Genomic DNA, 69,626 nt, shown 5'->3' on the forward strand with positions numbered 1-69,626 from the left:
TCTCCATTGTGAGACTTGTTGCTACTGTGTTTGGCATATTGAATACATCACGGGTAGCTTGCCAGGCTTTGCCATGCGGGTGAGATACTCTCGGTAGCTTGCCGGGCTCTCCGAGAGGGGCGGAGGAATCGAACCCGACTTGGCCGGACTGGCTGATTTCTGCCCAGTGCTCTGAATGTCAAAAAAAAAAAAAATCATTTAACAATCACTCTATACTTTCCTTGCATTTGAAGTGTGAATACAGAAAGATCTAGAACCTAGTCCTCTACACACCTAATTATAACCAGGCCTTAACGCTGATCCTAACGCAAACACCAACGTCATACAAGGCAGTGCCTGAGCACTCGCTAACACTTACCTACCAGTCGGCCCGAATCCAGTAGCTGCCCTAGGGCCAACCTGCATTTTTAACTGTGTACGCAGGACCCCCAGACAAGGGAGCAATGACTCTAGCCCACGAACCCTAAGCCTAACCCTAATGCCAACTTGACCTTCCACTAACCGTGACCCGGCCTTGGCCTAACCCTGTCCACTGTCCTACAGTCACCCAGTCCTACTCGAACCCCACCCCAACCCTCGCCCAAGCCCTCGACCTGATTCTCACCCTAACCCGAGCCCAACCCGACGCCAGCCTGACCTTCCCGGTTACTCTGCGTGGACAATCCCCCGACGTCACTGCACTTAGACTGCCCAGGAAGGCCCAGGCCCACCCCAGCCCGGCCTGCTTCCCCTACCCTGCCCATCACCCTCCGAGCCTCACGGCTGGTCCCTGGGCCCTGCCCCTCCCGTTGGCCCCCCCCACCGTGAAGGGCCTCCCTCGGTCACTGTCCCCTGCGGCACACCCCCCCCCCCCCCACCGCCCCCGCACTGGCCCTTCTGAGCCCTGAACACAGTTCATCCCCTGCTCCACCCCGCGCCATCCGTCTGGGGTCCTCTGCCAGCTCCCAGCCTGGCACGGGGGCCGGAGGCCATGGCGCGTGGCAGCTGCCGTGCCCGGCCGTGCCAGGAAGTGAGCCCAGAGTTTTGCCAAGCCCAAGGTGACAGGAAAGTGAAGGCGAATGGGCCATTTCATGTCTGTGTCTCGGCCACTGCACTCGGTGACCCGGCGACTCCCCGGGACGTGGCTCCCCGCCCGTCCCCGTCCTTGGTCCTCTGCTCCTCCTGGGGCACCAGCCACAGCCCGCCTACCTGGGGGGGTGGTTTGGGCTTCCTGGGGGGGCCGCAGCCCCTCCACATGCCCCTAAAGCCCTCCCCGTCCCTGTGGGTGTCTCTGAGATGCTGTCCTTGCTTGGCACACCTGGGGACACTGCCCGGGGCTCACAGGATGTCGTCAGGGGCAGGCGGGGGAGGGCGGGTGCTCAGGACATGCAGGCATTGCTCAGGGGGTGGGGACAGGAGTCTGGGTCGGGAGGAGGAGGAGGAACCAGGGATGGGGAGAAACGGTTAGGGAGGAGGGGGAGGGGAGGAGGGAGGGTCAGGGTTCTGCATGATCCACGAGTACCTTACAGACAGTTCACTGCACCTCCACATGAGGCCGTGTGTAAGAGGAGGAGGAGGAGCAGACGCAGGGCTGCGGACTTGGGGAGAGGCTACTAGGGCAGAGGTGGGGTGAGAGCCTGGGTTTCTCCACGGTGGGCAGGAGGTGATTCTGTGAGGGGGACGGGGGAAGGGTGGGCTGGGGGTGGGGGAGGGAGTTCTTCCCCTTTTGGCTCACACACAAAGTCACGCACTCAGGGTGGAGGACGACGAACCCTAGGACCCATTCGCATAGGAAAATGTTCAACAGAAGGAGATCGGGGAGGTTTGCGGAAACTTCCAGAACGTTCCGGAAAACAGACCCCAGAAAGAAAGAGCACGCTTCAAGGGGACCAGGAATCTTGAAAGGAAGCAGGTCGGTGCGTAGCAGCCCACCCACACTTCGTCCATCCAGGGAGGCTCCCGCCTTTTCTAGGAGACGTTTCCCCAAACCGTCAAGGAGTGTATTGTGCCCGTTTCATAAAGAACGTTCCAGACAATGAGAAGTGCAACTGGCCACCTTTATGAGGTGAGGGGAAACTTGATCCCAAGCCAGAGATGACATTATAAGAAAGGAAGACGGGTAGGAAGCGGCTCAATATGATGTGTGGGCATGGATTTAAAAAAAAAATCAATCGCGATATTAACAATTCTAATGCGGTAATCCATTGAAAGTTACCCAAGGCCAAGCGGGGCTTTCACGGAGCAGCTGGGACCATTACGGCCCGTCCATCATTTATTCGGTGATTATGGGAAACTGAGCGGAAAGTTCATTTTTTAAAAGTTTTAACCCATTTCTTGATTAAAGTTCTGAAAAAAAATAGGAGAGGCAGGAGGAGGCCTCCATCAGCACAGGTCACTGTGTCTCGGGGGACACGGTCAGCCTCGGGGGCTGAGCCCTGAAGAGGGTGGACGTGGGACAGGGCGACCCCTGGGGCAGGGGAGGGAGGCGTGGCTGGAGACCACCGGACAATGGCGTGGCCTCGACAGACATTTCCCAAAGGAAAGCAACTTTCCCCAAGTTTCTCCCAATAAAACCCAGCAGGATAAATCCTGACGCTTCGGGTCGGCTGAGGAGACGGTCAGAAACGGGCCGGAAGGAGAAGCTCGAAGCGGCCAGTTGGGTGCGACTGACTCTTGCCTTCACCCCGACGCTGTCTCCTGGGCAGCGAGAGCCCGGGGGGCGTGGGTGGCCGCGTCCGGCCTGGTGGGCAGTGAGGGCCCAGGAAGGCACAAAGCAAGGAGGGCGGGCACGGCCCCAGGGCCTCAGGGAGGGCAGGACCACAGCACAGTGCTCGCGGGGAGACGGTCACCCCGGGCCCCGGTGACCCATCGGAGAGAGCGGCGTGCTCACACAGGCTCTCGGTGAGACGGCCTCCGACATTTGATTTGATTTTTTAACGGATTTTTTTTAATTGAATCACTGTGAGACCCTCACAAAGCTGTTCATGGCTGGGTTTCTGTCACACAGTGCTCCAACCCCGTCCCCTCCACCGGGGCACATTTCCCAGCACCAGGGTCCCCAGGGTCCCTCCCATCACTCCCACCCGCACCCCTGCCTGCCTCTATGGCAGGGGCTCTCCCTCTCCCTCCCTCTCCCTCCCTCCCTCCCTCCCTCCCTCCCTCCCTCCCTCTCCCTCTCTCTCCCTCCCTCCCTCCCTCTCTCTCCCTCTCCCCCTCTCTCTCCCTTTCTTTCCCTCTCTCCCCCTCTCTGAGCCGGGAGTCAGCCCGACCCTCCCCAGATGGAGCACTGCAGGCCGAGCAGAGCCCGGTGCTTAGAGATCAGCCAAGGCACAGGGACTCCCCGCCCGCCCGTCAGACGCCTCCTCCCAGGAGAATCCAGACTCCTCCCCGTGGATGCGGGAGTGACTCGGCCTCCTCGCAGCCTCGGACACCCTGGAGGGGCAGCGCGGGGCGTCCCCCTCTCTGCTGTCCCATGGCGCCTCCTCCCGGCCCCCACCTGCGGCCCCCAGGACCCGCCCAGCGGCTGCCCTGCCTGGAGGGGGAGTCGGGCGAGGAGGAGACTCCGTGGAGGGGCTCCCCCGCCCGCCTGCCTGCCTGCAGCCGTCGCTCTCGGGCGGGCGTGTTCCAGGGGCTGGGAACGTCCTAGAATGTTCCCCGCCACGCCTCTGGGGGTCTCCCAGCCGCCCCCTCTCCCTGACAGAGAGCGAGCCAGGGGCGGGGGGCGTGCGTCTGAGCTCTGAGCTTGGCCTCCGTCACCGGTTGGGCCGGCACTGTGTGGGCCCTGGTGGGGCTGACGCGGGAAGGGCCCAGGGGGTCTCTGTGTGTGCGGGTGCGAGTGTGTGCCTGCATCATCTGTGTTCGCGTGAGCACGGGAGTGGGGCTGTGTGTCAGTGTGAACATGTGTGGTCAGCGTGTGTGACTGCGTGTGTGAGTGTGAACATGTGCCGGTGTGCGCGCATGTGTGTGTCGGTGTGTGTGTGTGACTGTGTGAGCACGTGTGCATCAGTGTTTGTGACTGTGAGCATGTGTGTCAGTGTGCGCGTGTGTGACTGAGTGTGAGCACGTGTGTGTGAGTGTGCTGTCACGTGTGCGTGTGGCGCTGTGGCACCCCAGGCCCTGCTCCCGCGCCCTCCGAGGCAGGTCCGGGCTGGCCGGGGCTGTCCCCCTGCAGGCTGGTCGGGGGCCGCTGGGCAGCCACTCGCCCCTTCTGTCCTGTCCCTCCTTTTCCTCCCCGTTCTCCCCGTTCCTGCCTTTGATCCTCCCTTCGAGGCGTCAGTCGCTTCCCCAACCGCCAACCTTCGCTCTGAAGCGTTGAGTCCCGTTCTCGCCCGTTTCTCAGGATGCCGTGGGGGCCCCCTGGTGTGACCCAGCGCCCGCATGTCATCACGCCTGAGAACCCGGCACTGGGGGAACCCTGCACTCCACGGTGTCTCTTGAACACCCCAGGTGGGCAGGAGGCGGCCGCAGCGAAGGCCGTGCCCTTGTGCCCAGGCCGTGCTCAGCCTGACGCCACGTGGCCCCTGAGCACTGTCGGGGGACTCTGCCCGGCCGTGAGAGACCCCCACAGCTCACCGGATGACGCTGCCCCTCAGGCTCCCTCCTGCCAGTGCCCAGGGACTCTCGGGGCCCCTTCTTGGGTCCTCACGGGGACACTGCCCGGGGGGGGGAGAGCTCCTGGGGTCCCACTGCCCCTGGGGTGCGTATGGCACGGAGACCCCTCCCCCTCCTCCTCCCCATCCTCCTCCTCCTCCCCGCTCCCCTCCCCGGCCTCCCCTCCCCCCTCCCCTGCCTCCCTCCCCACCCCCAGGCCTTCTGCAGTGTGGTGGGCGGGAGCTGCGTGGCGACGCCCGGCAGAAGCAGAAAACAAATGCGGTTATTATTTCTCAGCCATCCCGGCACGGAGGAGAAAATAAACGATGATTCAGACGCAGCCCTGGGCGCCCAGTGCCGGCTGCGGAGAGGGGAGCCTGGACCCCGGCACAGCCCACGGCTGCCGGCCGGGCGGGCGGCGCGGCGGGTGCGGGGGTGGGTGGGTGTGTGTGCAGGGCCAGGGGGCGGCGGCCAGCCCCTCCAGGGACCCCGGAGCCCACAGGGGCCACGTCAGGACACGGCAACCACCTGCCCCGAGATGCGGCCACACGTGTGCGCGGGGCAGCTTGGGACGGACAAGCACCCGGGCGCGGGCGGGCCAGATCCTCGCACCCCTGACACGCCCGGCTCGGGGCTTCTGGAGGCCAAAGGAGTGGAGGAGAGTGTCCTGGGACCCTGGGAGACCGAGGGGCTGACAACGAGAGCGATCACAAGGCACACGCATGAGCCAAGAGCACGGCACACGGGACGTGCACGTGTGAGCACATGTGTCCATGCTCATGGACACAGCAGACGTGCACGTGTGACACCCACTGGCACACACCTGCGGGCACATGGATGACTGTGCCCTCACACGCTCCCACATGCATGTGCGTGGACGTGCGTCTAAGGACACGCACAGCAACACCCCATATACGCTCGTGTACACACTTGCCCATATATACATGCAAATATGCCCACAGTACATATCACACACGCTTGTGTGCCTCTGCACACACACATCCCTGCACCCAGGTGCCCCCACATACGCACCCAGGTACACACATGCACCCATGTGCCCACACATACGTGCACCATGAGTCTGCACGCATCCACACACCTGCGGACACGTGGATGTATGTGCCCTCACATGCTCCCACATACATGTGCGTGGACGTGCTTCTATGGACACGCACACAAACACCCCATATACAGTCATGTACGCACTTGCTGATATATACGTGCAAATATACCCACAATACATATCACATACACACATCCCTGCACCCATGTGCCCCCACATAAGCACCCAGGTACACACATGCATCCATGTGCCCACACAATGCACCCATGTGCCCACACATACGTGCACCATGAGTCTGCACGCATCCACACACCTGTGGACACGTGTCCACACACACGCCTGGACACCCCCTCCCGTGCTGCCCGAGGTGCAGCGACTCGGCTGGGCCTGGACTGTGGGCACGAGGGGGCGTCCTGGTGTGAGCCCCCCACGCCCTACAGCCTGCCACTGATGGCTGAAGGGGGCCCGGCAGAGTGGTGGGGGTGGGGGTGGCCACCGGGCGGCACGGGCAGCGTGCAGGACTCCCTCGGGGCCAGGGGCAGCTGAGGCCAAGCGTCTGCGCCATCTCCCTCTCAGCGGCCACCATGCCTCCCCGTCCCCCCAAGACCTGGGGTCCCCCAGCACACGGGCCTCCTGGCCCTCGGGTCACAACAGGCACCGCCCTGAGTCCGTCCTGAGAGGGGCCTCCCGGAGGGGGCAGGGCGTGACCCGGGGACGGGCCCCCGGGCGCAGAGGGCAGATCCCGGGCGCAGGGAGGAGGGTCAGTCTGGACGGGCGCCCTGAGCCCTGCGGCCCCGTGTCCCCGCGCCCACGCCCGCGGCGCCCGCAGCCCACAGAAGCAAGCTTACCAAAGGATTTTTCTCTTTATTTCCATAATTTAGCTGAGTCAACACAAAATCGAATACTGTAAAACAAGGGGAAAAAATGCCGTCACAGCTCCCTCCTCCCGTGCCGGCCCTGGGGCGCGTCCACTCTCGCCGGCCGTCGAGGGACGGGCAGGGGCGCGGGGCGCGCGGGGACCACCGCCGTCGGCCCCGCCCAGCCCCTGCCCCGACACTCGCCTCGGGACCCGGGGGGCTGGCGGGAGCGGGAGCCCCCGGACCGGGGAAGGGGCGTCAAATGCCTTTTTCCTCCTGGCTCTCGTCTAAGGGTCGCTGGGACAGCTAAGTCGTTACTTTCCTTGTTTAGTAGCGTGGGTCTGGCGCGGGGCCCCTGACTCGCTCCCGGGAAGGCAGCTTTCTCGGCTCAGGTGTCTGGCGGGGGGCCCAGGCGGGCAGCTGGCATCGGCTGCCCCTCTCGGGCTGGAGGACCCCGCCAGCCGGTCACACCCTCTCTGGGCCTGAAGCCCACCCCGGGGCTTCTGGAACCTTCAACTCGGAGACAGACGAGGGCACCGTCGGGCTGGGAAGGAGAGTGGGCGGCGTGGGCAGGTGACCCCATGGGCCGGGGCCGGAGTTGACGCGGCCGAAGGCACCTCACCCTGTGCTCCGCTCGCACCCGGCACCCACCTCCAAGGCCCAGCGGCCCTGTCACACCCGCCCCAGAACCTTCTAGAACCTTCCAGAGCCTTCTGGAAGCCCCGGATCTCAACCCCCACCCCTCACCCCCACCCGTTCCAACCCCTGCCTCAGCACAGCCAGACTAACCACATCGATTGTTAAATAGGATTTTCTACAAATATACAACATATAAAAACTGTTAAATATATAACTTTAGGCTTTGCAAAATACATTTAATGAGCTCTTTCAAACAAGGTTACTTGAGTTTCCTTTAATTTGCTTTCTGAGCTAAATGGTGCATCGAATGAGAGGGTCTCGGGCCCCCCAACATGCTCTTGGCGAGTACGGGATCATCCAACTATCGGAGATGGTGCTGCAGAGAGGCGTGAGGGTTAAACGGAGTTCGGTGCCGTCGGGTCCGAGGCTGCTCCGGGCCATGGCGGCCGCGAGCCGGGCCGGCGCGGCGAGAGCGTCCGTCCGTCTGTCCGTCAGGGCGCCGGCCCGCGTCCGTGGGGCGGGGCCTGCTGTGGGCCCGTCCCCTGGACCCCGCGGGTCCCGCTGAGACAGATCTGCTCTTTGGTCTATGGAATATACTGGAAGGGTAAGAAAATAAAAGTGATTCGGTCAGCCGGGGCCGCCGGGAGCGCCAGTCCTTGCCCGGGCTGGCCGCGTCGTCCTCCCCGGGCCCCCGGCCTGCTCGTCCTCGTCCTGGGGCTCGTGTGCCAGAGGCCAGGCTCCCGGGATGCCCGGCGCGGTGCCTGGGCCCCTGCTGGGCCCCTCGGCGTGGCCGGGCGTGGGACGCGGGGACACGGCTGTCCGTGGAGGCCGGAGAGGCGGCGGTGGGTGGGCGAGGACCATGGGCTCCGCCGGGTCTGGCCGGGCCGTGGACTGTCCCGGCCCCTGGGCAGCTGCGTGTGTCAGGAGACCTGTGGGGTAGAGAGGAGAGGGTCAGCGCAGGGGCACGGGGGGCGCGCCTCGGAGCCAGCCAGCCCAACTCAGGGGGACCCGTCTGGGGGGCTGCTCTGTGGACCAGTCGGAGGAGACCCAGGAGTTGACCCCGTCCCCCACGTCCACACGACAGGCCGGTGTCTGGGTCCCCTGCCCTCCCATCTGGCTGCACAGTGACCCGACCTCGGGCCCCCCTGCTCTGGGCCCCGTGTCCAGCCGCCTCTGTAACTGCTCCGTGTGCGGCACGGAAGGCCCATCTGCAAGTGGACACCGCAAGTGGACGGGCGGCCTGCCCGCAGATGGGCCCTGGGCCGTCCTCCAATCAGGTGTGAGACCCCCGCCCCGCCCTCACCCGGCATCAGCGCTGCAGCTCTGAGCTAGAAGGTCGTGGCCCGCGAACGCGGGGTGGACGGGATTGGGCAGCTCAGAAGTCCACCCCACTCTGCTCGGCCCACCGAGGCCAGCGTCCACCAGCCGCCACACGTCCTGCCTGCCCGGCTCTCCTGGGCGGTGGACACGGCTGCCTATCCTCTGGGCACGGTCTGACTGCCCACCCGCCTGCTGCCCCGCGAGGCCACTCACGGGAGGTGTTTGGACAGAGGGGCTGTCTCTCGGGTCCTGCCGCCCGGCTGGTGGCCGAGACGGGGCTGAGCGGAGACCTCGTGGCTTTTTCCTCGTGACCTCGAGGGGACCCCGAGACCTCAGAACCAAGGTGCCTTTGCTCGTAGTTCCGATATTCAGAAGCTCTAGGCAGGGGCGTACACACACACGTACATGTGTGTATTCGTGCGCATGTGTGTACATGCTTGTGCCTATGTGTATGTGCACATGTGTACCTGTACGTGCACGAGTGTACCTGCGCGCACACACGTGCATGTGTATGCACGTGTGCGTGCACATCTACGTGCACGTGTGCACATGTCCGTGCATGTACAAGCGTGTGCATGTGTCTGTGTGCATGTGTACGTGTACGTGTGCATGTGTGTATGTTTGTGCACGAGTGTGCATGTCTGTGTGACCTGCATGTGTGTACATGTGTGCACGTGTCTGTGTGTCTCTGCGTGTCTGTGTGCACCTGCAGGTGTATACGTGTGTGCACGTGTATGTGTGCACGTCTTTACATGTGTGTGCACACGTATGTGTGTCTGTGTTCGTGTCTGTGTGCACGTGCATGTGTACGTGTGTGTGTGCTGGGGCCAGGCCCGGCGGTGGCAGGTGTGCTTCGTGCCTCCTGCATGTGCAGCCCAGGCCTCGCACTGAGCCCCCCGTGACCCCCTGCTCTCTCTCCTGTGCACGTGGCTGGGCTCGGGGCTGGCCCTGGCTTCGGGCGTGTTCCTGTCACCTGCCTGCGTGGTGACAGGCGTTCACACCGATGACCCCGTGACCGCAGGACACGCAGCGCGTCTGTCTGTGTCTGGGCGCTGGTGCTCCGGGGCACCTGCTGGGCTCCCTGGCTGCTCTGTGCTCACTGGACTTGCCGCCCGTGGCCATGGCCCCCAGAGCAGCTGCCCAGCACCTGCCCACTGACTCTGCCCTGCAGGGACCCGTGGGCACCCAGCGCCCCTCCTGCATTCACGCTGGGCCCCACCTCAGCTCCTGCTGGTCAAGTCCTCCGGCCCACTCAGGTCCACACCGCACCGTGTCCAAGTGCCCCCTGCCCGTGCCTCCCGCCCCGAGCACATACCGTGGTGGTCTTGATGCGCCCCCCGGGCTGCGTGCAGGTCCAGCCGGAGCGGTTGATAAGCAGGTCGCAGCCCTCCCCCTCCAGGCACGGGAGCATGTCACACCACTGCCGGCTGCGGATGATGCGTGCTGCGGAGAGCGGGCCGTCAGGGCGGGCGGGGGGGGGGGGTCGCAGGGACCGGCAGAGGCTCCGGGGGCGCAGGTGCGGCTGTGCGCAGGTACGGGTGGGAGACCCCGGGGAGGGTGTCCACAACCAGAGCCCAGAGCCCCCGGGTCTCCCTGTCCACCCCCGGGTCTCCCTGTCCACCCCCGGGTCTCCCTGTTCACTCCCGGGTCTCCCTGTCTGCCCCCCGGGTCTCCCTGTCCACCCCCCGGGTCTCCCTGTCTACTCCTCCAAGACTCAGGTAAACAAAAGGGTGTCTGACCACCCCCGTGTGTGCCTGGCAGACCCCGGCCATGTCACCCACCTGTTCCTGTCCCCTGGCCAGCAGACGCCCCATGCGCAGGTGCAGGCCGGGCTTGGCGGGGACCCCCCGCCCGCCATAGGAGCGCCCCTCCACCCACTCCAGCAACCATCGGCAAGACCCCGTCGTGAGCTGAGCCTCACCCCTGCAGGGAGCCCCCTTCTGGGGGGCCCTGCCGTGACCAGGAGGGGACTGTCCCTCCTCCAAGGAGCATGGTGGCCCCGCTGGCCAGGGCTGCCCGGAGACTCGGGCATCTTGACTCAGGGACCCCCACAGCCACAGTGGGCACCGAGTTCCTGGTGTCCCCTTAGCACGGCCCACCTTGGCGCTCAGCCAGGGCGCCCCCAGAAAGAGTGAGTCCTTCCAGCTCCGCCCCGGGCTCATCCCTGCACCCACCACCCAGGGCGGCCCAGAGCTGGGGGCAGGCGGGGAGACCGGGCCCCCCTGGCCCCCGAGGCCGAGACCCCCATGGCTGGGGAAGGAAGACCGACACGCCCAGACTCGAAATAGGCAAAATTCTCACCCTACAACTTTTTAGACAGCATAATTCAGTGGGAACGGTCTGGATAATTATTTTTTCTTTAAATAGTTACAGTAGACGGGATTAATTCTCAGACGGTTCTCTGATTAGCGTGATTCATCACGGCGGAGACGGCCTCGCCGCGCGCCCCGCGCTCCACACGCGGTAATGAGATTAGCAAGACGGGGTGAGGGCAAGGGCGACACCCCCCAATCACGCCCGCCGCGCCCGGACTCGGAGGTTGGGGGTCAACACCCCCCAATCATGCCTGCCGCTCCCGGACTTGGGGGGATGGGGGCGACACCCCCCAATCACACCTGTCGCGCCCGGACTTGGGGTCAGGGCAGGAGCTGCACTGGTGGGCCTGGGCCCAGCCCCGTCTCTCTCTCGGGCTCGGGGACAGGAGCACCTGGGAGGGAGCCCGACCAGGTGGGCAGATCCGGGCCCACCAATGGTGTCCCTGCACATCCCGGGCACGGAGAAGCCTTGCCTGCCTCCACCGTCCTGGCGTCTGTCCGTCACCCCACGTCCATCCGTCCTTCCCCCCACCCCCTCCATCATCTGTCCCTTCCCCCGCCCATGTCTGTCGGTCCCTCCCCTCACCTGCCCACTCCACCCCTCCCGCCCCTGCCCACGCAGGCGTCCATCTGCCTCTCCCGGCCTGGTCCCTCTCTCCAGCCTCTGACCAACCCGTCCGCCCATCATCCCTCTGTCCATCCAGCCCAGCGCCCAATGCCCAGGCCCCGCCCCCCCCCCCCCCCCCGAGCTGAGCCCGGAGGTGCACGGGTGGATGCGATGGGCCTCAAGTCCACCCTGGGCCCCAACTCGGGCCCGAGCGTCTGGAGGCCCGGCCTGCCCAGTGGCCCCAGGGAGACTGTCCGCCGGCCCCTGGGTGCCAGCTGGTAGGAGTGGACACCTCCCTGTGGCCCACTGAGGGAGCCCAGAGGTGCGAGGCGACCCTTGGGGACGGGTGGGGGGCCATGGAGAGCGGGAGGGGGGTGGCCAGTGGGTCCGCAGGGACATCCTCTCCCCCCAGGCCCGGCTGGGACTTCGGGGTCACACCGAGGGGGTCTGGGGGGGGCGGGAGCTGGGCCCAGCAGGGGGTCGGCGCGGGGGACAGTGGGTGGGCAATGGGAAGGTGGCCTTGGCACCCCGTGCCCTGGGCACACCTGCACCCCACCCAGGGCTCCCGGCAGCACCGCGGGCAGCAGTTCCTGCCACCCTGCCCAGGACCCCTGCCAGTGAGCGAGTGGGAGACAGAGGTCAGCGTGGCCGGGTGGGGAGACAGGGTGGGGGGCACCCGGGCCCAGCCCCGACTGGAGGACAGTTCTCCAGCCCAGGCAGGAGGGGGAGGGTGTGTGGTGCTGGGGCCTGGCAGGAGAAGAAGCTTCTGGAAGGGGTCCGGGCACAGGGCCGGCCCAGCGAGCCCAGAACTGAGGGTGCAGGGGGGTGGGGGTGGGGCCCAGACCCGACCGTCCCTGGGCAGCGCAGGAGGCAGGGGCCTGGCCCCAGCCCCAGCTCCAGGCAACCTCGGGACGGAACCCGCAGGGCAGGAGGAAAGCATCTCCAAGCCCCAGCTGTGGGCACCCGGGGGTGTCGGGACAGGGGAGACGGCCAGGCCATCGCACACCACCAGGGGGCAGGCGCCACCCGCCCGCGTCCCAAAGCCCAGACGTCCCTGCAGAAGGCAGGTCCCAGGTCCCGCCTGGCCCAGGGCCGGCCTGGGCGGCACAGAGTGTGGCCGGGGGCAGGAGGGCGCGGAGGTGCCCACTCCTGGCCACCCGGCGGGACGTGGGTCAAGGACACGGTGAGTTGGGACTGTGCGCGGGGGCGGCCCCTGGTCAGGCCGAGAGCGAGCAGCTCGTCAGGCTGATCCAGGGGCCACAGTGTCCCTCCTCCCCGCCTCCGTCCCCACCGTCCAGCCTGTCTGTCCTCACTCCCTGTCCGTCCGTCCGTCCTCACCCGGGGCCCCAGAGACCACCCCGTCCCACGCACGTCTCGGTCTGATCCCCGCCCTGCCAGCGAGCTCCAAGGCGCTGCCCTGCCCCGGGATGTGTGAGCTCGTGGGCCGCACCCGAGGCCTGGCAGCAAGTAGCCTTTGCGGGGTCCTGGGAGCACGTCTGTGTGTCTGTCTGCAACCTCCCTTCCTGACGGAGGCCAGCCAGCTGCACAGAGCCACGGCCGCCGCCTCCAGGCTGGCAGCAGCACCCGGAGAGGCGCGAGCCCGGAGGCCGCCAGGGCCTCCCCCTCCCCCTGTGGCCAGCCGTGCTCCCGGTGAGCTCCTCTTCAGCCCTCAACGCCCCGACCAAGAGTCGCCCCCGGGAGGCAGCAGCCTTGCCAACCTCCCTGCAGGCCAAGCAGCTGCACGCCAGGGTCCCCGGCCTCCCGCTCTCCCCCGGCCCCGAGGCGGCCCGTCCTCTCTCCTCCCCACACGGGCACCCCTGAGTGAGTGGACAGTGGGCGGCATGTGAGCTCAGGCCCGGGCCCTGCTCCCCCCACGAGTCCCCGGCCCACGACGGAAGCTCAGGCAGGGAGCACAGAGACGGGAGCCAGAACACGGGAGGGAAACGAGACGGGGCCGGACAGCGCCTGGGCGGGACTGCGGGAGCCGGCAGCCAGGGCCGAGCTGGGCACGGGTTCGGCTGGGGGGGCCAGGGCCGCAGGGCGGCGGACACAGGTGCCGGGGGTGTCGGCCGTCCCGGTGCCACCCCGCGGGGCTGCGAGGCACCCGCCCCGCCCCCCACCGCCATCTCGCGTCCCCCCAGCACTCACCGTCCACGCAGGCGGGCCGGGCCCTGGTGGTGCCGGCGATCTGGCCCTTCCTGCAGGCGCAGCGCGCCGTCTGTCGGGCAATGGTCCTCCGGGGCTGGCTGCTGTCCCGGTCCAGAGTGACGATCTCACACGTGCCCGCCGCCAGCTGACCTGCAGGGACGAACACACTGAGAGGCGTCGGGGTCAGCCCCGGGGACGGACGCCCCCTCCCCTCCCCGGGGCCTGGAGAGCGGCCACAGGAAGTGACATGAGGGCCACTGGCGGGTGTGGCCAGGGAGGAGGTGTGAATGCGGGTTGGGCGGGAGGACCCCAGTACTGAGCACAGCACCTGGGGGGACCTGAGAACTGAGCCGCACAGCACCTGAGGGACTGAGTACTGAGCACAGCACCTGGGGGACCCAGCACTGAGCACAGCATCTGGGGACCCCCCAGCACCAAGTACAGCACCCAGGGGACCCCCCCAGCACTGAGCATAACACCTGGGTGACCCAGCACCTAGCACGGCACCTGGGGGACCCAAGGACTCAGCACAGTACCTAGGGAACCCCCGAGCACAGCACTTGGAGGACCCAGCACCGAGCACAGCACCTGGGGGACCCAGCACTGAGTGCAGCACCTAGGGAACCCTCTCCGTCCCAGGCCCTGGGTGTCGGCAGCTCAGCCCGCCCCACTTCCGCTGGATGCCCTGACACACACACGTGCCGGACGCTCACACGGCTTCGCACGCTGGCATGGATGATGGTCAGGGACGGTCCAGGCGACTTGTGCAGACCCTCCCAGGCGGGGTCTGTGGATTTGGTCACGCACGAGCCTGGGTCCCTACCGTGGGGACACATTCCCACACGCACGTGTGTCCATGGGACATGCACAGCCCCCCAGACACACCCCGTCCCCCACGACGCTCCCAGACCACAGGTGGGGCGGGGAGAAAGGCCTAGCCTCTCCCAGGGTGCCGGGGGCCCCAGACCCCCAGGTTCAGCCTGCACCCGCCACACACCCCTCACCCTCCTAGACAGAGACACCCAGAGCCCCCAAGAGACACCCAGAGACCCAAGAGGCACCCAGAGCCCCCAAGAGGCACCGAGAGCCCCCAAGAGGTACCTAGAGACCCCAAGAGGCACCGAGAGCCCCCAAGAGGCACCCAGAGACCCAAGAGGCACCCAGAGCCCCCAAGAGGCACCCAGAGCCCCCAAGAGGTACCCAGAGACCCCAAGAGGCACCGAGAGCCCCCAAGAGGCACCCAGAGCCCCCAAGAGGCACCCAGAGACCCAAGAGGCACCCAGAGCCCCCAAGAGGCACCCAGAGCCCCCAAGAGGTACCCAGAGACCCAAGAGGCACCCAGAGACCCCAACAGACACCCAGAGCCCCCAAGAGGCACCTAGAGACCCCAACAGGCACCCAGAGCCCCCAACAGGCACCCAGAGCCCCCAACAGGCACCCAGAGACCCCAACAGGCACTCAGAGCCCCCAACAGGCACCCAGAGCCCCCAAGAGGCACCTAGAGACCCCAACAGGCACCCAGAGCCCCCAAGAGGCACCCAGAGCCCCCAAGAGGCACCCAGAGACCCCAAGAGGCACCGAGAGCCCCCAAGAGGCACCCAGAGCCCCCAAGAGGCACCCAGAAACCCCAAGAGGCACCCAGAGACCCCAAGAGGCACCCAGAGACCCCAAGAGGCACCGAGAGCCCCCAAGAGGCACCCAGAGCCCCCATGTGCGAGCAGACCCCCAGATTCCCTATCGGCACCGACTCTCCAACCCTGAGGGGAGGCAGGAGAGGCCAGAGTGCGGGGGACCCCCGAGCCCACCCTCTCGCTGAGCGGAAGGCGGGAGGCGCCAGCACCCAGGGGCGACGGTGGCACTGCCAGCTGGTGCCCATTCAATTATCCCGCTAATGTGCGTTAACGAGGCTCCGTCCCAGAGCCGTCCCGAGCTGGGCTGGAACGCCGTCGGCGCGTCGTAAACACGGGCGATTACACGGCGCCCTGCCGCGCGCGGGGTCGATAAAAGGCGGGCGTGCGTGGCGTGGCACCGGGAAGAAGGCGCGGGCGGGGGGCAGGCGGCGAGGGGGCCGGGAGAGGAGCCGGCCGGCGGAGCTGCCCCCACTCGCCCTTTAATCTCGCGCTCGTCCGCCCGCTCCTGGCCCTCCCGATCGTCTCCGCGGCCACCTGCCGGCCCAGCCACGGATCCACGCGCCTCGCACTCGCCAGGCTCACGGACCCACCCTCGCACGCACGCACGCGTGGCCACGCATCCCTTCGCGCGTGGATCCGCGCACGCACTCTGCACGCACACATTCACTCTGCACACGCTCACGCACCCGTGTGTTCATTCTGCACGTGCTCACGTGCTCACACGTTCACTCCGCACACGCTCACACACTCACACGTTCACTGGCTCTCGGGTTCCTCCGTCTCAGCCACGCACACTCCACCTCGCCGCAGGAGTGCAGGGAGGCCGGGGACAGTCCTGGCGGCTGGTGTGGGCCCTGCCCAGTGGCCAACTCTGGGCTGACCCTGACTGGTCGCTGCAGCCCAGGCCTGTGGGGAACAGTCCCGGCCACGTGGACCCCAGGGACGCCAGACGCACCTGCGCCTTCTGTGGGAAGGCCCGGGCCGGGAGGGTGTCCACTCCCAGGAGCTGGCCGTGTCCAGGGCGCCCTGCGGTGGGGGTCCCTCCAAAGGGGCAGTGAGCAGGCTGACCTGGAGCCACCACCACACAGAACCTTCCAGAAGCAGGGCTCTGGGCTCAGACCCCGCGTCTCCGGCTCTCGGGGTTGGCAGACCGCTGCCCGGCTGGGGGCGTGGCCAGGACAGAGAGGCTGGGACGATGGCGGGGAGCGGCCAGCAGGGGGCGCTCGTGCCTTCCTTTCCCGTGGAAACGGCGGGAGGGGTCAGGGACAGGTCCAGCGTCTCCTGCGGGCGGCGGGAGGTTGGGGGTCTGCCCGGGGATGCCCCCCACTGCCCCGGGCCCCACACAAGCTGCTGCTTCTCCCAGGGCGCATCCCACCGGCTCCCAGAGCACCCAACCCTGGAGCCCCTGCGCCCTGAGTGCCGCCCGCCCCACCCCGAGTGGCCCCTGGTGCCCAGGCCACGAGGGACCCGGCTGTGTGGGGGGCAGGCGGCAGGGGCAGCCCGATGCCAGGGCCCCCGTCCCTCTCCTGCTGTGGTCAGTATGAGCCAAGCCTGCCCCCAGAGCCCAAAGCTGACCTCTGAGCTCTGACCTCTGGTACCAGCAGGGGCGTAGGGGCTTCCCCCATGCAGGCCCCCGTGGGTCCCACCTGACACCGCCAGGACGGCCCCAGAGGACACCGGAGGTGCGCTGGGTGGACACGCCGTGGCAGTGGCCGCAGGGTCCCTGGGCACCCTGCCTGCCCGCGCTCGTGCCCCCGTGTCCGGCAGTGGGTGGGGGGTCACAGGACCCCCGCCCGGAGCCACGTGAGCCCCAAAGCCCCGCCTGGCTAGGGCAGCCATCACCCTGAGGCAGGGACAGTGGCCCTGGGATGTGCTGGGGATGGCCTGGCTGGGCACGACGCTGGTCGCAGTGGCCTGAGGGGCTCCCAGGCCCACCTCCGATGGCCCCGGCCTCACTGTCCCCCAACCCTCGTATGTGAGAGCAGCTAGGGGCCCCTCATCCCTATCCCCCGGTGGCAGGGGAACCCACACGGCCCGGAGGGGGGCGAGCCCCGGGAAGGCCCGAGCAGCGGGGGGTGGAGCTGGGCACCCTGGGGTGGCCGTGACCCTCAGGGTCCGTCCCAGACTCCTGTGGGCCCCTCCGGGCTGGAGACACGGCGTAGCATGCAGGTACCTGCTGACTCAGCACTTTCCCGGCAGGGCTGGGGACCCCCACCCCACCACCCCCCGCCCCAGAGCGCTGCCCGGCCCCGCTCGGTGGACCCTTACTCTCCTCCAAAGGGCTTTCAGGAACTATGTTCTAGAAAGTTCTGAAAGCCAGTCCTGCTCCCTGGAGTGGCAGATACTGACCCACCCCTGCTCGCCGGCCATGGGCTTGAGGCCGTTTTGCACACCGCTTGGCACACGGATGGGGCCCGTGGAGGCTGCCCACCGCATCTCCGCCGGACCCCATGTAGGACAGGGACAGAACAGGACATGGCCGGGGGGCAGGGGGCTGGCTCAGTCGGGCCCTGGACGGCAGTGGGAAGTGGCCTCACGGGGGTCAGCGCCCAGCTGTGGCCGCCAGTCGGCCTGCCCGGACGGTCCAGCCAAGACAAGACTTGCTTCCGGAAACCCTGCTGGGAGCTCCCAGCCCAGTGCTCCCCGGGGCAGCCCCCGGAACCCAAGCACAGACCCCTGACCCCAGGAACGTGGAATCTGGGGTCAGCCCAAGGCACATGAGCCGCTGACCCCCAGAAGGGCGCATGGGCCCCCGACAGGACCTCCTCCCAGGAGACCCCGTGTCTCAGCCGAGGGGGGCTGGGCCCAAGTTCCCCAAGGCCCTCCTGACAGCCAGGCACCTCACCCCAGACACAGAGCCCGCCCCCAGCCCCCCTGGGGCGCAGAGCCCCCCACAGGGGCCGCCCCAGGGCCATCTGCACGGGCCAGCCTGGGAGAGCAGCGGCTGGAGAAAGTGCTGACCACCACTCAGGGCGCCGCAGGGAGCCGGCCGGGGGCGGGGCAGGCACAGGACAGGGGTGGGGGGTGCCCCGCGGGGGGCGGGTGTCTGCTGGGGGCCCCCAGGAAATTGGCTCTTTGAGGAGCAGCCGCGTGGCGGGAACAACACGAGCAGCTAAAAATACCCTGGACGGGAGCCGTGGGCGCGGGCAGCGCTGTCCACCCCCTGGTGACAGCCGGGGGCAGTCAGACAAGGACAGGGAGTCGGGGCGGGGGGGACACTCTGCGCCTCCCCCGCACGCCGAGCCCAGGGACAGACGGGACACAGCGGCCGAGAAGCGCCCCTGAGGTCCCCAGCGGCCTGGCCGGGGACCCCGCAGCCCCCAGCCAGCACGACCGGCCTGTTCTAGACGATTCTCAGCGAGGTGACACCCCACCGCCCCACCCCACCCCACCGTGCCACCTGTGGGTTCCCCAGTCCCCAAGGCCCAGCCTGGGCCGGGGTCCCTGCGACAGGGGGACCCGCAGGGGGGACACCGGGGCTGCTCCCAGGAGCGGAGGGAGGGCGGGGGGGGGGGGCCGGCGGGAGTCAGAGGGGTCCAGCCCGGCACAGAGCAGTGACGTCACGCAGGGAGCCGTGACGTCACGCACGGGATGATGTCAGGCGCGGGCGGGTGACGTCATGAGGAGGCGCGTTCAGAACGTACCATCCCCCACCGCACCACCGCAGGAGCTCACCTCTGGGGGTGCACAAGGGACCCCGCGCCGGCCGCTGCCTCCCCTGCTGGCCAGTACTGCCCCCTTCGCTCCCACAGGGACCCCTGGCGGGGACAAGAAGGAACCGCCTCCTCCCCCGCGTGGGGGTCCGGAGTCCGCCCGCACGCCCCGTGGTCCCTGGGGCAGCCGAGGGCGGGGGAGGCTGGGCCCCCCCATCTGCAGGGTTGGGGCCCCCACGCGCCCCTCCTTTCTGCGAAGTCCCGGGCAGAGGGGCCAGGGCTGGAGGGTGGGTGCCCTGCCCAGCACAGGGGAGCAGCCCGGGCCCCACCCCCTGCCCCACCCGTTCCCAGCTCGGGGCCTACAGAAGCTTCTGGAGAAACAGCCCGCGGGCATCAGACAGAGGCCTGGGCAGTGCTGGACATGCAGACCTCCCCCAGCGAGGCTCTGAGTGTCCCTGGGTGCAGGCTGTCCCAGGCACTGTGCACACGTGTGGGCACCCTGCACGGCTCACACGTGTGTAGACGTGTGCAGTGCATGCGGTGTACATTTGCACGCTGCATAGAACATACACACATGTTCTATGGACACGAGTCTACAGCCCATGTGTGGGCTCTGCTGGGAGGGTGTGTGTGTGTGACTGTGTGTGTCCATGGTGTATGTCTATGCATGTCCGTGGTGTGGTGACTGTGCATGTTCGTGGTGTGTCTATGAGTGTCCGTGGTGTGTGTCTGTGGTGTGTGCATGTGTGTGTGCATGTGTGTGTTGTGTGTCCGTGGTGTGTGTCTGTGTGTGTCCGTGGTGTATGCATGTGTTCATGTGTGTGCGTGCCCAGTGGTGTGTGTCTGTGCATGTCCATGGTGTGTGTGCGTGTGTGCGCATGTCCGTGGTGTGTGTGGGGCTGGGCCCACGTCCCTGATCGTGTCCTGGTGAGGGTTGGGCCTCCGGAAAGGGGACGGACGCCCCCCGCCCCCAGCACCGCGTGGGTCTGAGCTCCAGGGTCTCCCAAGGAGGGTCCCTGTGGGTTCCCCGCGGCCTCGGCATGGGGGCCCTGAGAGGCAGGCTGTGGGGCCCGGCCGTGCCCTTCTCACACACACACACACACACACACACACACACACACACACACACACATGCCCGGCAGCAGCCTGGGAGCAACCTTTCAGGTGAGCAGGACGTGGAGGGTCGGCTCCAGGGTTCCACCTCCTGCCTGCACCCCAAGCAGGCTCCTGGCCATGAGGGACACAGGGTCACCTGTCAACATCCCGGCCACACCCCTGGCAGTCCGGGGACTCGAGAGGGATGGGGGTCAGCGGTCACCTGGTCACCCACAGGGCGGCCCGTGTCCGAGTCGAGAGGACGCACATGCCCCGGCCCAAGGTGACTGAGCTGCCGCTGCCCTCACACACAACGTCCACTGCCTGGAGCCACGTGGCAGCCACCAAGGCTTCTCACAGTCCGGGTCGCTGAGAACAGGTGGTCAGCCTGGGGGCGCTGGCCAACCTCCCACCCCCACCCCTGCGCAAGCCGTTGGGGACAGGGAGCTGCAGATGACACGTGTCTCCTGGACATGGAGGACCCTGCAAGGCCTCCTGTGCCCCGCACCTCTGCAGGGTCCCTCCCCCCTGCCTCCTTCAATGACCAGGACAGCGAGGGGCCGCGAGGGACGGCCGAGGAGAACCCTCGCCTGGGTGCCTCCTGGGCACCCAGACCACGCCGGACATGGCGGGAATCACACACGCCCCTACCAGGCGCTGCCCTGCGCTGGACGGCCGGAGGTCCCAGGATCTCCCCAGACCACTCAGAAGCACGTGGGCTGCGCTGGCCGCACCCGGGCCGGGGCCGCAGTCACCGCGGGGTGACCCACGCCGGCGGCAGCTGGGAGAACAGGCTCCCTGTGTGGCCCGCCCCTCACCCCCCAAACCCCAGAGTCACGGAAATGGCGCTCTCCCACTTGCGGGCAGACAACAAGTGACAATTGTCCATCGGCCGCCCTCACCCTCATCCCTGCCAGCGCTCTGGGGGGGTGGGGGCCGGGAGGCCGCGCTGGAGCTGACCTTGCAGGCAGCGGGGACAAAGGGGGCGGGTGCCGGCCTGGAGGGGCCCCCCAGTGGGACCCCCGGCGGGTCCCCGAGGCGCACTGGCAATCCAGGGACTTCCCATGGCCGGCGGCCGGCCTGGCTGGTGGACACCTCCAGGCCGGGAACTTGGGCAGCAGAGCCGGGGCTGGCCCTCCGCCCGCAGGAGAGCCCCCCTGCCTCCTGGGGACCCCGATGGACACCCCACCGGGTCGGGCCTGCACCTTGGCGCCAGGACCCGGCTGCCGGGGCAGCCGCGGGGAGACCAGGACGCTCCCGCGGGGGGTGGCACCCGCCGCCGCGCGCCCTCTCCAGCTGCCCCCCGAAGCCGGCAGCTCATTAATTAGGCAGGAAAACCGGGCATCGGGCATCGCGGCCAGCCCTGCCTTTGCAGGAACCCGAGCTAATGAGGGTCTGGCCACGCCGCCCGGACACGGGCGGGCGTCCCTCCCGCGCCGCCTGTCCGCAATCCCGGCGGGGGGCAGCACGGGGGTGGGAGAGGGGGCGAGCGGCCGAGGCTGCGCCCCCCGCCCGCGGGCCTCGCCCTCCCAGAGGACCCGCCAGGCCGCGCCGAGCGGACCGAGCGGCAGGCCGGAGCTCGCGGGGGCGCGGCGGGGGAGACCCCCGGGACAGGAAGTTTCCGAGAGCGCACGGGGGGCGCGGGCGCCGCGGCCCCTCCCGGCCCCGCCGGCGCAGAGACCCCCGGGCCCCCGCGGCCGCCCGAGTGCGCCCAGCGGCGCCCGGGCGGGGGGCGGGGAGCCGGGTCCCGGCGCGCGCGCCCACGGGGTCCCGGCTCCCCTCGGACGCGGGCGGGCGGCGGGTGGGGGCGGCGGGCCCCGCGGGCGCGGGGGCCTGAGGGCCGGGCCGGGCCGGGCGCGGGGGCCGGTACCTTCTCGCAGGAACTGCGCGTGCAGGAGCAGGACGAGGACGCAGCAGAGCGCGGCCCCCGCGCCCGCCCAGAGCGCCTTCAGCAGCTGCATCGCGGGCGCCCACTCGGCCGACGCCCCCGGGGCCGCGCGGCCAAGGTCCATCCGCCGCCGCCGCCGCGCTCCGCCGCGACTGGAGGCGCCGCTCGGGAGGCGGCCGGTGTCCTTCGCGCGGGGGAGGGGCGCGGGGGCGGCCGGCCGGGCCGGGGCTCAGCGCCGACGCTCGGGCCGCGGCGGCCACTCGGCCACCGAGGCGGGCAGCGGGGCGCGGGGGGCCCGGGCGCGGGGGGGGCGGCCGCCGCGGCCCCATGAATCGGCCGCGCGGCCGCCGCCGCCGCCGCCCCCGGAGCCGCGCCGCCGGCAGGGCCCGCAACGGCCGCGGGCGGGGGGCTCGGGCGCGCGGGGTCGCGGGCCGGGGCTGCCGCACACGGTCGCCGCCGCCGCCGGCCGGTCGCCGCGAGGTCGGGCCGCGGGCCCCGCGCGGGGCCGCCTCCGCGCCGCCGCCGCCTCCCGCGCCCCGCGCGCCCCCCGCGCGCGCGCCCCGCGCGTCCCCCGCGCGCCGCCCGCGGCCCCGCGCGCCCCCGCGCGCTCCCCGCGCCGGGCCCGGGTGCCGCGGCGAGGCGGGCGCGGCGCGGGGCACCCACAGGTGGGGCCGACGCGGCGGCTCCGGCCCGGCCCGCCGCCCGCTGCGCTGCGCTCGGCCCGGCCCGGCCCGCTCGCCCGCCCGCCGCCGTCCGCGCTCCGCCCGCGCCGCCGAGCCGCCGATGCGCACTGGGCCGCGGAGGGGACCCCGGGGACCCCCGCGCCGCCCGCCAGCGCCCCCGCCTGGCGCGCCGGCGGGTCAGGCGGGGCCGGTCCAGCCGAGAGCCGCGGGTCGGGCTCCACCTAGGTGCGCAGCGGCCTCACTGCAGAGCCGAGCGGGCGCCCAGCCCCCTCCCCCAGCGCAGCCTCCCGGGGCCGCCGCGGGCGGGCGCGCGGCGGGGGGCCGCCCGCGGGCGCTCGGACCCCACTCGGCCTCCAACTCGGGCCCCCGCGTCCGGCGCCGGTGAGAGACCCCCAGACCGGCGGCCCCAAACGCTGGGGGTGAACCCCAGATGGAAGCGCCCCCCACCCCCAGCTGCCGGGGGTTCCGGTCACTCACCCTCGCCACCCAGTGTCCCTCCGTGGGGAATCGGTCCGGCGGGGTCACCCGAGCCCAGGGCGCCAGGGCCGGGGCAGTTTTGGAGGAACCGCGTTGAGACTCACTTGCAATCGCCCGGCCTGGGGCTCGGGCCCGGGCCAGGTGCGTGCGCCCGAGCGATGCCCTTTGGGGCAGTCTGGGGGGACGACAGACCCCGAGGGACGCCAGCTCCAGCTCAGCCCTCGCTCTGCGCACACCCCGGGGCAGGAGTTCGGGGTCACAGCGGCAGCTCTGGCTGGTGGCCCCCGCCGGCCCCGGGCCATGAGGAGTGGGCTCAGGAGGCCGTGGGGTCCGTGCCCCCTCCGAACCCCGGGTCTTCACCCTTCCCCCTGGCTCCCCCACCCAGCGACAGCCCCCAGCCACACGCCCCCCCGGAGGTGACCTCCACCAAGGTCGCTGCGGGTCCCTGGCCCTTGGCCCAAGGTCACACCCCCTCCCCCAAGAGGGGCCGTGTAAAATACAGACACGTCCTGACGCCCCCCAGCTTTCAGAAACGGACTGTGGACGGGCGATCCAGCGGGCAGCTGGGCTCTCCCTGGTGACCTCGTTCACTTGGTGGCAGGGGAGGCCTTGGCGACTGGGCGAGAATCCCCTGAGAGTGCCCGGAGCAAAGCGGGCAGGACACACTGGGCAGGGGGCGTGGCACCAGGCCCCATGTGGGCAGTGGACACCACCCCGGACTTCCCAGAGAACCACTGGGACGGACGGCAGAGACGTACAAGGCACCTGGGACCACGCCCCCAGCACACCTGCACGTGGGACACACCCCCAGCACATCTGCCTCTGCACGCGGGGCCACGCCCCCAGTACACCTGAGTACGGGACACGCCCCCAGCGCACCTGCGCCGGATACGCTCCCCAGCACGTCTGCATGGGGGGACACACCCCAGCACATCTGCTCACGGGACACGCCTCCAGCACATTTGCATGTGGGACCACGCCCCCAGCATACCTACACGCGGGCCACGCCCCCAGCACACCTGCACGCTGGACACGCCCCGAACACACGCCCCCAGAACATCTGCGCGCGGGACACGTTCCCCGCACATCTGCAAGTGGGACATGCCCCCAGCACACACGCCCCCAGCACACCCGGCGCACAGCAGAGCCCAGGTAAGCTGTCCAACGAGCACCTGTGGCTCACAGACGGCCCCGGCCCAGCTGGAAGGCCTGGATGTGGCCTAGGCTGCCCCGGTGCAGGTGAAAAGTGGTCTGGGTTCGCTCCTCCGGGGTCACAGGACAGAGTGTGGGACCCCAGGGCACAACTTCCTCTTCCTTGGTCCCTGCGTGCTGGAGGTGACCCTGCCCCACGGTCTGGGAAACCCCAGCCCCTGACAACTCAGGGGTGTGGCGGTGCCCAGGGGTCCCCTGCAGGAGTCCGGGGAGGGGACGCCTGATGGGGCCGGCCAGGTCCCACGTGCATCCGTCGCTGTGGGAGACCCTTCTGGCGCCCCCAGTGGTGGGGAAAGGAAGGGCGGCAGGAGGCCCAAGGGAGGGGCCTCAGGACAGACGCCCCCCACAGTCCTCAGCCCCCCGCCGAGGCCAGCGCTGCTGGGGTCACACTGCAGCCGGACACACACTGGGCTGTTGGATCCAGAGCGAACCCTTCCCGGAGAAGCAGAGCCACACTGGGTGCGCCCGCCAAGGTCTGAGGCCAGTGTGTGCACCCAGGGTACTGGACATGACACACACGTGTACACAGGAGAGCGGGGTCCTGTATGTGACACACGTGTACACAGGAGTGTGGGGCGCTGCACGTGACACATATGTACACAGGAGTGGGGTCTTGCACACAACACACACGTACATATGTGTACACAGGAGTGCAGGGCGATGCATATGGTACATGTGTGTACACAGGAGTTTGGCATTCTGCATGTGACACGTGTGTTCACAGAGTGTGGGAGTATGGGATGCAGCCCATGACACACATGTGTACACAGGAGTGCGGGACGCTGCATGTGATGTTTGTGTACACAGGAGTGGGGGTGATGCACTTGGCATATGTGTGTACACAAGACTGTGGGGTCCTGCACGTGACACACGCGTATACACAGGAGTGTGGGGTGCAGCACGTGGCACACACGTGTACACAGGAGTGTGGGTGCTGCATGTGACATGTGTATACACAGGAGTGAAGGGTGATACACGTGGTACATGTGTGTACACAGGAGTTTGGTGTCCTGCCCAAGACACATGTGTGTTCACCGGAGTGTGGGATGCAGCACATGACACACGTGTACACAGGAGAGCGGGATGCTGCATGTGATGTGTGTGTACACAGGAGTGGGGGTGATGCACTTGGCACATGTGTGTACACAGGACTGTGGGGTCCTGCACGTGACACACACGTGTACAGAGGAGTGCGAGGTGTTGCATGTGACATGTATGTACATAGGAGTTTGGTGTCGTGCATGTGACACGTGTGTTCATGGAGTGTGGGAGTATGGGATGCAGCCCGTGACACACATGTGTACACAGGAGTGTGGGACGCTGCATGTGATGTTTGTGTACACAGGAGTGGGGGTGATGCACTTGGCATATGTGTGTACACAGGACTGTGGGGTCCTGCACGTGACACACGCGTATACACAGTAGTGTGGGATGCAGCACGTGGCACACATGTGTACACAGGAGTGAAGGGTGATGCATGTAGTACTTGTGTGTACACAGAAGTTTGGGGTCCTGCACGTGACACATGTGTGTTCACCGGAGTGTGGGTTGCAGCACGCGGCACACACATGTACACAGGAGTGCAGGATGCTGCATGTGATGTGCGTGTACACAGGAGTGGGGGCGATGCACTTGGCACATATGTACACACATGTACACAGGAGTGTGGGGTGCAACACGCACACGTGTACACAGGAGTGCGGGGTGCTGTATGTGACATGTGTACACAGGAGTTTGGGGTGCAGTACGTGGCACACACATGTACACAGGCGTGCGGGGTCCTGAGTGTCACACACGTGTACACAGGAGGGCTTCTGCATGTCACACACACATGTGCCCAGGAGTGCGGGATGCTGCTCGTGACACACGTGTGTACGGGAGTGGGGGTTGTGCATGTGACATGCAAGTGCACAGGAGCAGAGAACCCCTCCCCCGGGACAGTCACAAACATGCACACACCTCAGCACGCGTGTCCAGCAGCCTTACCCGGCTCTCAGAGCCTGGGGGAGGTGGGCATCCGGGCTTCGAGGGCACAGTGCCCGCCACACGCCCCGCCTGCTGTGTATGTCCTCCGTGTGTCCTCTCCACCGAAGCCCACGGCTGCCGGGGCTCTCGTGGCAGTGGCCGCAGCCCCCGCTCACCCCCTGACCCAGCGGAGGGTGCGGGCCGGGGGCTGCGTGTGCCCCTGTCGGAGCCGGGGCAGGCGTGTCCCAGGCTGGACATGGGAGCCCCTCGGAGAGCCTGCGGCCACCGTCTTCACCAGGGATCCCTCCCTTCCCGCCCTTCCCGCTGGGCGCGTGGCGGGGGTGGGGCGGGCACGGGAAGGGACTGGGACAGGGGAGGTGGCCCCTGCCCTGCGCCAGGCAGGGGGACGCGCTCGGGGCTCGGCCCCGTAGGCCAGGCTGGCCCCTGGACGGCTGTGGGGCTTGGGCAGCAGCCTGCACCCATCCCCTGCCCTCTGCCCTCTGCCCTCTGCCCCCACACCCCCTTTGGCCGTGGGCCCCTCCCGAGAGCGGTGAGGACCCGGCTCTGTCCCAGCCCTGCGAGCGTCCACCTGCACGGCCCCAGGGCCCCAGCCCTCCACCCCGCCTCACAGCGCTGACCTGTCTAGGCACCCACCCGCCAAGGCCCCCGGCTGCCAACCGCCATCCCTGTGCCCACCCACCCAGCCGAGTGCCCCCACTGGCCCAGACCCATCGTCCACCCACCTCCGTCCTCACAGCCTCTCGTCCATCAGCTCATCCACGCCCACCCCTGGTCGGTCACTCACCATCTGACCGTCCATCAAGCCCTCAGCCACTCACCCGTCCACCCCTCCGTCCACCCTCCCACCCCGCCTCCCCCTCCCCCACCCACCCGCCCCCCTCCCACCCTCCGCCTTGGCCGTCACCCTCCGTCCACTCACCTGGACCTCTGTCCGGGCCCCTGTCCTCCCACCTGTCCCGAGTCTGGCTGTGGTCCTGCCACCCGCCCTGAGGACCTGGCCCACGTCCCGGCCGAGGGGCGGCTGCTCTGGGCAACGCCCCCACCCCGGGGACACCGCGGGGCCACACGGGTTTCCCACGATGCAGCCACATGGCGAGTGGCCACCGGGGGCCGAGCCGCAGGGACCCCTGGGCTTCCGCAGGCACCGCGAGGGGGACGTGCACACGCCGGCGACCACCAGGGTCCTCCGGACGTCACGGGGAGGGGCGTCGTGTCCCTGGGCAGGGCAGGGGCTCAGAGCGGCCTCCCGCCTGGCCCCAGGGTGCAGAGTGCAGGGGAGAGCACTCCCCCACCCCACCGGGCTCGGGTGCAGGACCCTGGGGGTGCACACGGACCCCGGGGGTGCAGGGGCGCGCCCTCCTCCGGGTGACTCTCTGACCCCACCCCTGCTCCTCATAGTCTGTGCCCTGTGCCCGCCATGCTCCTGCTCTCCCCTGCCCCCTCCCCTCACCCCTGCTTCCCCTACCCCCTCACCCCTGCTCCTCTCTACCTCCTCCTTCACCCGTGTCCCCTACCCCTTCATCCTTGCTCCTTCCTACCCCCTCCCCTCACCCCTTCTTCCCCTTCCCTCTCACCCCTGCTCCTCCCTGCCCCCTCCCCTCACCCCTTCTTCCCCTTCCCTCTCACCCCTGCTCCTCCCTGCCCCCTCCCTCACCCCTGCTTCCCCTTCCCTCTCACCCCTGCTTCTCCCTGCCCCCTTTCCACACCCCTGTCTTCCTTACCCCCTCATCCCTGCTCCTCCCTGCCCCCTCCCCTCACCCCTGCATCTCCTACTCTCACTCCTGCTCTTCCCTGCCTCCTCCCCTCACTCCTCCTTTCCCTACCCCCTCACCCTTGCCCCTCCCTGCCCCCTTCCCTCACCCCTGCTTCCCCTACCCCCTCACCCCTGCTCCTCCCGGCCCTCTCCTGTCACCCCTGTCTCCCTTACCCACTCACCCCTACTCCTCCCTGCCTCCTCCCCTCAACCCTGCTTCCCCTACCCCCTCACCCTTGCTCCTTCCTGCCCCCTCCCCTCACCCCTTCTTCCCCTACCCTCTCACCCCTGCTCCTCCCTGCCCCCTTCCCTCACCCCTGTCTCCCCTACCCCCTCACCCCTCTCCCTCACCCCTCTCCCCTCTCCCCTGCCCCCACACTCCCATGTTCCGAGTCTGGGGCAGGCAGCAGATCCCTCCTCCCCCCACCCCCTCCCCGCTCCAGCAGACCTGGACCTCCGGGTCCCTCCCTTCGCCTGCTGGGGCTGGGCCCTTGTGCGCCACCCGCGTCCAGCCCCTCTTGGGGCCCCCGCCCGCCCCAGAGCCGAGGTTCCAGAGGCTGCCCAGGAGGGCCGCGCTGTGTGCAGCTGTGGGACTGATTTAAATAATCTATTAATTATCTGTGGCTTAGCGTGCGGGCGTGGGAGCGGGGGCTCCAAACACGCGACGTGCTCACGGCCCCCGCATCGATTACGCTTAATTGCCTCTCCCCGGGGTGCGGGATCGAGACGCAGCCGCACCGACTGTGTGGGCCCTGGGCCGCCCTGCCTCCACGGGCCCTGGGGTCCCCGGGGAGCACGGCAGAGCAGGCCCTGCCACCGCCACCCCCGGACCCCGGGCAGGCCGGCCAGCCCCGCTCACACCTGCCCGGCCCGAGCAGGCCCCCGTGGGCGTGGACGCCAGGGAGGGCAGACGCGGGGGTCTGGGGATTGGGGCGGCATTCGGGCCACGGGGACACGGGATGGCCCCTGCAGTCGGCCCCAGGCACCCGGGGCTGGGTGGGCTCTGCAGAGAGGCCCCGGGACCCAGCCTGGGAGACGCACCCGGCCTGCAGCGAGTGATGGCCTTTATCTCCCCGAGTTTCCAGATCAAAGGTGGAACCAGCCCTGGAGGAAGCTCCCGGGCCTGGGGCCATGGCTGCACCCCTCCCCGGGACCCTCACCCCCTCCCCACCATGCCCAGCACCCCTGCAGGGTCAGGGCCTGGGCCGGGTGCTTGGGGCTCTCCACTCCTGGGGACTACACTCTGGGGACCCGCCTGGTCAGCCCTGTCCCCTCCCTACTCTGGGCCCTGCTCCCCAGGGGCAGGAAGAAGCAAGGCCCCGAGTCAGTGCCCAGAGCCCTGCCCAGGACGGTGGGGAGCGCGTCTGCCGGCACACGGACCCCCTTATGGTCCCGCCCCCCCCCTCCGCGCGATTCCCCAGTGCAGAGCCAGAGAAGCCCCTGACCCCCGGCGCGTCTGGCCCCAAAGCCAACCCACACGGAAAATCACCAACTTCCACAGCTCCGAGAGGCTGCCCGGACGCAGGGGCCGCAGACCCCACGTGTGGCATCTCCCCCTCCCCAAATCCCCAGGCCCCAGGTGGACTCTGAGATGCCCGAGGTGGGTCGTGTGGTCAGGGGCGACTTATAGGGAGCATGGGCTGTGTCAGGGGCAGCCGGGCTGGACTCAGGCCTGGCACACACCAGGCGTCTGGGCCCTAGATCCTGCCGCACGGAGGGGCTGGAAGGGGGCTCACCCCGGGGACCCCCCACTCGGCACGCTGAGGGGCCCAGTGGGGCGGGGAGTCAGCCTCACCCCTGCCTGCTGCCCCCTCCAGCCTCTCCCTGCAGGAACCCCGGTACCTTCCCGCAGTGGGTGGCACCAGAGGGGGGGGGTCCAGCAGCCTGGGGCAGAGCAGGGGGCAGCCGGCATGTCAGGGTCCCCCTCAACCCCGAGACAGGACCCAAGCGGCCGCACAGCCCGCAAGGGTCTCCAAGCAGAGCAGAGGTGCCAGGCAGGGGGTCCACACGGCACGGGACCCAGACGCTCAGGGCAAGGGCCCGTTCCTGTGGGTCAGGGAGGCAGAGCCTGACCCTCAGGGGGAACCGGATATGTGATCAACGGGCAGCACCGCCCAGGTGGGTCGGAGCAGTGCCCAGCAGGCTTCGAGGGGATGGGCAGGCAGTGGACGGGCTGAGTGGACAGACTGTGTGCGTGGCCGGCCGCCGTGGCCATGATCTGTGGGACACCAAGTGTCAGGTTTGTGCATGAGCTAAGGGCCAGATGCGTCCAGGGAGAGACCAGCCCGACCCCAGCCGAGAGCCCAAGCCGGCTCCTGCCCACCAGCCCTGTTGGGGCCCTGGGTCAGCGTCAGTGCCCGGACCGCCCCCGCCTGCTCCCGCACCCCCCCCCCCCCCGGGCCACGGAGCTCTGGAGCCATCCTCAGAGCACCCGACCTGGGGGTCCGGGAAGGTGGCACGGGAGCCCACAGCCAGGGCTGGTCAGGGCTGGCCAGGGCAGGCTGACGCTCCCTCCCACTCCCGGCCGCCTCCCAGGAAGGATGGGGCCCAGCTCCAGGGTGTCAGGGAGACCAGGGAAGGACCCGAGAGGGTGGGCGCTGACCGAGTGCGTCTGAGCAGGGGCAGAGCCCGGCTGGACCCCAACTCCTGCCTCAGCATGTGACGGTCAGTGTGTGATGGTCAGCGTGTGATGGTCAGTGAGTGATGGTCAGAATGTGATGGTCAGTGTGTCATGGTCAGCGTGTCATGGCCAGTATGTGATGGTCAGCGTGTAATGGTCAGAGTGTGATGATCAGCATGTGATGCTCAGTGTGCGACGGTCAGCATGTGATGGTCAGTGTGCGATGGTCAGTGTCTGATGGTCAGCGTGTGATGGTCAGTGTGCAACGGTCAGTGTGTGATGGTCAGCGTGTGATGGTCAGTGTGCGATGGTTAGCATGCAATGGTCAGCATGCGATGGTCAGCGTGTGATGGTCAGCATGTGATGGTCAGTGTGTGATGGTCAGAATGCGACGGTCAGTGTGCGATGGTCAGTGTGAGATGGTCCATGTGTGATGGTCAGCGTGTGATGGAACATGTGTAATGGTCAGTATGTGATGGTCAGAGTGCGACGGTCAGTGTGCAATGGTCAGCGTGTTATGGTCAACGTGCGATGATCAGTGTGTGATGGCCAGTGTGTGATGGTCAGCGTGCAACGGTCAACGTGTGATGGTCAGCATGTTGACGGTCAGTGTGTGACGGTCAACATGAGATGGTCAGCATGCGACGGTCAGCATGTGATGGTCAGTGTGCTCCGGGGGCCCTGGGACACCCTGAGTCCTCCTACGAGGGCAGGACATGGCCCAGGGTAGGGACGGGTGCTGAGGGTCACTCGCCCTTGGCGCTGGGACTCTCCGGTGAGGGTGGGCAGCGGCGGGTCCAGCCCCTGCACCCCCCACCCCGGCCCCCCGCGGACCCCGCGGCGCGAGCCGGGTCGGAGCCGCCCCTCGTGTGGAGGTTGAGAGATCGTCTGAGACGCGCCGATCGCTTCTATTTCTGTGTCTTCGCGTCAGTTTTGGCACTTCCTCCCGGGAGCCGGGAAACACATTTTTCTCTCCCATTTTTAATCTTCTTGTATTTATCAAACTTAGCTCCTCGTCGGTGGGTTTAGGCAGACTCGGGCGCAGGCTGGGAACCGATCTTCAAACATCGACGCCGCGCCGGCCAGCGGCACGCCCGGCACTCGCGGGAGCGGGAACGGGGAGGGCCGCAGAGCCCGGAGAGTCGCACGGAGCCCGGACCCCGACACCGGCCCCGCGCGGCCCGAGGGACCCTCCGGAGCCACCAGGGGCAGCTCGGGCCGTGCAACTGCAGGCGGTTCCTGCCGAGAAACGGGGACCCGGGGACCAGTGCCCACACCAGAGCACCCACGGGCCTTTCACCACGGGCACCCACGACCCCTCACCACAGGCTCGCCCACCCCGGGGTCGGATCCCCAGTCCCGCCCTTGCCCCGCACGGGCTCGGGTCTGCCGCCCCCACCCTGACCCCCGCCTCCCTCGTCCACCCCCCGAGGGGACCTGGGCAGCCCTGCAGAGAGACGGCGAGAAGTCCAAGGAGTGGCCCCGGCGCCCAGCCCTGCTGCCAAGCTGGACAGTGCCTGGTTGGCACCCGAGTAGCGAGGACAGGACGGCTCAGTGGGCAGGGCCCGGCCTGGCTCCCCTCTGCCTCCCTGGCCCACCCTTCTCTCCCACTGGGGTTGCGCCGGTACCCCAAGGTCACTGGTGTCCTCGAGGACATGGGCAGCTTGGCAAGGAGCGACGTGGAGGGACAGGACATGCCGGCGAGCGGTGGGCTGCACGGGCCTGGTGGTGGTGCCGGGGATGCCCCGTAGGTACCTGGCGCCGGGCAGCGCAGGCGGGAGGCAGGGGATGAGCTCTTGGGCCCACCTTGGCGGGGACACTGCCCAGTGGCGCCGTGTGGCCACGGTGATGGGCAGATGTGGGGTCATAGCCCAGGAAGGAGCCGCTGGTCACTGGAGGGTTGTGGCACTGGCCAGAGTGGGCGGCCCTCCTGCCCTCGCCTGGGCGCTGCCACCTCAGCTCGGGGCCTCCGCCAGGCTCCCTCAGTCCGCCGGGGAAGGGAGCGCCAGACCCCAGCCTGCCCAGCGCAGGGGGACGAGAGCCCCCCGACGTCCACATGGAGCCCACAACTAGGGAGCGAACGACACTTGCCGGTCAGCCTGGAGGGCGCCTCCACTCCTATGGGGTGCCCCCACCCTGACCGGACCCCCCTGCACTGCAACGCAGGGGGGTCCTAGCAGACACGGGTGGACATCCCTGTAGGGCTACCCTTGAGGTCTGGCGCCTCCTGTGGTCAGTGAGGGTGAGGGCCCGGCTAGACAGGTTCTGGAAAGTTCTGGGAATGAAGGCCAGGTGACCCCTGCAGGCAGGAAGGAGGCAGGCGGGAGGCCGTCAGGTGTGGTCACCCCAGTGACAGCAGTGGACAGACCCACGCGGGGCCTCAGGGACCTTTGACCCCAAGACCCAGGTTCTTCCTGGGAGAAGACCGGCTGAGTGGACGGCAGTCAGGGCTCGGCCATGTGTGGACACGGGGCGCAGGAACCCGGAGCACCACCACCCACCCCGCGAAAGGTACCCCAGGCCCCACCTGGCCATCACACTGGCCGGTCCCCCCGTCCACCCCAGCCCTCGTGCCACCTCTGAGCACACTGCAGGCCCACACCACATGGCCTTGTCGGCCCGTCCACTCCACCTGCCCACACTGGCTCATCCACGCAGGCCGCCCAAGGCACCCTGACCTTCCATTCCGCCCGGTTCCGGGACTTCAGTGTGAGTCTCTGGGCCCGTCCCCACACACAGACACATACAGATACACACACAAAGACACACAGACACACAGAGATACACACGGACACACTGACACAGATACACACAGACTCACAGACACACACAAAGACAAAGACGCACATAGACACACAGATACACACAGACACAGACTCACAGACTCACAGACACACACACAGACACAGACACACACAGACACAGATACACAGACACACACATACACAGACACACACAGAGACACATAGACACACACAGACACACACAGATACACAGACACACAGACTCACACACAGATACAAATACACAGACACAGATACACAGACACACAGACACGCACACACAGACACACACACAGACTCACACGCAGACACACACACACACGGCTCAGTGGGACCCACACAGCCCGCCTGGCCCCACCTTGGGCCCCAAGTCCCCCCAAGGGCTGGCCTCCGGCGCTGGCCTGCGGGTCCTGCCCACACGTGCCCTGAGGGGACCGGCCGGCGGCGTCCCCCCCAGATGACAAGGACGTGGCACGTCTCCTCAGATCCGCAGCCTGTCGCACACTTGATGTCATTGTTAATTCTTCCTAATGACACATTCGAGAAACAAAGCAAAACAAAAGAACCATCAACTCAGCATTCAGAACAACATATTTTGACAGCATATTTTTAAACTAATTCCCCTTCCCGGGAAAGTGCCGCCTTGCAGTCTCAGCCTGCTCGGAGACCAGCGGGTGTCTCTGCTCCGAGGAGCCGGCCCGCCGAGCGCCCAGGACAGGAGGAGGGCACCGGGACCCGGCCGACCCAGCCGACCCGGCCTCCAGGTCCTGGGGCTCGTCCACCCTGCCCCCACCCCCCGGCACCCGAAGGGCCCGACCTCTTGGGGCAGGAGGCTGCACCCCCCGGCCCGCCTGGCTCCCCCCCGCAGGGCCCACCTGGCATTGGTGCTGTGCGCTGGGACTCCGGGGGCTCTGCCCCTAACAAGGGGGGCAGAAGGCAGCCCCCAGCCCGCATCCCTGGGGGCACCCGCAGAGCCCATGGGCGCAGCCCCTTGGTATCTGCACCCCAAGGCCACTCTCCAGCCTCTCCCTAACCCCAGTCACGCAAAGCCTCACGAGACAGGACAGGGGGCCACACCCAGCGTCAGAGGGGGGAGGCAGACCCCACCTCCACGTCAGAGGGCCGAGGCAGACCCAACCCTGGGTCAGAGGGGGGAGGCAGACCCTACCTCCAGGTCAGGGGATGTAGGCTGCACTCTGGGACCCCTCGGAACCTTCCTTGTTCCCTGAGTCCTGACCTGAGGCTGTTCTCGGCCCAGATGCGGTCAGGGCTGCAGCTGTGTCAGCAGGCGAGGGGGGGGGGGGGGGGTTGAGCCCCGGGGAGCGGAGAGTGGGTGTGTCCCTGCCCTGGTCGCGCCCACTCCAACACGGGTCCCCAGAGGGGCTGGGCACCTCCCCCAGGCACTGTCCCCCCAGCCCTCACCCACTCCCGAGGACGGCCCATGGGGCTCTGGTGCTGGACGCAGAGTCCCTCCCAGGGCCGCCCGCCCGCCCGGGGGTCCTCAGCCTGGGGGAGAGGCATCCCGGGGCCAGGGGCCGCTCAGAGCTGCCCCAAGTAATGACCAGGCCATGGCCAGGACCCAGCCTCGGGGGAAACATGCACATCATTAGGGGGCTCGGGTCTGGGGGTGGACGTGGAGGGCCCCCCGCCCCCACCCCGCTGTCCCTGCCTCCTCTTGCCCAGGGCTGGCGCCACTAAGAGCTGCACCCTTGGGTGTGCCAGAGAGAATAGCAAGACGGGGGGGGGGGGGGGGGAGGGCGTCCTGGGACTCAGGGCCGCGCCTGGGCTGAGTGGGAAGGGGCAGGGCAGGACCCCAGAACCCCCTTCCCTGCTGCCCCCCACAGTCGGGCAGGGACAAGCTGTGTGGCTGGACACTGCACCCAGCCCAGCACTGCCGACAGGGCCGGGGAGGGGGGCACCAATGCCTGCCACACGCCCCCGCCAGCCCCGCCCCCTCCCGAGGTGTGCGGCCGCACTGCCCACCCCGGCTGCTGCTGACCCAGGAGGGGTGAGTGCCCCCACGCCCCCACTCACCCCCGGGAATGAGGTCAGGGAGGCCAGATTGAGCCCAGCAACGCCAACAGGAGGCTCAGCTCAGCCCCTCACGGGCGTGGACAAGAAACTGTGCCCAGCCTGGCAGCCCAGGGCCAGCTCCATTGCGGACAGCTGCCACCAGGGCCGTGGGCACGCGGGGACGCGGAGGCGGGGGGCATGCAGGGTGGACAGCACAGCCCGGCTGGACCTTCCACACCCGCCCTGGACACCGGGTCCGGCCGTGCTCCTGGCCTTGGGGCCCACGAGGCCAGGCCCTAGGGGGAGGCTGTGGTCCAGCTGGGGCTGCCCCAGGCTCAGTGGCTCCAGCCTGGCCCCCCCCCCCCCCGGGGGCGGCCGTGGACACATTCAGGACAGCCAGGGCGGCTGTGGACACACTCAGGGCCACATGAGGCAGCTGTGGACACACTCAGGGCCAGCCAGGGCGGCTGTGGACATACTCAGGGCCACATGGGGCAGCCGTGGACACACTCAGGACAGCCAGGGTGGCCGTGGACACACTCAGGACAGCCGGAGCAGCCGTGGACACACTCAAGACAGCAAGGGCGGCTGTGGACACACTCAGGGCCACATGGGGCAGCTGTGGACACACTCAGGGCCACATGGGGCAGCGTGGATGCACCCAGGGCATCGAGAAAAGTGAGTCCTGCACTCAGGCTGGGAGTGGACACGCCACCCACATGCCCAGCACTCTGGGGCCTCTGACTCAGGGGCCAGGGCCCCTCAATAAGGCTTCTCCGACCAGCCTCTGGCGCTCAGACCAGGAGCGGCTCAGTGTGGCTGGGTGGAGGGGTTGGGGTGGGGTGGCAGGGATTCGGGACCCTCGGGGCCACTCTGCCCTGAGGACAGCACCCCAGTCCACCCCTTCCCCAGTGGTCAGAACAGGCCAGTTCCTCCCCAGGGGAACGTACGCCCCTGCCCTCCTGCCTCCTGAGGTCTGGGGCACCCAGGGGTGCCCTGACCCTCACGTGCTCCCTCTGCGCTCGCACACAGCAGCCGTGGGTGACACCACGGACCTGGTCCCCTGCCCTCAGCCCCGCGCTCTCGGGCCCCGCAAGCACAAAGGTAAGAGCCGACCCTCGAACCCGCCCAGAGTCGGGGGAGCGGGGGCCTGGGAAGTCCCAGGGAGACAGACCTGGGCGCCCAGCAACGCGGGGCCCGTGCGGGGGCGGGGGGAGGCTCCCGGGTGCCGGGCCCCCCGAGTTATCCGAAGCAAAAGATCCTCCCGGCGCGGCGAGGGGACCCCAGCCTCCGTCTCCTACAAATATGTAATGAAATTTAAATTGAATCTGGTTTAAAATCATTTACCTTTTGACACCCGGCATCAGTACACTAAGCATCGGCGGGAAGCAAATAACCTTCCAGGCGGGATGAAAAATTACTCTGTCTCTTTTGATCTCATGTTAATTCTCAAATCTGGAGATCTGGGCTTGGGGTCGCCCCAGAGGGCCTGGTGACCAGGGGTCCTGGCCCTAGGGTGACCGCGGGCCCTGGACCCGGGAGACGGAGATGGTGGCACTTGGGGAGACTCGACACCCAGCCCCGGGGTGCCCGTGCGACTCGGCCCCAGGCTGACCGTGTAGCTCCTGTAGCTCCGTCCTGGAGTGACCTTGGGACTCGGCCCCGGGGTACCCGTGGAGACCGGGCTGTAGGAGCCGGTCAACTTGAGGACGCGGTGCTGGAGTGACCCCAGATCTTGCCTCGTGGGCCCGGCGCCAGTGGGGAGCAGAGACGTCTCCGGGGACCCTCACCTCCCGGGACTGTCCACCTCTGGGGGGCCGATGGCCTGTGGGGGCAGGTGAGGGGCCCTGCTGGGGACAGGATCCGGGACATTCCGGGCATTGCCCGGCGGGGAGGGCGTGTGCCCCAGGCCATCTGGCCAGGGCTGGGCGCGGCCTTGGGACCCCCGTGCTGAGCCTCTGGGCCTCGAGGATGGGGGTCCGGTGGGAGGCAGATCCAAGGGGACAGCTGTGTGCCTGCTGGGGCCACCTGGGGAGGAAGTGGGTTCCCCAGCCCCACTGAGGGCCAAGGCCGGGGGTCCAGGGAGCTCTGACCCCCACCAGCCCGGCACACCAGCACCAATACCCCGCGGGTCTGGCCTCAAGCCTGCCGGCCACCCCCACAGGGGTCTGGTCCCGGGGCGAGCCAGAGCTGACCCGGAGTTCCAGCCCGGGCTGGACTGCCGCACGGGCCCTGCTGACTGACCGGGGCTGCGTCCAGCGGCTGCGGGGCCAGACCGGGCCTGCTGCTGCTCCTTAATGAGCCCGAGGAACAAAGGCCCTTTCAGCGCCTGCCCGCGGTCACATGTGAGCGGGAGGGGCAGAACAATGGGCCCTGCCAGCTCCCGCGGGCACTGGCGGGGGAGGGGCGGGGGCCGCGAAGGCTGTGGAGGGACCGGGCCAAGGCCCCCAACCCTCTGGGCCGTGGACGCTCATGACGGCAGAACGGGAGCAACCCTGGGCAGCCGCACCAGAGGGTCCAGCCAGACCCTGCTGCCCCCCCGCGCCAGGGCCGAGGCAGAACCCGGATGCCAGGGCCGAGAGTGCCGCCTGGTGGGCAGAGGGAGGGCGGGAGGGGGCAGCGGGAGGGGCAGAGAGGGTGCAGGGGTGCCCGGGCCCATACAGCGGAGCACTGGGGTCTCCAGCCCCCAGTGCTGGGGGCATCTGGGGTGCAGGAGGGTCACGGGCGAGAGGGCCCCTGCCGGCCGGAGCCTCCCTGTGGGCGGACCGTGGGCACCGCACCAGGTGATCTACCGTGCTGAGCCCAGGAGGGGAACAGACCCCCCAAGGCCCTGGCCAGCCCCCGCCCCGGCCAGCCCCCTGTCCCATGGAAGGCTCCTGCGTGTGGGGTCCGTCCACCACGTCCCCAAGGGGAGCCAACGCCTTCTGACAGGTGGGGGTCTTGAGAGCTGACCCCGGCCCCCGCAGATCCCGCCATCACCCGAAGGCCCCAGGACACAGGTGCAGCCCCCGGAGGGCCCGACCGGCCGGACGCCCAGGCAGGGCAGACCTAGACACAGGGCAGAGCCGAGGGAGGGGCCGCCTCAGGCCTCACGTGTGTTCAAGCAACCACGCGGCTGACCAGGGGGCTCAACGCTGGGCTGGGGGCAAAACACTCGAGTCCCTGGCACATGTGAGGGTGAGCATATGCGCGTTCAGACATGTGCATGTACGTGAGCATGTGTCTGTGTCCAGTGCGTACCACCCGGCATGTGTTGCACACTGTGCACACGTATGTGTCAGCATCGTACACATGTGGACACACATGTCGTGTACTAGGCAACACAAGCCTTGTGCTGTGCCCACGTAAGCCTTGTGCATCGGAGGCTGCGTCTGTACATATATGCACACGTGTATGTCAGTGTATGTATGTTGTGTCTGTATATGCATGCATGTGTGCATCATGTGTTGTGTGTGCATGTGTGTACACACATGCATGTGAGAGTGTGTACATCGTGGGAGATCTAAATATGTGCGCACAGGTATGCATGTGAGTGCACGTGTGCAGTGTCTGAACGTGTGTGCACACGTGGGAATATGTACCTCATGGGCTGTGTCTGAACTTGTGTGCACCTGCATGAGTGTATGTGTGCATTGCGGGCTGTGTCTGTATTGTGGGTGCCGCTGGTGTGCTCACGGTTGCTTTGCACCATGTACATGTGTCCGTGCGCTGTGACACGTGCACACGTGAGTGTCTGCTGGACTGTGTGCGTGTGCTTGTGTGCGTGTCTGTCCTGTGTGCACGTGCTTGTGTACTCACTGTGTGCATGATTTGCTTCGTGCACGCGGGTGCACCTGCCCCCCCCATGGATGCACCTACCTGTATGGGCCATGTAGGCACGCATGTGCTGTGGCCATATGTACACGTGTGTACATGCAGGTATGCATGCGTGTGCCAGCTGATACACAGGAAGATGTGCCTCACCTGTGTCTAGGCACCCGCAGAAGCAGGTTCTGGGGGCTCTACCAGTACAGTACGAGGCACCCAGGCAGGAAGCTGTTTCCCAGTGCAGGAGGGAGGGCAGCATGGCCGTGGAGGCACGGTGGGTCCCCGTGGGCAGGGCCGCAGCAGGACCAGAACGGGGGTCCGTCCAGCGGGGGCAGCAGCTGAACAGAGGCAGCCCAGGCACCACGGCCCTCGGCAACAGCCGGAGTTCCTGGAGAGACGGTACCTGGAAGTGGATTCCAGCCGGCTCCACGCGACCCAGAATCACCAATGCCAGAGACCTTGGACAGGGGACGGGGGGTGGCAAGGGCCCGGACACGTGCTGTCCAGGACTCCTGGCCGCCAGTGCGGCTCTGCGGGGGCTGGAGCTGGAAGCCGAGGAAAGCCAGGAAGTGTGGTGACGCCTCGCCCCCAGTGGTGCCCGCAGGCTGTGGCCGCTTGCTCGAACCCCGGCTGGCTGGGCACGTGGCAGAGCCTGCAGGGGAGGCCACTCAGTCAACACGGAGCAGGTGGCAGGGGCCACCTATGGCCTCAGGGTCAGGACCCACCTCGGTCCCAGCCGGAGACAGATGCCAGCGCCGATACCAGCTCACCCACACACAGCACAGCCGCCACTGCCACCAGGGGCCCCTGCCCAGGCCCTGGACCCGGAGGCGTCAGGAGTCCCAGGGGACGGGGAGGGTAAGGGTGGGCTCCCTGCACCCGGCACCCGGGTTCCTGCACAGGGTGACGCAGCAGGGAGGGGAGGGCGGTGGGGAGCACGGACCTCCGGGTGCTCCATCGCTGGCCGTTCAGGGACGGTGTCAGCAGGACAGTCCAGGGGGAGGGCACCGGCCCCCCAAGGGAGGGCCCCACGCGTGACTCCTGAGCACCGCGGCACGTGGCCCTAAACCCAAACCAAGCCCAGACAGCACCAAGGCGGCCCCTGGGATTCTGCAGGCTCCCCTCGGCACCCAGCCCCCAACCCCTTCTCAGGGCGCATCCCCCCCAGCCTGGGGAAGCCCTGAGGCAGCCCTGCAGGGTCTGGCCCCGCCTGTAAGCCTCGCCCCGCCCCTAACGCAGTTGGCCACGCCCATGGCCACGCCCACCCCGGCCCCGCCCCAAGCCTTTGCCGCCCCTGCAGCCCTGCACTGGCTGTTCCCTTGGTGCCAGACGCTGACCAGTCAGTGCCTGGACCGGCTGCTCCCTCGCCCGGGAGTCGGAGCAGGAGGGCCGAGCGGACGGCCAGGCTCCACGGACCTGCCCCGTGTCTGCAGGTGGAGGACCCGTGTCTGCCTGTGGGCTCTGCGGGTCACTCAGCCCCACCTCCTGTGTTCAGTGTGGCAGCCCCAGGGAGCAGGCCGGGACAGGGTGGGCAGAGCCTCGGCTGTGGGTCATGGGTGCTGGGAGGGTGGGGACAGGACCTCCCTACGGGTTGGTTGGTTGGGGCCACTGGTGGCAGCCTGGGGGCAGACATCCCCGAGGGTCTGCTGGTGAGCGGGCTCAGGGGACAGGAGCCTCCGAGGGGAGGACCAGTTCCCGTGCGATGGTGCTCCAGGCCCAGCTGTGGAGGTGCTCCAGGCCCTCCCAGCCATGAGACGGTGCTCCCTGCCCCAGCCGTGAGACGGTGCTCCATGCCCCAGCCGTGTGCTCCAGGCCCTCCCAGCTGTGAGACGGTGCTCCCTGCCCCAGCCATGAGACAGTGCTCCATGCCCCAGCCGTGTGCTCCAGGCCCTCCCAGCTGTGAGACGGTGCTCCCTGCCCCAGCCATCAGACAGTGCTCCATGCCCCAGCCATGTGCTCCAGGCCCTCCTAGCCATGAGACGGTGCTCCCTGCCCCAGCCATCAGACAGTGCTCCATGCCCCAGCCGTGTGCTCCAGGCCCTTCCAGCCGTGAGACAGTGCTCCCTGCCCCAGCCGTGAGACAGTGCTCCCTGCCCCAGCCGTGAGACAGTGCTCCATGCCCCAGCCGTGTGCTCCAGGCCCTCCCAGCCATGAGACGGTGCTCCCTGCCCCAGCCGTGAGACGGTGCTCCATGCCCCAGCCGTGTGCTCCAGGCCCTCCCAGCCGTGAGACGGTGCTCCCCGCCCCAGCTGTGAGACGGTGCCCCAGGCCCTCTTCCAGCTGTGTGGGTGCCCTGGGCACCCAGCTGGCAGTGTGGAGGCGTGGGGATTCCGAAGGAGCCCCCCTCCGCTCGCTGGGAGACAGATGGGCGCCCGGTGGGCCCTGCCGGCCGCTGTGTTGAGTGAGCAGCAGTGCGCACCCACGGGGCCCATTCACACACGCTCGCAGGCACAGGGGAGGTCGCCAGGGCCGGTTCGCTGCCACCTGCTCGCCTGGTTCTGGAAGGCCATGTCCACGCAGGGCTGAGGGCGTCCCTGGGGCCTCAGGGGGGTCACTGGGGCGGCCCTGTGGGCTGGGGGCCGGCAGGGGCGTGCGGGCGGGGACCCCCGACGCGGCCGGCCATCGGGGGACGGTGGGTCCCTCTCAGCAGTTCTGGGCCCGAGGTCCGGCCTGCTCCCACTCCGGCCTCGGGACTGTCACCCGGCGCTCTGGGTGACAGGTGGCATTATGCAGAGGTCATTAACTCCGGAGCACCACATTTTAATGCAAAAATGAGCCTGGAAGTACACGCAGCTGCGAAGCTATATAAAGAAATGAGGATTTTAATGTTTTGCTTTTCTTCCCTTTTCTGCTGCCACATTATCATCACATTTCCCCATAATTACACCCATAAAAGTCACCTGAAGATGCTCTCACGGCCCGAGTTGAGCTCCTGGACACCCTCGACGAGGCGGCCTGCGGGTCCAGCGGGGGTGCTGGCGTTGGGGACCCCCGGCCGCGTCAGGCCCAGGCCCAGGCCCAGGCGGGCACCCGGGGAGGCAGGGCTGGGTGGGGAGGGGCCCGTCTCTGGGGAAGGGGCAGGGCACGGTGGCCGGGGCAGGCTGGCCGCTGCTCAGCGCGGGTCACACGGATGCCCGGGCAGGGTCTCACAGGGCTGGGCCTCACCGACCCCCACACTGAGCCCTGTAAGAAGCACCCGCGTTGCAGATGGGAGGCGGCCCGGCCCAGCCCGGAACGAGCCCCCAGGGACACACCAGCCAACAGAGACAACAGCAGCTGGTGAGCAGAGCCAGGACACCTCGGGGCTCCCTGGCCACCTCTGCCCCGAGCCAGCACACCCCCTTGCAGGGAAGGGGCGCCCCCCAAGTCCCCACATGGCCCCCAGCTCTACGCCACAGCGCCCTGGACGAGGTCTGGCCACCAGCTACCAATGAAGCCGTGGCCCCGTGCACCTGCAGTCTCCCTCGGGGACAGAACCGCCCGCCAAGGGGGTCTCAATACGCCGTCCCGGCACCGTACCCCAAATCCCTTCCTGCGTGTCAGGGGGTCAGCTGCCTCCCCGCCCCCCGCCATCAGGTCACCTCCTGCAGCTCTGCGGCTGAGCGCCCCACCGTCCCCGGGTCCCCAAGGCCACGAAGGCTGGCAGCCCGCCGGGCGTGGGCGTGGACAGACCCACGCGGAGGACCCTCCCCTGTCCCGCGTCCAGCCCCCTCAGGCCACGCAGACGCGTCGGAAGAGAGTGACCCCCGGGGAGGGGGTGGAGACCCCAACTCTCCCACCCACCCCAGCCCATCGGGAGAGGCAGAGTGCCCTGCACCGGGGGCCACCACGGGTGGGAGCTCAGAACCCCGGCGGGACACCCCCCCCCCAGCCGCCAATCCTCCCCCCAGCCCCGAGTCCCCATAGCAACTCACCTCCCTGGGTGCAGGACCCCCTCTGGCCAGAGGGGGGAGCCCAGCCCCCAAAAGTAGCAAGCCGGAGGCTGCAGGTCCTGGAAGTTCTACACCCAGAACCGAAAACCAGGCCAGGACAGAGCCCGGTTGTCCAGGGCACGCGAGGCGGGCAACAAGACCCCCGCCCCTCTCCGACACACTCACACACGCGCGCGGGCGGGCGGGCGGCAGGCAGAGGGGCCGGCCAGGACACGGGGCTCCCAGCCCCAGCTCCCCTGATTCAGAAAATACAAATGCATCTGCTCCCGAGCAGAAACACGCGGGGTAATAAAAATCCCCGCTGCTAGCAGCTCCATTTACAGACGCGGCGGGCGCGCTCCGTCTTGCCGCGTCGGAGGGGACGCCACGGAACCATCTAATTGGTGGCTTGTCGGCTCCCCGGGGGCGGAGGGGGGGCGGGAAAGTCTCTCCCCGCTCCGGGACGGCAGTTCTATACATTACGATGACGTCTATTTTGCATTTCGGTGGGATGCTTTAATTTCTCCGGGCGCATTGCTGGTGTAATGGGGTGTGTCCGGGAGCTGTTGCTCACTGTCAGGGCCCAGAACGCGGCTCACCCCACCTCCCGCCCCCCGCAGAACGGCTGCTTCCCCCGGGGTGCCCGTCTGGGGCGGGCGCCTGCGGGGGTCCCCCCTCCCACAAGCCGTGGGCCCGGGTTTCTGGGGTCAGCGAGACGGCTGGGTGGCAGAGGCCCGGATGGGGTGGGGGTGGACGCCACAGACACAGGCGCAGCCCAGGGAGGCACAAACCTGCATTTTGGGCCTGGGGGGGCTGTGCTCTCCGGGGGGACCGTGGCTGGCCACCCCACGGGCAGCTGGCCGGGCCTCCGTCCCAGCTGCCCCCGCCAACCTGCGGTCTGGGCTTCCCGGATGCTGCGGCCAGAGTGAGTGGGGGCTGGGGACACGGCCGTCCCTGCCCACCCTGCCCACCCGGCGATGCCCCACACTCCAATCCCAGGACACGGGGGGGGGGGCGGGCAGCGGCGGGGTTGGTGACAACCCCACGTGCTGCTGCTGGGGACCCCTCGGAAAAGGGACCAACGCGGCCCTCAGGGTCCCGAGCACAGTGTGGAGGGGGGGCACTCAGCCTGGGCTCCCTGTGGCCAGTGGGAGGCAGGTGCGGGCTGGGGGGGGGGGGCGCTGGCAGACCAGGGTCCGAGCACTCTCTTGGGACAGGAGCAGCCCCCCTCGCGCCCCACCCCCACCCCAGGCCCCTCGGCTCCAGCTCCGGCCGCCGCCGGGGGACCGGGCCATGGGGCGGCCGATGCAGCCCGGCGCTGAGGCAGGCACAAGGGTCCGCCGGGCAGCGGAGGGGGTGGCCGCGGAGCCCGGCGCTGGCCGCCTGAATATTTACCCATTAGTGAGCATCCCCTCCCCCCGCCGGGTGCCGCCGCTCCGTGTGACAGGTGCCCGGAGCCCGCCGCGCGCCCGCCCGCGGGATGCCAAGGGGCCCGGAGGCGAGCCGGGAGGACACTGGGCACGGGGACCCCCCCCCCAAACACTGCCCTGCACCCTGCCGGCGCCCCGCAGCTCGGACCCGCGGGGCGGAAGGGGGGCCCAGCCGGGGCCGGACCCCCAGCGCCCTCCCCCACCCCCTCTCCCGCCCAGGCAGCGCCGGGCCGGGCCGGGCCGGGCCGGGGGAGGGGAGGGGGCTCGGGGCGGCCCGTCCACCCCCGCCCCGCGAGCGGCCGGCGGGCAGCGCCCGGGCCGGCCGGGCCGCCCGGCCCCGCGCGCGCGCAACTCGGCCCCGCGCGCGCGCGCCGGGCCGGGCGGGGGTCCGGGCCGGGGGTCGCGCCCGCGCCGCGGCGGTACTCACTGCAGTAGGCGATGAGCAGGCCGGCCAGGATCACGAGCGCCCAGAAAGTTGAGGACATGCTGGGCAGCGCGGCCGCATCGTGCCGGGGGCCGGCCCTGGGCGATGGCGCCATGGAGGCCGCGGCGCCCGCGCGGGGGGCGGCAGCGTCTCAGCGCGTCCCGGGCCTGCCCGCGCCCCCGCGCCGGCCTCCACGTGCGGGCCCCGCGCGCGCCATCCCCGCGCTCCTCCCCGCCCTCCTCCCCGCTCCCCTCCTCCTCCTCCCCCTCCTCCTCCTCCTTCCCCTCCTTCTCCCTCTCCTCCTCCTCCTCTTCTCCTTCCTCCTCCTCCTCCTCTCCACCTCCTGCTCCTCCTGCTCCTGCTCCTCCTCCTCCTCCTCCTCCTCCTCTTCCTCCTCCCCCTCCTCCCCCAGCCGCCCGGGTTCCGGCCCCGCGCCCCGCGCCCGCCGCTCCGGGCGTCGCTGCCGCCGCGCGCCCCGGGCTCGGCGCGCCCCGGACGGACGGACGCGCGCGCGGGGCGCGGGGCCTCCGCGGAGACGGGCCCCCGGCCCCGCCGCCGGACAGCCCGCCGCGGCGAGTTGTTGGTGGCCCGCCCGCCGGGCAGGGGGACCTGTCAGCACCCCCCAGCCACCACTGCCACCACCACCACCGGGACACACGCTCCCCGGCACCTGCGCGGAGCCCGCGGTGCCCCCTCCCCCACACCCCGCGGGCCCGCCCCTCCGCCAGGCCCGGACCCTCTGGGCTCAGGGACACCCTGGTCAGCCCGCGGCTGTGGCCTGGCGGGACCCCTTTCCAGGCCTTTCCCCGCCGCGGGTGGTGGGGGGGGCTTGTGGGTCTGGAAGCTTGGGTCCGTGGGAGACGCTGAAGGAGCATTTTCCACACTGGAGGGGAGCGATTGTTAGCCAGTTGATTTGCATCTTCGATATCAGCTGCAAAGCCCCTCTCTGGCCCTAAAAGAGCCCCGGGAGCTGCCGGCTCAGCGGCCCAGTGCCGACCCCCTGAGCCCCCTTCCCCCCAGCCCCCACAGGCACGGATGGAGTCGCTCAACCGCTTCCCCCGTGCTGAGAGCAGGTAGCAGGGGCCCAGGGCCCTGGGGGGCGGTCACAGCTGGGCAGCCTCTGCAGGGGCCAGCATGCCGGTCGGCCCAGAGAAGCAGGGACAGACCAGCACCCTGCGCCCTTCTCTGACCCACTTGGGGACAGTGGAGTTCGGGTCAGCCGGGTCAGGGCTGCGATGGCACACGGGGACAGCCCTGCTGGGACCTGCACGCTACACAGCGTGTAACATGGTGGGGCAGACACGCACACATGTGCACACGGTGCAGTGTACATGCAAACACGTGCACACGGGGTAGTACAGATACACGGACACGCATGCACACAGTGTAGCGCACATACAAACACGTGCACAGTGTAGTGTGTATATACACACGTGTGCACAATGTAGTACATAGTCACAGACACATGCACATACACTAACATTCATGCACACAGTGCAACGTATGTAAACAGTCACATATGCACAGTGTCGCGGACATACACACACATGTGTGCACACAGTATAGTGCAGATACACTGACGCACGCACACAGTGTAGTGCATATACACAGACACCCATGCACACACTGTGGTGCACACACACGGACATGCGTGCATAGTGTAGTGCATATACACTGACACACATGCACGCAGTGTAATGCATATTCACTGACACGCATGCAGCATTATAGACGTGCACAGACAATGAAGTACGCACAACAAAGCTTACATGCACAGGCACACGTGTGCACCCACACACAGCACGCATGTGCCAGGCACACACGGGTGTGCAGGCAGGCACCACCAATGCACATGCCTCTGTTCATATACATGCGTACATGGTCCACAACGCACACCACACACGTGACCTGTGTGGAGGTATCTCGAAACACTCAGAAGACTCATCACCACACCTGTGCCACACACTGCCACACACTGCACACACCACATGTACCCAGTATACACATGTGCACGCACACACCACACAATGTCTATACCTCACACGGGCACACACATGCATGTGCACAACCACATGCCATGCATATGCACAGCACATAAATGCTCACATACTTGCATGTACCCATGTGTGCCTGTGTGCGCCCAGCTCACTCGCCCACACTACACAGCCCAGTGTGCCACTATGTAACAACTTGCTCAGGTTCACACACAAGCACCTGAGCGGGTTGTTACATAGTGGCACTCTGGACTGTGTGGTGTGTGCCTGAGTGTGAGATGTGAACATAGCACATGCCACCACATACGCACAGCACTCACACCGCACCCCCATGCCACAGGGACACCCCACCGTGGCTCCACGGGGCTCAGGGACGACCCTCACGGCTCAGCCTCCTCTCCTCGGTCAGTCCCGGCTGTTCTCACTGTTCTTCCTGCCCCGTGCGTGAGATCACCCACTCCCCTCCTCTGTGCCTGCTGAGGGTGCCAGGTGGTCTGAGGTCACCCGGCAGACAGCAGTTGAGGAACTGGAGCAGCTACAGAAGGCGCGAGTTCTGGAGAAAATTGCTCAGTGGGTGTCTTGCTAAAACGGACCTGGCCTGGAAGTTCATTGATGGCCAGGGAGGGTTTCGAAGAAGACGCATCAAGGCCGAGCCCCTTGGCCAGAGGGAACGTGGGGGTCCTGGAGTAGGTATCCCCCAAGCCCGCAAAGCTCCCTCCTAAGGGCACAGAGCAGAGCCCCAGGGTATGGGGTGTCTAAACCCCACAGGGGCTGGGAAAGAGCCAGGAAGGGGGTCCTGGGTTCAGCTGCCCCGACCACGTATGCAGACCCTGCCTAGACACTGCTGGCTGAGGCTGGTGTGTCCCATCATGCCCTGGGGTCTCAGTGAGGCAGGGTGGAGGGATGGACCAGCTCCGGGCTCTGTTGCTAGGTAACAGGAAGCTCTCGGTCAGCATCCTAACAGTCCTGCCAGAGAGTCCTCGTGATTGGCTGGCCTGGATCGCCTGTGTTGTGGTTGGCTAGTTTAGATTGCCCGGGGTTGTGATTGGCTTGCATTGCCTGTGTTGTGATTGGCCGGCTTGGATGGTCTGTGGTTGTGATTGGCTAGCTCGTAGTATCTGTGATTGTGATTGACTGTGTCGGATTATCTGTGGTCGAGAGTTGACTGTGGTTGTGATTGGCTGTTTCAGATTATATGCGGTTGTGATTGGTTGACTTGGATGATCTGCGTTTTGGATCGATTGTGATTGTCATTGGTTGACTTGATTTCCCGTCATTGTCATTGGCTGGTTTTGTTTCCCACCAGAACCTGAGGCTCAGAGAATGACACCGCCACCTGCCATGCAATCCGGGGAGACCGAGGACGCCCTGGATGTCCCATCATGCCCAGCCCCGCCCCTCCTCTGCAGAGGGCGCCCGGGGAGGGGGGAGGCCGGACTCTGTGCCTGGCGGGGGCAGAGCTTGGGGTCCCCCCGCTGAGGGCGTAGGGTCCCCTCTCCCGCTGTCCTCTCGTTCCCACACAATCCAGTGCCCAGACTGACCCCACGCACTCGAGGCTGTACCAGGTTAGGGGCGAGCCTGGAGCAGGGCCTGATGGAGTGCCCTGGCCTCTGTGCTGATGGACAAGTCCGGGCGGGCCCCAGGCGGGGGCTGGACCTTGAGGACGCGGCGGGAAGGCCGAGGGGGACAGACGTGGCTCCGTGCCGGGAGAGGCCCCAGGACTCTGCAAAGAAGGAACCACGCAGCTGCGGATGCCTGTCTGCCCACCCACGGACACGCTCTTTGCTGGGATCCCAGGCTCTGGCCTGCAGGATGGGCTCGGGGCAGGGTCCACAGCCACTGGCTGACCTGAGGCTCCCTTCGTGGGCTGGGGGCTGGTGGCAGCACCCCATAGGGTCCTCCGAGCACCGCCAGGAGTAATTCCTGAGTGCAGGGCCAGGAGTGACCTCTGAGCATCGCCGGGTGTGACCCAAAAAGAAAAAAAAAACAGTTGAAAGGAATGAATCCCCTCCCCCACCCCTTCAGCTCCACCATGAAACCCCAACAGGGGCCTCTCCCGTCCTCTCCGCTCTGGGCTGGTGGACTCTGTCCCCTGGGAGGAATCCAAGGGGAGTGTGCAGAGGAGGAAGGCAAGGGGCCCTTCATCCCACCCCTCAGAACACTCCCCCTACCCCCCAGCCTTCCTGGCCTAGGGTTCTGCATCGCACTTCTACCTCTCCCGTCTCTCTGCAAGCCCACCCTGGCTGGGTCAGCAGAGCCGTGGAGCCTGTGTGTGTGTGTGTGTGTGTGTGTGGCAGGGGGCATTCTGTCCCCAGGACACAGCTCCGGGGACCGTCCACGCTCCACGCTGAGAAGCATCTGAGCAGTGGGCACGGCTTCGATGGACCCATTTCCCAGCGGACGGCCTTGGCGGGGGTTCCAAGGTGGATGGAGGAGGGTCAACTTGCCACCACACGAGGCTTCGCCTGGCCACCGCCAAGCTCGTTTCCAGGAGACAGGGCACGAACTCGCCTGGCCCGCGCGTGCCGGGGAGTCTCCTGAGTGACGGACGGGGACGCTGGACGGTCTCTCTGGCTCTTCTTGCTTCCTTCTGCTCCGAGAGGGTTGTTGAAGCTTTGTCGCCCCTGACCCCGGCTGCACATGCCCCCTGTTGGGGTCTCATGATGGATCTGAAGGGGTGGGGTAGGGGATTCATTCCTTTCAACTTTTTTTTTTGCTTTTTGCTTTTTGCTTTTTGGGTCCCACCTGGCAATGCACAGGGGTTCCTCCTGGCTCTGCACTCAGGAATGAGTCCTGGCGGAGCTCGGGGGACCCTATGGGATGCTGGGAATCAAACCCGGGTCGGCCGCGTGCAAGGCAAACGCCCTCCCCGCTGTGCTATCGCTCCAGCCCTCTCCTTTCAACTTTTTCGAATTAAAAAATAAATACCAAGCGATCCAAACAAGCCGATACCCACGGGCGCTCGTCCTCATCCAGGCAGGCTGTCCACGGACCTCGTGTCCCGTGCTCGTGGGCTGCATCCCTGACTATTTTCCCCGAGGTGGATTTAGACGTGACAAGGCCAACGGGGGATGATGGTGAGATTCCCGTGTTTCAAGGGACGGACAGGGTGGCTCCGGGCCCCTGGCCAGGCCAGGCAGCTACTCCCCGTCAGAGGGGACCCTGTGGCCCAGGACAGGGCAGTGACCTCCGGAGCTGGGGGCTGTCAGAGTGACCCCAGGAGCCTGAGTGCTTTTCTCTCACGCCATCCACTGATTGGCCATGGCTCACCACGAAAACCTGTCCCCCGGCACCCGCTAATGTCCCTTCGTTGCCTCCCAGGCTGCCTTCACGCCGGCCCCAGTGACCGGGGCAGGGACCTGAGGCCCAGCCAAGCGAGTGTGTGAAACCCGCTGTCTAGGAGACGCAGGCAGCTCCGGCGGGAAAGGCCTGGATGGAGAGAGAGAGACCGTGAGCTGTGCTGGCCTCCCCACGTCCAGGTCTGTCCGGCTCTGCTCTGCAGGCCGAGGGCTAGTCGTGTCCACGGGGCATCCAACCTCGGTCTTCCCTCTCCGCCACTGTGCCTCGGTTTCCCCACCGTACGTGCAGTGACGCCGGTGTCCTGAGCAGGAGGGGACGCTCTCTCCCGGGGCTCTGGGGGCAGGGACGGACCGGCTGTGTCCCGCCCGCCCGCATCCGAGCGACTGTCCCGGGAGGCCCTGGGCGCGCGTCTCTCCGTCCTGAGCGGGTGCCTCTCCTCATTATCCTGACGGCTGGGAGGGAGGCGCGTCTCCCGCGGTCTGCATTTACATTTCCCTAATGACCGATGAGACCAAGGCTTCCTTGCGCTCTGTTTGCATCCGTGCCACTAAATGCATCTCCTGTGAAGGGCGGCCATTTCTCAGGAGCTGTTGGTCTTCTGCAGCTCCGAGCGCTCCTTCTCTCTCCGGACTCACGAGAGACGGACGGACGGACGTGGGGGCGCCAGGGCCTTGGCGTCCGCGCCACGCCTCCCCTCCGCCGTTGGCCTTCCTGTGTGCCAATGGCCCAGGGCCTTAATTGTGGTGTGTGCCACACCCAACAGTGCTCGGGGCCTGCTCCAGGCTCTGTGCTCAGGGATCTCGCCTGGAGGTTCTCGGGGGACCGTCTGGGGTGCCGGGACCACCCCCGCTGGTGACCACGTGCCCGGCAAGCGCCCTCCCCGCCGTCCTGCCGCCCGGCCGGCCACTCCTCTATCCCTTCGTCCTTCCGCCTGGGCCCTGGTTCCACTTTAGGGAATCCCGGCCCAGCCCCGCGCTGACGTTCTCGGCACGTTTGCTTTTGGCGTTTCCACAGTTTTCATCCAGCATTGATTTGAGCTCATTTCTGTGCCTGGGGTTAGTGACAGAGACAGGTTTAATTTTCGCTTGAATGTGAATGTGCAATTATTCTGGCATCATTTGCTTGAAAGACGATCTCTTTCCCACTAAATTCTCTCTTTACCTTTGTCAAAAAAAAAAAGACAGTTGACGGGAGCTTGTGGGTCTATTGGCAGCGTCTTCCACACCATTGGGCGATTTGTCTGTGCACGCGCACACACAGAGACACACAGAGACACAGACACACACAGAGACATAGACACACACATAGATATACACAGACACACACAGACACACAGACATATACGGACACACACAGACAAACACACAGACATCCACACAAAGACATACACAGACACATAGAGATACATACAGACACACACACAGACACAGACACACAGACACACACAGGCACACACACGGACACACATACACACAAATATGCACACAGACACACAGACATATACATACATACACAGACACACAAATACACACCGACATACACACAGAGACACACACAGACATACGCAGACACAGACATAAACACACAGACACACACAGACACACAGACACAGACACACAGAGATATACACACAGACACACCCACAGACACAGATGCACAGATAGACACATACAGACACAGACACACACAGACACACAGACACACAAATACACACAGACACACACAAATACACACACACAGACAGACACACAGACACACACAGACACATAGACACAGACACACAGAGATACACACACAGACACACACAGAAACACACAGAGACACATACAGACATACGCACAGAGACGCACAGAGACATACACACACAGATACACACAGATAGATACAGACACACAGAGATACACACACAGACACAGACACACACAGACACACACAGACACACAGACACACACAGACACAGACAGACACACACAGACATACAGACATACACATACATACACAGACACGCACAGACGCCGACATACACACAGAGACACACAGAGACACATCCAGACATACAGACACACACTGTCTGCTGACGAGAGCTTGTGCTGAGTGTGGAATGTCGTCGTGTCTTTCCGTTCTCCTTTCCTCGTACAACCCTCCCCCCCCCCCCCGATCTTCCTTGCTCCCTGCGTTTCCCTGAGTGGGGAGCCCTGGGCGCGTCTCGTGTCCGTTTCTTGGTGAATCTGCCCCCGACTCACGGGTGCGGCTGTGGGTGGGAGGCCCGGCCTGCCGCCACGGGTCCGCCCGCGTCGTGGGCTAAGGGGCGGGGGCCCTGCCTCAGGCTTCCGGATCCGGCCTTTCTCCCTCCTGCCCTTCTGGCCACCGTCTGGGTCGTACGTTCCCTTCCCAGGTCACACCCAGCAGTGCTCAGGGCTTACTCCCGGCTCTGTGCTCGGGAGTCACTCCGGGCAGAGCTCGGGGGACTGCATGGGCTGCCAGGGATTGAGCCCGACTTGGCTGCGTGCAGGGCCCGGGCCCCGGGGGCCGGCCACCCTGCAACCTGGGCATCTCCACAGCGACACTCGAGGAATGATGGCCAAGAACCAGTTTCCACGACTGGGGCCTCGTTCCTTGGTGGAAGGCTGCATTTGACGGTTAAATATTCAGATATTGGGGGTGGAGCAATAGCACAGCAGGGAGGGTGTTTGCCCTGCACGTGGCCGACCCGGGTTCGATTCCCAGCATCCCAAAGGGTCCCCCGAGCACCACCAAGAGTGATTCCTGAGTGCAGAGCCAGGAGTGACCCCTGAGCATCGCCGGGTGGGACCCAAAAAGCATAAATAAATAAATAAATATTCAAGTCTTGGTCTTCTGTTTGGCCTCCCCGGTGAGCCCAGGTGCTGCCCACCGGCCCCTGCCCGCGGGAGTCCCTCACCCCGTGTCCTATAAAGTCCCCACTTGCTCCTTTCTCCGCTGCATCCCGGGTCCCGCAGAATGGCCCCGATACCCCCAGTGTCTGAGTTCCCAGCACCCCGGGGCCCAGGCAGCTGCAGCTTCAGATCTGACATCTGTGCAGAGGTGGGGCTGGGGGCACCGGCCCGCGGCTCCACTCCTGCACAGGCCCCTGTAGGACCTCCGTGCCCAGGGCCTCACCTCTGCCTAGAGGGCCTCCAGGCTTTCTGGATCTTTACACTGAACTTCCCACTGTGTGCAGACAGGGACAAGACAAAGCCCCTCTCCGTGGGAACCTGCCTCAGAAAGGGGGTGCCCAGGTGTGTCCACGGCTCCGCCAGGGTGGGGGAGGTGTCAGGCGGGCACACAGGGGCCCACTGGGCGTGAGAGCTGTCGGAGAGATGGGCCACTTCTGCTCGCTTTTGTTCTCTATCCTTTACTTGTCTTCCTGGGGGTTCCGGATCCTCGTGGACCACGGGTTTCTCATGAATCACTGGGTGACTGAGCGTCCCACCCAAGTCCCTCTCACGGGCCCCCCCCGCCCCGAGCTCCTCCTGCTGGTCCCGGACCCCTGCCCCCTCTCCTCCCCACGGCTTCTTTGTAGCTCTCCGTTACGGAGCATTTAGAAACGACATCTGTGCAGCTCCCTGCAGACCAACGCGGGCCCGAGAAGCAGCTGATGGCTGGTGCCGGTGCCTGAGTGAGTTAGGGCAGTGCCCGGGGAATCCCACCTGGCCCGGGCATTCTCTGGCGGCCCTGGCATCGAGGAAAGAACCCCCAGAAGTCTCTGCCCCAGATGTGTGAGATGCGGCAGACACAGAGCACCGTGTGTACCTAAGAACGGTCACAGCATGGTGGCCTCCTGTGGAAAACAGTCACTCACCACCAGTCAGGATCTGGGCGGACACTGAGGAAAAGTCAAGTCCTGGGGAGGTGATGCGGGCACAGAGTCACTTCCTCACTGTGGCAGGGATGGAAAGAGCTGGCCCATGGATGGACAGGTGGGTGGTGATGGGTGGTGGACGTCTACATGGATGGATGGATGGATGGATGGAGTGGACGGGTGGATGGGTGGGTAGGTGGATGGATGGGTGGATGAATGGATGGTGGATGGATGGAAGGGTGGGTGGATGGATGGAAGGGTGGGTGGATGGATGGATGGTGGGTGGATGGATGGTGGATGGATGGGTGGATGGATGGATGGATGGGTGGATGGATGGATGGATGGTGGATGGATGGCTGGTGGATGGATGGGTGGATGGATGGATGGATGGGTGGATGGATGGATGGTGGATGGATGGGTGGATGGATGGATGGATGGGTGGATGGATGGATGGTGGATGGATGGATGGATGGATGGGTGGATGGATGGTGGATGGATGGATGGATGGATGGATGGGTGGGTGGATGGATGGATGGATGGATGGGTGGGTGGATGGATGGATGGTGGATGGATGGATGGGTGGATGGATGGATGGTGGATGGATGGTGGATGGATGGATGGTGGATGGATGGTGAATGGATGGATGGATGGATGGATGGATGGGTGGATGGATGGATGGTGGATGGATGGATGGATGGGTGGGTGGATGGATGGATGGTGGATGGATGGATGGTGGATGGATGGATGGATGGGTGGATGGATGGATGGTGGATGGATGGATGGATGGATGGTGGATGGATGGATGGTGGATGGATGGATGGATGGGTGGATGGATGGTGGATGGATGGATGGATGGATGGGTGGGTGGATGGATGGATGGATGGGTGGGTGGATGGATGGATGGATGGATGGGTGGGTGGATGGATGGATGGATGGGTGGGTGGATGGATGGATGGTGGATGGATGGATGGGTGGATGGATGGATGGATGGATGGGTGGATGGATGGTGGATGGATGGATGGTGGATGGATGGGTGGATGGATGGATGGATGGATGGGTGGATGGATGGATGGTGGATGGATGGGTGGATGGATGGATGGATGGATGGGTGGATGGATGGATGGTGGATGGATGGATGGTGGATGGATGGGTGGATGGATGGATGGATGGATGGGTGGATGGATGGATGGTGGATGGATGGATGGTGGATGGATGGGTGGATGGATGGATGGTGGATGGATGGATGGTGGATGGAAGGTGGATGGATGGATGGATGGATGGTGGATGGATGGTGGATGGATGGATGGGTGGATGGATGGATGGTGGATGGATGGATGGATGGTGGATGGATGGATGGATGGTGGATGGATGGATGGATGGTTGGGTGGGCGGGTGGGTGGGTGGATGGATTTGTGGATGGTTGGATGGATGGATGGTGGATGGATGGATGGATAGATGGTGGATGGATGATGGATGGGTGGATGGATGGGGTTTTGGTGCATACCTGGAATGATGGATGGTTTATGGGTGAATGAAAGGACAGTGGACGGATGGATGAATGGATGGTGCGTAGAAGGGTGGATGGATGATAAGTGGATGAATGGGTGAGTGGTGGTGGGTCACTAACGGATGTATGGGAGGATGGATGGATAGAGGGATGGAGGATGGACAGTGATGGACGGCTGGGTAGAGGCTGCATGGAGGCTGGGTGGGTGGAGACAGACAGGCCTGTTGGTGGGAGAACGGGTAGAGAGTGCAGGATGGTGGGTGGGTGCACAGATGCTCGGCCGTTCCCGCTGCCCTGCCCAGGTGCTCCGGCTGTGGCACCCACGGGTGCTCCTGTAAGGCCTCGCCCTCTCTGTGCTCTGGTTTCAGCTCATGCTGGTGGGTCCTCCCGCCATAATGGGTCCTGGTGCAGACTCGCCCCTGGGCTCCCTCGGAGAGTCCAGGAGAAGAAACAGCGGCTGCTGGTCTGGAGGTGCGGTGGCCCGCGGGCGCCCAGGCGGCCAGAGCCAGTGGCCTGGAGCGTTCCCTGGGGAGTGGCCTTCGGGGGCGCCGCGAGGTGGGTCCCTCAGACACAGGGAGAGGGTCCAGGCCGGCCACCTGCCTTCCTGCTGAGTGTCCACCTGGTATCGGGGATGCTCTGACCACGCGCCCGGCTCACACCCACCCTGGCCGCGCCCCCACCCGCCCCCACCCAACCGCGGGTCCTTGGACTTTGAGAGGAGAGATTTATGGCCCCGAGTTTTTTCCAGGGGAGCTGTCTTTTGAATTATCGTGTAATTAAGATGCTAATGGCTGTTGGTGGGGCCCTCTCTCCGCCAGCCACCGGCTGAATAATAAGACGGTTCCTTTGTTGGGCCGAGCAGCTCCAGAGCGAAATCCTTCATTTAATCACTGTTTGCATTTTTCCTTTCTTCACACTAAAAAGGAATTTACTCCTGCTCATTATTTTTGTGTGTGTGTGAATAGATTGTTAGGGATCCGTGGGGGACGGTCCAGGCGGGTTCCTCGGGAGAGTCACAAACACCTTCAGTCCTTCCGGGTCACGGGAGCAGATCTCTCCCCGGAGTCCCCCCAGGGAGCCCCTCGCGCACGCAGAGACCACCCTGCCCTGCCCTCCCCCCTCGCCTCCCTCCCCTCCTCACCCCTGCAAGGCGCCCTCCCTCCTCACCCCTGTGAGGTACTGTCCCTCCTCACCTCTGCGAGGCCCTCTCCCTCCTCACCCCTGCGAGGCCCTCCTTTTCCTCACACCTGTGAGGCCCTCTCTCTCCTCACCCCTGCGAGGCCCTCTTCCTCCTCACTTCTGTGAGGTGCCGTCCCTCCTCACCCCTGCAAGGCGCTCTCCCTCCTTACCCCTGCGAGGCACCCTTCCTCTTCACCCCTGCGAGGCATCCTCCCTCCTCACTTCTGCGAGGAACCCTCCCTCCTCACCCCTGCAAGGAACCTTCCCTCCTCACCCCAAGAGGCCCTCTCCCTCCTCACCCCTGCAAGGTGCCGCAGGCTAATGCCACGGGCTGATGAGTGCCAGAACCTGCGCCTGGGAATCCCCCAGCCTTGCGATAATCCCCCCATAATGTCTGGAAGCCCCCAACTCAGACTCCACCTGAACACAGCAGAGATGGTGCAAGGAGCTGGGGCCAGCCACACCCCTGGGTCCCTGGGCATGGAAGGACCCTGCCCAACCCCCCCCCCCCCCAACCCTCCGCTGCCAGGGAGACTCCAGCAGGAAATGCAGCCATGGCCATGGGCATTCGAGGGGGCTCCCAAGGCCGACCCAGCCCGGGAACTGGACCCAGCTCACTCAGCGCTGTCCTGGCTCTGCAGGGGTGAGTGAGGACAGGGCTGGGACTGTCCCAGCACCACACAGGGACCCCCGCCCTGAGCACAGAGATGGGTGTGGCCCCCAGCCCCAGAACAGAAGGCCTGTGAAGACGACACAGAATCTCAGGGAGTTCAAACCTGACGACTCACTGGGCAGTACCGGGGCCGGGGCTCACGGTGCACTCAGGCCTGGTAGGGGTGAGGCTCCAGCCCCTCCTCGAAATGTGAGGACCCCCCGAGCGCCCGGGTCATGGCCGTGCAGCTGACAGGGTTGGGCCTTGGGCCAGCCGGTGTCCAGGCTGTAGCTGTGCAAATAAGGGCAGGGGGGCCTTATCTGGGGGGGGGAGCACCAGGGGGGCACGGGGTGAACAGAGGTGACCGAGCCTGAGCCCACCAGCAGGGACAGGGGTCGCGTCTCTCACCCCCAGAGGGGACATGTACCACAGGGCACATGTACACGCTGAGTACACACACCCACAAGAAGAGACACATACACGCAGGGCACATGCACCCACCGGAGACACGTACCCATAGGGCACATGTACCCATAGGGTACACACACCCACAGGAGATATGTGCTCGCAGGAGACACATACATGCAGGGTACACGCACCTGTAGGAAACTCGCACCCGCAGGGCACATGTACACGCAGGGTACACACACCCTCAGGTGACAAGCACCCACAGGGACATGGTGAGGCTGGAGGAAGCCGACAGAACAGGGCTTTGTTGGCACTGACCAGGGTGGACCCCATCCATCTCCCGCCTGGACGCGAGTCCTCGGAGGTCCTGCTAGACCCGGGCCTGGGTCTCCCCTGGGCATTGGGGGCTTCAGGCCCTCGGGGGGATCATGGCGCGGGAGGGAAAGGAGACCAGAGCGCCCCCGGGCCCCCACACAGCGCCTCGGAGCTAAATGGAGGAAGGTTGGAAAACGGTGACCTGGACCAGGCATGTGGGTGCCTGAGTTCACCCAGGGCAGGACCCCCCCACCCTCCGCGCCGGTGAACCACACAGCCCAGACGCCCTGGCCCACGTCAGCACCACCACGAGCGGCTCCCGGGAGCCTCTGCAGGCTGGAACCCTCCGGAGAGATGATTAGAGGCAGCGTTTCATTTACCAATGAATCAGAGAGTCGGGGAAACAGGCAGAATGCTCCGAGAACCTGTTTTTGTATTAAAAAAAAAAAGAAAAAGAAAAGAGAAATCGTCAGAGCTTAAGCACAAATTACAGAAGAGTCATTTCAACGCTTCGTGAAGAGCCTGCTCTCCGGAATGTGGCAGAAACGAGGCCTGGCGGAGCCGCACAAAGACAATTACCCGCCCCGAGAACCAGCCGGGCTGAAGTCAGGACGCCGCGGCCCCTGCATCTCGGCGTGGGAAATGCGGAAACCATCGCGACGGTGCCAATACCAGTAGGGCGGCCGGCCGGAGAAGGCCCAGGACAGCGGGGGAGGTGTTGGGAGGAGGGTCCCGACACCCCCCGGGGTCCCCCAGCACCCCCCGTGACTCCGGAGACGTTCAAGGTGTGGACCGAGCACCAAGGATGCACAGAGAGGTCATTGACACACCTCGAGTGGAGGGACAAAGGGGCACTGTCCCCCGGAAGGGGCTGGGCTGGGAGCTCCAACATCAGTGCTCGCTGCATGTCAGCTGCGGCAGTGGCCTGCCTCAGCTCCTCCGGCTCCTGGCGGCTGCCACACCCAAGCCAGCACCCCTGGGCGATGCACAAAGGCGGGAGGTCTCAGGCCCTGAGGCCTCTGCCAACAGGGAAGAGTCGGGAGAAGCCAGAGGCCAGGGCGCCCCTTAGGGGCCGGAATGGTAGGGCGGCTGGATGGCACTCGCCTTGTGTGTGGCCCATCCTGTTCAATCCCCGGCACCCCACAGGGTCCTCTGAGCCCCTCCAGGAGTGGACAAGACCCGGGAGTGTCCCCGAGCACCACCAGGGGTGGCCAGAATCCCCAAACCCAAGACAAAATAAGGCCAAGACAGGCCTCTGGGGGTGGGGGGACCACACTGGCCTCGACGGGCGAGAGTGGTCAGCTGCACTGCTGACCACTGTGGCCACTGCCCTGCGGCGAGTCTGTCTCAGTTCCTGCATCAGGCGAGGATGCAGTTGCCTTAGAAACTTGCTCTTGCGGACGGCATGAAGCAGGAACGCAAACGCTGCCCCTTGGCATCCGTGGCTCCTCCGGCTGGCGTGGCGGGGCGAGAGGGGAGACCCCAGCAGGCGGCCCCGTGACGGCGCCTTGGAATCTGAACAAGGGAACGAGAGGATGAGAGGCGCGGGAGCGTGCGAACGCCGAGAAGCCACAGTGGCTAAGACCCGTTCTCCAAGGAGAACAGACGTAGGGAGAGAGAGGCCAGGCCGGGCAGCGTGGACACTGGGCGGTGGGAGCCCAGGGCTGGGCCTCGCCCCTGCTCGTGGCCGGAGTTGGTGCAGGCGCCAGGAGAGCTAGTGCTTAGGCATTAACCAGCGTCAGCATCAACAACGCCCAGCACAGAGCTGATGGGAGGGGGGTCCCGCTCTCTGGGCAGGCGGGCTGGACACGGCGTCCTGGGCGGGCAGTGAGAGAGGGAGGGATGGCGCGAAGAGCACACGGGCCCAGAGATGGCGGAACGTTCTAGAAAGAGATGGCACTGAAAGCTGTGAGGGGGAGAAGAGGGAGGAGGAGGAGAGGGAGGAGGGGGAGGGGAGGGGGAGGGGAAGGGAGGGGAGGGGAGGGGAGGGGAGGGCCGGGGAGGGGAGGGGAGGGGAGGCCAGCCTGCTCCGGTTCCTAGAAACCACAGCAGCAGTCACAGGGAAGCAGAAACTCCCGGACAAATGCGGGACCAGCTGGAGCCGGCGGGGGCGGCAGGAAGTGTGTCGCTGGGCGCTGTCTCGTCCAGGAGGGGCCGGCAGGGACGTCCCTCTCCGGCAGGAGAGTCCCCGGAGTCGCTTCCTCTGCGCTCCTGGCTCCTGCTGGGGCCTCCTCGCCCCGCCTCCCGCCGGAGGAAGACCGTGCAGCCTCCCAGGCCCAGGCGGACAGAGAGGGCCAGGAGGGCGGGTGGGGCCCCACCAGGCAGCCCCCCGAGTGTGTGGTCAGGGCTGCTCGGACCCGGGTCTCGTCCCTCTCCAGGGGCCGCTTTCCAGACACTGCCTGGGGCGTTTAGGGGGGACCCGAGCCTGCAAAACCCCAGTGGCTCACCCCTGCGGGCCATGGGGGTGAGGGCGCGGCACTGCTCCTCCTGCACCTGCCCGTGCCGGTCTGTGCACATCCCCACGTGTACATCCCCACGTGTACACCCCCCCGTGTATATTCATATTCATCCGTGTACATTCCCACGTGTGCATGCCCAAGCCCATGTGTATATTCCCGTGTGTACAGTCCCACGTGATGTTCCTGCGTGTACACTCGAATGTGTGCGTGCACATTCCCACGTGTATATTTCCCCCATGTACATTCCTGCGTGTACGTCCCCCCGTGAATATTCCTCCATGTACATTCCCACGTGTGCACGCCCATGCCCACGTGTACATTCCCATGTGTGCGTGCACATTCTCGTGTGCACATTCCCGTGTGCATGTTCCTGTGTGTGCACCTTCTCGTGTGCGGGCATATTCCCTTGTGTGTGCCATCTCCGCGCCTCTGCACACTCCTGTATGTGTGCCGTCCCATGCACGCGTGCGCACTCCCGTGTGCACATCCCCGTGGGCACATTCCCACGTGCGTGTGCACGTTCCCATGTGCGTGCAGTGGCATGGCGCGTGCACCTTCCCTCCTGTGCACGCGTGTGTGCGTGTGCAGACCGCAGCCACGTGGCCTCGCTTTCACCCTGGGATTATCCAGGAGGAAATGGAGGCTTTTAAAGCGCCTGGGGGAGACCAGCCCCGCAGCACCCAGGGTCCACCCCTCACGGCCCCCTGACGGCAGCTGCGCTCCCCTCCGTTACCCCAGAGAGGGGTGCAGCCCCCTGGAGCTGGGTGCAGAGTGAATCAGGGAGGCCGGGGACTCCTTGCCCCCCCCCCCCGTGGCCTGCCCCCCTCTGCAGCCAAGGCCACGGGCGGACACAGGCTCTCCGGGGGCGGCAGGGACTATGGACGGGCAGCGTCCGTGAGGGGCTGCCATGATGACGGTCCCCTTGGGTGGAGTGTGACTGTCGCCCCGCCAGCCCGCGGCGACAGAGCAGGTCCTGAGCCCGGTCTCGCCCAGGGTGTCTTGCTGTGGCCAGAGCCATCCTTGAGGGGGGCTCGGGCACCGCAGAGGAGCCCCGGGCCCCGGGAGCGGCCACTATCTCATTCTGAGTCACTGTAGCATTGGCGCGTTGCCCTGGGCCCCGGGAAGCCTCAGACCGTGTTTGGGCTGAGCCCGCGACGGTTCGAGCAGCACCAGGTCTGGCCCGGCTGTGTGGGACGTGGGGAGCCTGGTCTGACACGGGATCATCGGACTTAGGAGGCCATGAGCTGCCGGCCTTGGTGGTCAGTGGTGGGTGGGGATGGGGGAGGGGCGGCTGCTGGCTCCCACCCGGGCAGTGCTTGAGGACTGGGCCTGGCAGGCCTCCAGGATTGGGTCCAGTCCTGTCCTCTGCCTGGCCCTGGCTTGCTCTGGTTCCGGGGCGAGGGTCAGGCCTTAGGTGAGGTCAGAGGGCGGGAGTGTCAGCAAAGACCCACGGGGGGGGGCAGGCAAGACCCTCCAAGTCGCCGAGTCCTGGCTGAGCCCTGGGTCCCCCCCCACGACAAGGAAGCACCCTGAGCTGAAGCCCTGCTGGGGTGGGGAACATTCTAGAACAAGCAGTCTCGGGGCCTGAAGTGTCTGCGATGGGGGTCAGGGGTGCGTTTCTGTGGCCAGGGAGGCAGAGCCCAATGTCCACAGCTCAGCCCTGCTGTCCTGCACCCGGACAGCTTGCCCACCACCGCTGCCCCCGGGGCCCTGCACCCTGGGTGGGGTCTGCTCCGGAGCGGAGGGGGGGAGAAGGGGAAGGGCGTGTTCTGCCCGGGTCACCCCCATCTTGCTGGCCCGCCCGGGCAGGGGACCTGCTGGGCGTCCCGTCCTCAGCGAGAACAGAGAGCACACGTCCCCACGAGCAGACAGACGGTGCCATCCGGGCCTCAAGCCGCTCGTTCCCTGCCGGGCTGAGACGACACAGCTGATCGGCACGGACTATCTGGATCCCAGCACCGGGTCTGCTGCCTCCCTTCCGTCTCGGCGCCTCTCCCCCGCACGCGTCTGCGGGGTCTGCAGGCCAAGATGCCACGCAGGGGTGCACCCACGTGGGCCCTGGCTCCCTGCAGACACGTGGATGGGGCCCGCGAGCAGGGTGATGGGGGGGCGGGGAGGGTGGGCAGAGCGCGCTGCTGGGATCCCCTGGGAGACGCAGCCTCGCTTCGAGCCCGTCCCAAGGGCACCCCCGTGTCCCTGCTGGCCAGGCCCGGAGAAACTCCCTCCTTCCTGTGGAAACTTTTAATGGAAACACACACACACACACACACACACACACACACGCACACACACGCACACGCACACTGAGAGCGAACTATAAAAATCAGATCAGGAAGGAAGCAAGATAGCACGGGGTGCTGGCATCAGGGAAAGTTCAAAAATAGATAAATATTATACACGCCGTCAAGAATTCACAATTAATCACCATTTTCATAGCTCGGAGGGTGTCAGCCGGTTTGATTCCGAGTCTCAATTATAGACTGTGCCGCGCCCCTGCCCCAAAGTACAGTGACATGTCTGATTGCTGCTCCCGGAACCGGCTTCCCAGAATAGGCACCGAGGCCAGCGGCCAGGGGCGACCTTTCCTCCCAGGAGGCCGGTCTGGCCCGGCCCTGCCCTGCCCTGCTGCACCTGGTCCCCGGGGAGCCCTCCAGAGCTTCATGGACTGTCCAGTGGGCGAAACCGCAGGATGGCTCCCGGGGCCTCCCAGCCCATGGATGGGCCAGGCCCCACGGTCAGCAGCTCCGGTCCTGGTCACTGCCCAGGCTGAGACTGGGGTCCTGGGGGCTCTGAGTCGGGGGAGGGGGAGCAGGGTCTGTCTGGGGGCAGCAGCTCCTGCCCACTCAGGCCCTTGCTCCGTCCTCTCCAGGGGGCTGCCCTACCCTCCTTGGCAGTGGACAGGCCACCAGCAGCGTCTGTGGCCACCTCACTCCCCCAGCCCATGCCCCCTCCTGGCCCTGACCACCAGGCCACGCCCCCTCCTGGCCCCTGCCTGGCACACAGAAGCCCCGTGGACGCTGCTCGTGGCCCCACCCCTGATCCAGCCCTTCGGACGTGGGGGCCGCTCAAAGGCGACACGTCTGTCCCTCTGGCCAGCGTCGGCGTAGCAGCGACAGGTGCCAGGGGCTGGCGGGCAGAGGGTGGCCCCGCCCTGGACATGGAGTGCCTGAGGATCCGGGCCGCGTGGAGCAGGCGGGGCAGCCCACAGACGCGCAGAGGCGCCAGGACAGACAGACGAGCCCGGCCAGGGTCAGTGCGGGCTGGGCCTCGCGCGCCCGGCTCTGAACCGGCTGGACGGGCGCAGGGGAGGGGGCAGCGGGGCTGCCCGTGTGCGTGGAAGCAAGGCCGAGCCCTTCCCGAGGGAGGCGCCGTGTGCGGGCCTCAGCCGTGCCACACGCGTGTGGTCGTGTGTGAGCGTGGGCCGGCACGTGGGGTACACGTGTGTGGGTGCGCTGGGTGTGTGCGGCCCTGGGGGCTGTCCTTGCACTGTGTGCGTGCGTGCACACACGGGTCTACGTGCATGCAACAGTTCTGACATGCGTGCTGATGTGTGTGCACAGTGCTGACATGTGAGTGTGGGCACAGCTGCTGATGCACGCGTGTGTGTTCGGACACATGTACTGGAATATGAGGGCCATGGGAAGGGGGAGCCGGCCCCCAGGGCCCACAGGCCGCAGCTCAGGGAGGGAGGCCGGACAGGAGGACAATGTGGGCCCGTGAAGCTGGACAGGCGTGAAGGACACCCCGAGTAGGGGCTGCAGCCCAACAGGGGCACTGGGCACTGGGCGGGGGGACCCTCTAGTCCTGGGCCCCACCACCATGAACCGCCTTCAGTTCAGGGCCTCTTCTCCGCGGCCAGGACCTGCTGTGCGCCCCTGACCACGTCTGGGGTGGGCTACTGCATGCAGCCAGTCCCTCCGGCTAAGCCCAGGCCCTACCCACTGTGCCAGGCCCGCCCACTGAGCACAGGCCCCGCCCACTGAGCACAGGCCCCGCCCACTGTGACAGGCCCGCCCTCTGGGTTCGCCCCGCCCACTGAGCACAGGCCCCGCCCACTGTGCCCAGCCACCGCCCACTGCCCAAGCCCCGCCCACTTCCCTCAGGCCCCGCCCGCAGTGCAAGGCCCCGCCCACTGTGCCAGGTCCACCCTGAGTTAGCTCTTCCCACTGAGCACAGGCCCCGCCCACTGTGCCCAGGCCCCGCCCGCAGTGCAAGGCCCCACCCATTGTGCCAGGCCCACCCTGAGTTAGCTCTGCCCACTGAGCACAGCCCCCGCCCACTGAGCACAGGCCCCGCCCACTGAGCACAGGCCCCACCCACAGCACAAGGCTCTGCCCGCCGTTCACAGGCACCGCCCACTGTGACAGGCCCGCCCTCTGGGTTCGCCCTGCCGACTGAGCACAGGCCCCGCCCACTGTGCCCAGGCCCCGCCCATTGTGCTCAGGCCCCGCCCGCAGTGCAAGGCCCCGCCCACTGTGCCAGGCCCACCCTGAGTTAGCTCTGCCCACTGAGCACAGGCCCCGCCCACTGTGCCCAGGCCCCGCCCATTGTGCTCAGGCCCCGCCCGCAGTGCAAGGCCCCGCCCACTGTGCCAGGCCCACCCTGAGTTAGCTCTGCCCACTGAACACAGGCCCCGCCCACCGTGCCCAGGCCCTGCCCATCGTGCCCAGGCACTGCCAGCTGCTCACAGGCACCACCCACTGTGCACAGGCACCGCCCACTGTGACAGGCCCGCCCTCTGCGTTTGCCCCGCCCACTGGTCAAGGCCCCGCCCACGTTCCAGGCCCCACCCCGCACCCTGCCCCAGCCCTCGCGCTGGCCCGCAGGCAGCAGGGTCCCGGCCCGCCGCCCTCGCAGGCTGCTCCCATCCCGTCACGCGGGAGGTTATTTCTGTTCGTGCATCTGCAAAACACATCTGTTAATTTTCCGTATTTGTTTATCCACAGTCAAATCTGAATTAGTAACTGTTTCACACTGCAACTCACAAATAAACACAGCGCCGAGGACCGGCTCGCGCCGAGCAGCCGAGCGCGGGGCCCAGGGCCGGGCACACGGGGTGGCGTGTCCGCGCGGGCACGTGTGCGTGAAAGCGGGTGCGCCGTGCCGGGACCTGTAAGCACGGGTGCATGTGAGGGCGAGTGTGCGGTGTGTGCCTGTGCGGTGCGTGTGTGCAGGAGCACCAGTGTGCACATATGTGCCTTGCGGTGCATATGCATGTGAGCATGCGTGTGCACGTCTGTGCCACGTGTGAGGGGATGTTTGTGCGTGGGTGGTGGGTGTGGCAGAGCCAACTGCCCCCAGACCGGGCTCTTCTCAGCTCCCCTGGCTGAGTGCCTGGCGCAAGGCCTCTCGGTCTTTGCTCCTGTCCTGTGGAACATTCTAGCAAGTGAATCCCCACCCACCCCTATTGGTGCCACAGACCAGGGCATGGCCTGGTGAGGCCCCAGCTCCCACCCCGGAGGGGTCAGGCCTTTGTTGTCTGACCCTCAGTGGCCCAGAGGTGAGTGTCCACTGGGGGCTGGACTCACCCCCTCGGACTGCGTCCACGGCCTCCTCCTTTGTTCTTGCCTGGAGGAAGAGGGCGCAGGCAAAGGCAGCTGACCGGCCAGTGTCCAGGGCCAGCGACAAACCTGCTGGCTGGGGGGCGTTTCCCTGAGGCCGCGTGGCCGCACACGTGTCCTCTCCGGAGCCTCGTGGCCACATCCTCAGACCGTCTTTCCCGGTGGTTGGGGTCCCCGTGTCCTGGGACTGTTTCCTCCCTGACCCCTCTGCCCCCTCGGAGCTCAGGGTCCGGACATCAGCCCCCGAGAGGGTCTAGAGGGCTGGGCTGAGTCCTGCAGGGCTTCTGGGGGTGGTGGTGGGGTAGGGAGCAGGGCCTCACAGGGGTGCGGGGTGGGCACGGGGTTGCTGTTCCCCTCCCCCGGGGTCCGGGCTCTGGGCCCCCTCGCACAGGCAGCCGGGGGAGGGGGGCCGCAGCAGCCCGTGACCCTGCCCGCGTGCCTGTGCGTGCGCGTGTGGAATTACCAGATTGTAATATGATATTTGGCCCCCGTAGAGAGCCTATTATCCATTTACATAAACAAACGGCACAGACTCATTAAGTTATTAATAGCGTTCGGGGCTCGTCACCCGCTTACAGACCGGAGAGCGGCTCGCCATAAATCACCCCGCAACGGCCGTGAGAGGGGTCACCCCGCCCCCGCCGCCCAGCCTCTAGGCGGAGGCTCCTCCCTGCCTGGTCACCCACCAGAGCGGCCGCCCTGTGCATCCTGGGGACCCACCCCGTGTCTGGGGCGCTGACCAGTGTGGGGTCCCGGGAGCAGGCCCCCAGCAGGGCTTGCCCCGAGCCAGGAGGAATCGGGGGACACAGCTCTGCCCAGCCTCCTGCAGGTTCCCCCAGCGCCTGAAGGCCCCCTGGCCTGGGGCGTTGTGGGCTCGGGGGGCACGGGGGACCCCCAGGACTGAGGGGCCATGTGACACAGCCCCCTCAACCCACCTGCTTGCGACTTCCAGGGCACAGACCTGCCCTCCAAGAGCCCTGCTGGGCCCGCGGCCCCGCACAGGACCCCCAGCTCAGCCCGGCCTCCAGGACTGAGGGGGGCTGCCCGAGGCCACTGGGGCACCTGTGCCCCGTCCCAGACTGTCCCTGCGGGGCCCAGGGCTCTGCTGGCTCTGCCTACTGGCACCTGTGTGCCCAGATGCGCCTGCATGTGTTCAGGCATGCCCACACATGTCCACATGTGTTCAGGTATGTCTGTGTGAGCCTATGTATGCCCAGGTGTGTTCATGTGTGCCCAGGTGTGCCCAGGTGTGCTCATACATGTAGCCATTAGAACACAAGCATGCAGGAGAGAGCCCAGAGCACACCTTCCAGATCCTTCTCCACAGTGAGGGGCTGCCGGTCCTCAGAGCTGTCCCCTCCCCACTCTGACCTCCCCTCTGACCTCTCCTCTGACCTCCCCCTCTGGCCCCTTGACCTCTTGCCTCTGACCCTCCCCTCTCACCTCTCCCTTCCTTCTATGGAGCCTCTTTTCTTCTTTCTTTTCTGCAGGCCAGTGCTGGGGGCTTGGGGGACTCCTGAGCACTGTCGGGGTCTGGGACCTTTCCCAGCAGGGCTGAGTTGAGTGCTCAGGCCCACCCACGCTCAGGGGGGCTGCTCGGGGGATCTCGGGACCCCAGATTTGCCTTCTCTCTGCACGAGCCAGGGGCGCCCTTAGGCCTGGGCCACTCTCCCTCGAGACGCCTCCCTCCGGCCCCTCACTCGGGGTCCCTGTGCCCAAGGCCACTTAGCCAGCCCGCTGGTGGGGTGGGCTCGGGGGGTCTGGCAATCCTGATGGGGGGGCCCCCGGCCGAGAGGTGCCGGGCCCTGAAGCGCCAGCCCCATCCAGCCCCGTCCAGCCCCAGCTGGTGGGGGCAGCAGGGGGGTCCTGGCCCGGATCCACGGGCACCGCCAGCCCAAGTCTGCATCCACCATCCCGCGGGCCCGTGATTCAATCACGCAGCCCTCATCTAGGGCCTTAATGAAGTTTTTAAGCGTGCGCCTGGCTGTTAGTTGCCTGCAGGAGCCGCGGGAGCAGCCCAGGGCGTCCACGCACACCTCCCGCCCTCTGCAGCCACCCCCCACCCGGGCGCACACCCGCCCACGGCTCCCGGAACTCAGAGCCCCGCCATCCCTCCCCGTTGGTCGGTTTAATCCCCAGAGCCGGCGGCCGGATCTGCCAGCAGCCGTTCCGGGACCGCGTTGTGCTTTGTTCTCCGTAAATCCGACTATTACCCACGGGCGCCTGCGATGTTCCAGCCGGGCTCTCCTGCCCGCCACTGGACGCGCTGCAGCGGGCCGGGACGCTCCGGAACGTGGCCTGGGCACTCCACAGCCCAGCCTGAGCACTCTCCCGCCCATCGTTGGTCACTGTCTCCTGCCTGCCACTGGCCACTCCCTCCTGCCTGGCCACTGACCACTCTCCGTGGGACACTGCGTGGGGGACCGATCCTCACAGAGGGGCTTGCGCTGCCCGACCGGTCTCCTGCCTGGACATTGCAAAGGAGGCTCTCCAGGGGCGCAGCTCACGGGTCCCTTGGAACTGGGGGCGGCTCCGTCCCCCACTGGGAGCCCTGAAGTCCCCTGGGAGTGGGTGGGTGACACGGGTCACTGTCCCTTTGCCGCGGGCGATACTTCAGTGAAATCTGCTCGGGCGCCCACGGGCCTGCAGAGCCGGAGAGAGGCCCTGCCCCTACCCCGGCTGATCCCAGGGACCCCCACAGCCCACGGGGGTCAGTGGGCAGCCAGTCTGGGGACACCTCAGGAGATGTTAGTGGCCGCATGGGGCCAGGACAGTGTCCTTCCTGCTCTCTGCATGCAGCCCTGCGCCCGCTGGGCCCCTGCTGCCTCACACCTGGAAGGGGACCCGTGTCCAGCCACACGCGGCCAGTGCCCAGGTGAGGGGACCTGCTCGGCGCTGCCCTGCCCTGAGGCTGGTGGGCTCCCGAGGGGCTGCCGGGGCGCTAGGGCGGGGGCTGCAGGGGTGTGTGTCCGCGCTGGGCTACAGCAGAGGCCCCTGGGCCCTGGGACGCCTTGCCCAGCAGAGGGACGGCCCCTGTCCCCACAGGCCCCAGCCCCTCAGCTGCCCGCGAGTGAATGCCAAGACAGAGGCAAGCCAGAACCCGGCATGGCAGGAGGCCAGCTACTGGGTCAGAACCAGCACCACCTGCGTCAGAACCAGCACTTCTTGGGCCAGAACCAGTGCCACTTGGGCCAGAACCAGCACCGCGCAGACCAGAACCAGCATCAGCAGGGTCAGAACCAGCACTGCTTGGGCCAGAACCAGCACTGCTTGGGCCAGAACCAACACTGGTTTGGGCCAGGACCAGTGCCACTTGGGCCAGAACCAGCACCACCCAGACCAGAACCAGCACCGCCCAGGCCAGAACCAGCACCGCTTGGGCCAGAACCAGCACCACCCAGGCCAGAACCAGCACCGCTTGGGCCAGAACCAGCACCGCCCAGGCCAGAACCACAGAACCAGTACTGCTCAGGCAAGAACCAGCACTGTTTGGGCTAGATCCAGCATCGTTTGGACCAGAACCAGCGCCAGCTGAGTCAGAACCAGC

The 69,626-nt window shown here is 66.6% G+C and overlaps 1 protein-coding gene across 2 annotated transcripts; it reads right to left on the minus strand.

Moving 5' to 3' along the window:
- Positions 1-7,978: 7,978 nt before the first annotated feature.
- TAFA5 (TAFA chemokine like family member 5) lies at positions 7,979-45,129 on the minus strand. 2 transcript variants are annotated; one of them, XM_056107001.1, is made up of 4 exons: positions 44,888-45,129; positions 13,519-13,668; positions 9,764-9,891; positions 7,979-8,057 (listed from the first exon to the last, which is right to left on the minus strand). In XM_056107001.1, the coding sequence occupies exons 1-4, from the start codon at positions 44,997-44,999 to the stop codon at positions 8,049-8,051; spliced, it is 399 nt and encodes a 132-aa protein (XP_055962976.1). In that variant the 5' UTR covers positions 45,000-45,129; the 3' UTR covers positions 7,979-8,048. The 2 variants fall into 2 exon arrangements, with proteins under 2 accessions (XP_055962976.1, XP_055962975.1); XM_056107000.1 differs by lacking the exon at positions 44,888-45,129 and adding an exon at positions 21,768-22,038.
- Between the last annotated feature and the right edge of the window lie 24,497 nt (positions 45,130-69,626).

Source organism: Sorex fumeus, unplaced genomic scaffold, assembly GCF_029834395.1.
Source record: "Sorex fumeus unplaced genomic scaffold, SorFum_2.1 ptg000153l, whole genome shotgun sequence".
NCBI classification, from domain to species: Eukaryota; Metazoa; Chordata; class Mammalia; order Eulipotyphla; family Soricidae; genus Sorex; species Sorex fumeus.

Coding starts and splice junctions, on each gene's coding strand:
- TAFA5 (XM_056107000.1), bottom strand. CDS start 21,909: ATGGACCTTGGCCGCGCGGCCCCGGGGGCGTCGGCCGAGTGGGCGCCC. Junction 13,669..21,767: donor CGCGCAGTTCCTGCGAGAAG/GTACCGGCCCCC, acceptor TCGTCCCTGCAG/GTCAGCTGGCGGCGGGCACG. Junction 9,892..13,518: donor CCGGCCCGCCTGCGTGGACG/GTGAGTGCTGGG, acceptor CGCTCTCCGCAG/CACGCATCATCCGCAGCCGG.